The sequence below is a fragment of the Loxodonta africana genome, chromosome 11 (genome assembly GCF_030014295.1).
Source record: "Loxodonta africana isolate mLoxAfr1 chromosome 11, mLoxAfr1.hap2, whole genome shotgun sequence".
Lineage (NCBI taxonomy): Eukaryota > Metazoa > Chordata > Mammalia > Proboscidea > Elephantidae > Loxodonta > Loxodonta africana.
Genome location: NC_087352.1, coordinates 10,353,026 through 10,425,114, shown reverse-complemented (window position 1 = coordinate 10,425,114; position 72,089 = coordinate 10,353,026). Strand labels below are relative to the sequence as shown.

Here is a 72,089-nt window from a genome sequence, read left to right as displayed (position 1 = left end):
GGTTAAGAACTACAGCTGCTAAACAAAGGTCAGCAGTTTGAATCTACCAGGCATTCCTTGGAAACCCTGTGGACAGTTCTACTCTGTCCTGTAGGGTCACTATGAGTCAGAATGGGCAATGGGTATGGTACGAGTATGAATCTAATCACAAATAAATGACAAACTGAAAAAGAGGGATGTTCTACAAAATAACTTGCCTATATTCTTCAATAAATGTTGAGAAAAAAAAAAGAATCATTCAAAATTAAAGGTGACTAAAGAAACATGAAAACTTTCACTAAAGCACAATAAAAATTATTAAAAAAAAAAAAAAAGAAACATGAAAAATACGAGAGGGCGGAGAACACCGCTTGGGGGCACTGAGCTTCTGTTAAGGGTGATGAAAAATTTGGAAATGGATACTGATGATGGTTTAACAACATGATGAACATAATATCACTGAATTTTACACATACAGAATGTTGAAACACCACATGTTTTGTTACATATATATTTAACACAATTTAAAAAATTTAAAAACTAAGTACAATGCATATAATTGGACTGCATCCTGAACTGGAAGAAAAATTGCTCTCAAAGATCTTAATGAGAAAACCAAACAAATGTAAATAAGTACTGTGGATTACACAACAATATGTTACCACTGTAATTAATTTATTTTGGTCCTTATCCTATGATTATTTAAAAGAATACTCCTGTTCTTAGGAAACAGACACTTAACTATTTACAGGCAAAGAGGTGCCATGTCACTTTACATTATCTCAAATGGTTCAGAAGAAAAATATATATATATATAGGCATAAGCTGTGAAAGAAAACAGATAAAGTTGAAAAGAGTGACAGTCTACAAAACAACTTGCCTATACTCTTACACTAATGTGGAGAAAAAAACCTAAAAAGGCTGAGGAATCATTCTACAGTAAAGGAGACTAGACAAACATTAAAATTAAGGGCAATGCATATCTTTCCATGAAAGGGGGAAAGCCCCAGTTCTGACACCAAATAGCAACAGCAGCTAGAATTTGGTGTTTTCAACTGATGAACAAAAATCAGACAGGGCCATTTAATGGTCATGGTGAACAAGAAAAAACAAGGCCATCATCATGTAACAGAGAGACAAAAACGTTCGACAATGACAAAAATAACCAAACAAGGGCCTTTCCCGGCCAACGTGACTACTGCTTCTTTACCAAGGGCAATTCATCTCACCTTGTTTCTCCTACTTCCCAGAAAAAATTACCATATCCAATCATTGCATTGTTCCTGCTTCTTGACAGCATCCAATCCAGAATGAATTTTCAGTGCCTGGAACTCTCCCTAACTCAGCTAACCCAAGCTAAAACCCTATAACCAGCCTCTACTGATAGCCTCTTCCCAATACACCCCATGATTCCTTGGGATCCCTTGCTGCAGAGAGCTAAAAAAGAAGAAGAAGAAAAACACATCTATGATTACAGATATGTTCCTGGCGATATTTGGCTGACGGTCATCAACAGAGCAAATAGGCAAAACATAAAAAATTCCACCTCGGTAGAGTGTAGGGGAATTCCATACACTAATGCTGTAACTTTTCATTAAGTTTTAAATTATATAAAAAGTTAAATCAGGAAATGGTCACCGTCATAATAGTAATAATAACAGTAAAGGTGATGACAACTACAGTAATATCTAAAATTAATTAACAGTAACTACTAGTGGATCCTCCTACTTTAGGCAGAAGTCCTCTTGTACAACAGAAAGCAATGAATCTATTCCTCAATGCTGGGGAGAAATATTTCTTCATGACTTCTAATCTCTGTATTTGCCAGCTGCCTTTTGCTCATGTCAGGATTTTGCAAAGAGATCTGACAGTTGCTATTTATTTAGTGGGTAAAATTCAATGAACCAAGTAGGGCTCTGCAGTGTCTATCTCAGTTTTATCTGTGATATCTGGCAGGGTCAGCTCTCTAGGCCTGAGTTTCCAGACAAGATTCTTTTGTGAGCTTCTCAAATTTTAAGGTGTACAAGAATTGCCTCGGGATCTTCTTGAAATGTAGATTCCTGGGTCCCATCCATGTTGTTGTTGTTAGCTGCCTTCAGGTCAGCTCCCTGACTCATGGTGAACCTGGTTCACAACAGAACAAAACACTGCCCAGTCTCTGTAATGGCTGGGGATCAGACTATTGTGATCCATAGGGTTTTTACTGGCTGCTTTTAGGAAGTAAATAATCAGGCCTTTCCTCTTAGTCAGTCTTAGTCTAGAAGCTCCATTGAAACCTGTTCAGCCTCGCAGTAACATGCAAGTCTCCACTGCCAGATGGAAGGACGAGTGGTGGCTGCACATGAAGTGCACTGGCTGGGAATTGAACTCAGGTCTCAATCTCTCTCTCTCACAGGAGGGGGGAATTCTACCACTGAATCAGGTCCCATCCAGAGAAATTCTAAATCAGAGGATGGAGATCAACAATGAGTATTTCTCTCAGGTGACGCCCATGCTGCTGATTCATGGACCACAATATGAGAAGACCTGTAGTACTATTGATCTCAAAACAGTCTCTACTAAACAGAAATATACACAGAAAAATAACTAAACAAGTGTGCATTAAAATGTTAGCAATTGTTATCTCTACATCCTAAAGTTATGGGTAATTAAAATTTTTCTTTATATATTTATCTTCTGAATTTTCTACAACGATTATATGTTACCTCTATTATTTTTTTTTAATGAAACAGATGAGAAACTATTCGGCCAGTAGCCAAAAGGTCATTCCCTCCAAGGAGCCACTCCTTCCATCTCTGTACAGTGTTTTCTGAGACATCCGGGCTGGGGAAGAAGGCAGGCGTAAAATATCACGACCGGGTCCCCATGTTGGATAAATCAGTGACATCCTTGGGTACCAGACGGAAGCAATACTCTCCTTCCTTAATAGAGATCAAAAGAGGTCCGGGTCAATCCAGCTTCGTGGGCTCACAGACGCTCACTGCGAAATGGGGACTTCTGCGAGAATTATAGTGGTATTAATACCAACAATCACTGCTAGGCAGTTTTAAGCCTATTACTTCTAATACCTTGTTTTTTTCCCAAAACACCGTTATTAGGTAATACCATCATACCCCTTTTAAAAAATACCGAACAAAGGCACAGAGACGTTAAGTAACTCGCCCAATGTTATAACGTATAAAGCAGCAATTCCGGCTCCTAGGCATGGAGGCGAGCAAAGAGCCCTGGAGTCCCTCAAACCCAGTGATGCTCCGCCAAGGCCCACCCCAACCCGGGAATTGTCCAAACACAAAGAAGCTCCACCCATGGGAAGGCAAATCACCGCCCTCACCCCTCAAACCTCCGCTCTCAGCCGCTCCTACTCTTTCACCTCAAACGAAAATCCCAATAGCAGTTGATCCCAAGCGCCCTACGAGGAAATTCAAAGGGGTCGTGGGAAAAGTACCTGAATAACCATAAGAAAAATATGGCTGCTACCTCGGCCTCCTGGGGCGGAAGTGCCTACGACTACCCTGAGCTCCTAGACTACACTTCCCAGAATTCCTCAGCCTTGCTCACCTAGAGTGGAAATGCTTGAAACTACCGGGAGCTTTTGGACCAACAGTTCCAAGAACGTCCTCGAAGAAAAGGTTTTACTATGGTGGAGTATGAGACTACAGCAGAGCTCTGGAGTACAGTTCACGAGATACCAAAGAGCGGAAATGGCAACAGTACCGCCCTCCTGAACTACAACTGCCAGATTGTCCAAGCGAAGGAACAAAGCCGAGCCCCATGATTCAGACGTGCTCAACTACTCTACTCTGAGCGCTGGGTTTCTGGGTCTCACTTCCCAAAATCCCTGAGAAAATATCGAGTTTAGGCCTTGCCATATGTGGATGTGCCACTTTCGGAGCGTGTAGATTTTATTAATTGAAAGGTTGACAAGCTGAGAAGCACTTTATTCGCGTTCAAGGGAATAAGCGATAAGAAAGACCAGAGCCTGGTGTTAAAAATTCAAGGAAATTGAAACTTAAAGTTTATTCTGAGCAGTTATTCTATACGCATATTGGTGGTGTTCTTAGAGCCATTCTCATAATCATTGCTATGTTTGAGCCGATTGTTGCAGCCACTGTGTCAATTCATCTCATTGAGGGTCTTCCTCTCTTTTGCTGACCTCTAAATCTTTTTTTTTTTAATCTACCACAAACGACTTCTCCCGCAACTGACGTTTCTTAATAACATGTCCAAAGTAGTGAGATGAAATCTCACCATCCTTGCTTCTAAGGAGCATTCTGACTTCTTCCAAAACAGATTTGTTCATTGTTCTGGCAGTCCATGGTACATTCAGTATTCTTCACCAACATCATAATTCAAAGGCATCAATTCTTCAGTCTTCCTTATTCATTGTCCACCTTTCACATGCATTTAAAATACCATGGCTTGAGTCAGAAGCACCTTCATCCTCAGAGTGACATCTTTGCTTTTTAACACTTTAAAGAGTTCTTTTGCATCAGATTTGCCCAATGTATTATGTTATTTGATTTCTTGACTGCTGCTTCCATGGGCATTGATTGTAGATCCAAGTAAAATGAAATCCTTCACAACTTCAATCTTTTCTCTGTCTTTCATGATGTTGCTTATTGGTTCAGTTGTGAAGGTTTTTGTTTTCTTAATGTTGAGGTGTAATCCATACTGAAAGCTATAGTCTTTCATCTTCATCATTAAGTGCTTCAAGTCCTCTTCACTTTCTGCACGCAAGGTTGTGTCATCTGCATACTACAGGCTGTTAATGAGTCTCTCTCCAATCCTGATGCCCTGTTCTTCTTCATATAGTCCAGTTTCTCCACAATTATTTGCTCAACATACAGGTTGAATAAGTATGGTGAAAGAATACAATCCTGAAGAACACCGTTCCTGATTTTAAACCATACAATATCCCCTTGTTCTGTTTGAACGACTCTTGAGTATGTACGAGTTCCACATGACCACAATTAAATGTTCTGGAATTCTTATTCTTTACAATGTTATCCATAATTTGTTATGATTCACACAGTGGGTATTTGTATAAGCCTTTGCATAGTCAATAAAACATAGGTAAATATTTTTCTGGTAGTCTCTGCTTTCAGCCAAGAACCATCTGACATTAACAATGATATCCTTTGTTCCACATCCTCTTCTGAATCTGGCTTGGATTTCTGGCAGTTTTCTACAGATGTACTGCTACGACCGTTTCTTAATTGTCTTCAGCAAAACTTTATTTGCATGTGATATTAATGATGTTGTTCAATAATTTCCACATTCTGTTGGATCACCTTTCTTTGGCATGGGCACAAATGTGGATTTCTTCCAGTCGGTTGGCCAGGTAGCTGTCTTCCAAATTTCTTGGCATAGATGAGTGAGCCCTTCCAGTGTTGCATCCGTTTACTGAAAATATATCAGTTGGTATTCCATCAATTCCTGGAACCTCATTTTTTGCCAATGCCTTGGACTTCTTCCTTCAATACCACCAGTTCTTGATCATCTTGAACACCGACCAATTCTTTTTGGAACAGTGACTGTGTGCATTCCTTCTGTCTCCTTTTGATGTTTCTTTTGTCATTCAATATTTTGCCTATAGAAGCCTTCAGTATTGTAACTTGAGGCTCAGTTTCTTCAGTTCTTCCCTTTTGGTTTTCTAACTCCAGAACTTTGCACATTTCATTATAATATTTTACTGTCTTCTCAAGCCATCCTTTGAAATCTTCTGTTCAGCTATTTTACTTCATTATTTCATCCTTTCACCTTAGCTACTCTGCATTCAAGAGCAAGTTTCAGAGTCTCTTCTAACATCCATTTTTGTCCTTTCTTAACTTCCTGTTTTTTAAATGACAGCATAGAACTTATTATGTGCCTAAAATCTTGTGAAAGTATGATTCAGAAAATCAATTATGGAAGCCTATCTCCCTACTAGATACACGCTGCTGAGTGTTATGGATTTAATTGTCTCCCCCCAAATATATACTGGAATCCTACCCCCTGTACCTGTAAATGTGACCATTGTTAATGAGTTTATACCAGAGCAGAGTAGGTCCTAAACCTAATCACTTCTGAGTTATTTAAAAAAAAAAAAGAGAGCAGAACAAACACAAACACACAGGGAGAAGACAGATGCCACAGAATTCATGAAACAATTGACAAGGATAGCTCCCTGAAGCACACTTTGAATTTGGACCTTTTGCCTCCTGAACTGTGAGAAAAATTTCTGTTCTTTAAAAATAGCCACTTGTGGTACTTCTGTTATGGCAGCACTAGGTAATCAAGATAATATAAGCCCTTTAACCAAATAAACTTAAAATATCACTGTGATGTCTAAGGAGTACAAAATGGCATACAAACTGCTCTTTGTCCTAACGGGTCCCACTCTGCGGTAACAATACTGTCATGATACACTGCCTCCTGTATAGTTTCCTTAGGGAATCTCTATGGAATTATTATTATTTTTAACCTCAACATACATACACCCACTTTGTTCTAAGCCCCAGGATTTCCCTTTCCTTGTTAACAACCAGAGAATTTTTGTTTTTTAAAAATTAAAGTCTTATTCATTGTGATTTTATATGCCATATAATAGAGAGCAATCATAATATTATGAGTCTGAAGTATAAAGGACTATTAGTACTTTTTCAAATCCTATTGTATGTCATTTACTGTTTTGGAAATATTGGTGTTCATTGAAAAATCAAAACATATTTTGTGGAATTATAAAATGGAAAAATTACACAAAATGCTCCTTTCCAGAGAAAACCACTAATGGTGAGTATCCCCTTAAAAATTACCTTGTGAACACACACACACACACACCAATTTATGAGTTTAATTATACTATGTTACAGTGTATGACTTTCCAAAACCAATGTTCTTATCCTGTAATTATGTCTACGCCACCATTTTAATGGCTTCATGTTATTACAGAAATATATCAAAACTCAAATCTGTATAGCTGAATAGGTATTTCCATATGAAAAAAATTCAGTAACATCATTGGTGTGGTAGTCATTTTTTTTTTAATCTCATAATCATGATTTCCAGACCAAAGAGAAGCCCATTATATATCTCGATATATACTCCTTTTCAAAAACCGTGCATTACTGCCAACAGAGAAAAGCTTCTCAGTCCTGTCCCCATAATGAGCACATTTGATACAATTATCAAACTCTCACAAGTTTGTTTTTGGTATTTGTTTCATGGTGTGAGGGAATATGCAGTAGAGAACTTGACAGTATTGTCTTTCAAATATGGGAGAGCCCCTGCCTCAAGTTTTGGTTAAAAAAGGAATAATGCTACAGCAATTAGACGACAATCACGTCAAACATGGATTAACATGCAGAAAATCAGCTATCAATGATTAAAAGTTGTCAAAAAATTATCATTGGTCATGGGGAATACAGGGTGGAGAGGAGGACTGTGCTGTCTCATTAGGGGGAGAGCATCAGGAGTACACAGCAAGGTGTAAGTTTTTGTATGACAGACTGACTTGATTTGTAAACTTTCACTTAAAGCACAATTTTAAGAAATTGTCATTGGTAATGCGGTACAGTAAACTATTTTATATGGTCCTTCTGGTAATGGTTTTGTAAGTCCTACAAAATGATTGGGTGGGGCTATGCAAATAAGGTACACAGAACACTTGCAGGGGTGGGACCATGCAAATAAGGTGTATGGAACTCTTGTAGGGAATTGGTCAGTTTTGCCATCCCGTTAGGCTTAAAGACAGACAACCCCAGAGGTTTTGGGGAGAACCTCATTACCATCAAGAGAAGCCAGGGATGGAGTGCATCCTTTGGACACAGGGTCATTGCGTGGAGAACTTCCCAGACCAAGAGATGCCCCTAACACTGGAGACAGCACAATATCCCAAGAAAGGGTGGAAGCAGAACCAGAAGACCAGTGAAAGATGGCTGGTGGGCTTTCCACCCCAATGAGTGAAACCACTACAATGGGTATGTCAGCCTACGGAGCCAAACAGTGCCTTCAGGCGGGTGGCTTGCTGGCACAGTGGGGTGCCTCCAGCCACTCGTTGGCAGAGCCAAAGAGCTTTGCAACACTTGCCTAAGCAGGACGGAAGCAGGGCCAAGGACAGTGGCTTGGTTGGCAGTAGCCGAGAAGCTATCCTGGTTGAAAGACTGTATCGAGTTGTTCCTGTTACTTCTGAGTTTATCCTGATCCTAGATTCTAACCTGTTACTTCCCTAAAAAACACCATAATCATCAGCACAGTCTGTGTGTTCTGTGCGGCCATTGTAAAGAATTATCGACCCCACCAGAGAAGTAGAACGTGCCATGCAAGGGATGGCTGGTGTCAGAATTGGTAAAAATGTTGGAGAATGGATCTATGTCTGACCTCCACCTCATATGAATCAGCCTTGGACTGATGATAATGCTTATCTCTCCTCCTTCTGAAGTTAGGAGATCTGATGCCACACCATTTTAACAGGTAATTACTTCTGACACTTTCAAAGTGTTACGGAAAAGACCTGCCTTAACACCACTGAAAATTCATTCAATTGTTTAATATGCAGTGCCTTGTTGCAAGGTTTACAAATTTTTTAGTCTGTACTGCCAGAAAAATCCCAAAAGATAGTTCAACTTTTACTGCATGCAACTGATTGAACAATACAGAAAGCCTTGAAAAGATCCAACTTCAAGACAGAGGCTATGGAGAGGACATGAGCCAATTTGTGGTGGTGTGTGCAGCTGAGTCAATTCCAACTCATAATGATGCTATATGACAGAGTGTGGAAACCCTGGTGGCATACTGGTTAAGAGTTCAGCTGCTAGCCAAAAGGTCAGCAGTTCGAATCCACCAGGTACTCCTTGGAAACCCTAGGGGGCAGTTCTACTGTATCCTATAGGGTCACTAAGAGTCGGAATCAACTCAAAGGGCAAGTAGTTATGACAGAGCAGACCGTCCCCTAGGGTTTCCTAGGCCGTAATATTTATGGAAGCAGATTGCCAGGGCTTCTCTCCTGCTGAGCCACCGGTGGATTCAAACCACCAACTTCTCGTTTCGCTGCTGAGTGCTGAACCATTGCTACACCAGGGCTTCTTTGCAATATGTTGCTACCCTATTAATACTGCAGATTACAGTATTGAGTGGTTTTCTACACTAAAACTATTTGTTTCCTTCAATATTCATGTTTGCTAGTATACTTTGTGGACAAAATTTTCAAATATTGTACCTTGTCTCTTTTTCATTCATTTAACAAATAAGCATTGAACACACCTACAAAGAATAAGCAGCAAATGTCCTGCCCTCTTGGAGTTTATATTCCAGTGGATTTCCAACTTTGGTTAATGACCAGATCAAACTCTTATTTTTCCCAAGGCCTATCTAGTGAGTGATGTCTCATAAATTCCAAAGTTCTCACTGAAGCCTTGCTTCACCACTTATAAAGGTTCTCTGATGTGTGGTTTGCTGAAAGTCAGACTTTAATAAAACAAATGTTTTCTCTTCTGAGACCTGATGACCACAATAATTCAGGTTGCACATACATTTTAACCCTTTACCATTTTTTTTTTTTTAATTTCTTGGATGCTGTGTTTTCACTAATGGAAGGCATGCTGATTCAAAGACCAATTTGGAATTTTTTATACGAGTTATGGATTTTGATCCTCACTGTATGTCCTGGCAGATAGTCCGAAGAACTGACATGTAGCCTTTTCCAAGTTCATGAGTTTATTCAGGGAAACTTACTGACACAGGCAAGCAGCTGCTCTCCAGTGGCAGCCGGCTGGAGTATTTTCCGCAAGCACCTAGCAAGGGACACAAGCCTATATACCATTCCACCTGAGACCAAAGCTCATTGTTTTTCTCCCACGTCCTTGGGCAGTCAGTGTTCCCAGGGACTTCACGTCCAGGCCCAGATGCTTTCCTTCTTGCTGCTAAGGTATTCCTCGGCCTTGGCCGCTGGCCCAATCGTGCCACTCCTGGCATTGTACCGTAGCCCAAATCCATCCCGAATTCATCCCCAGCATGCTTAGGGGAAAAGCAAAGCTGATTCCATTAGAGAGCGGATGCATATAGCTGGATAGCATTACCCTACGAATGCCACCTACTAGGACAAGTCTAGGCCCTGAAGAGTCGGCAATAAAAGCAACAGACAAAAATATTTGACTCTTAAAGATAACATTTTAGTAGGAGTGACAGGTAAAAAGCAGATAAACAAAGCATGTTGTTGTTATTAGGTGCCCTTAAGTCAGTTCCAACTCATAGCGACCCTAAGCACTACAGAACAACACACTGTCACGTCCTCCACCATCCTCACAATCGTTATGCTTCAGCCCATTTTTGTAACCACTGTGTCAATCCATCTCATTGAGCGTCTTCCTCTTTTTTGCTGACCCTCTACCACGCATGATGTCCTTCTCCAGGGACTGAGCCTTCCTAATAACATGTCCAAAGCATGTGAGACATAGTCTCGCCATCCTTGCTACTAAGGAGCATTCTGGTTGTACTTCTTCCAAAACAGATTTGTTTGTCCTTTAAGCAGTCCATGGTATATTCAATATTCTTCGCCAACACCACAACTCAAAGGAGTCAATTCTTTTTCAGTCTTCCTTATTCATTGTCCAACTTTCACATGCATATGAGGAGACTGAAAACACCATGGCTTGGGTGAGGCACATCTTGGTCTCCAGCCCCTCCTGTCTCTTATAAAGCCATCCCATCATATACTGCTTTGTGTGGGCTTCACTGTTGCAGTAAACTAAATAAACCACCTTTGGTTACAGGTGGTGAGGTTTCCATACCAGTGGGCCTGGGAGGTGGTACCTCTGCCCAGGGCCACAGGAGTCTACACTCAGAACCCAGAGAGCATGGGCAACACCCAGAGTCTAAGGGCAGAGCCACTGCCCGGATGGTCTGGGAAGAACAGAGGGTAATTTTCAAGCCTTGAGAGCTACCGTAATTTGTTTTGCTGTGTTTTGGACTTGCTTGGTTCCCATTATCCCTTCTTTCCCTCCAATTTCTCCCATTTGTCATCAAAATATCTACTTTGTGCGTGTTCCACCATTATACTCTAGAATAACTTATATTCTAGGTTTCACAGGTTCACAGATGAAGAATTTTGCCCCACCGAGGATGGAATACACCTAAAGTCTCATCCATATTTGACTTAGATGATTCAAAAGGTGAGATTTTGGACTTGAAGTTGACTTAAGACTTTTGCAATAATGCAATGGGGTGATTGTGTTTTGTATGTGGGAAGAACATGAATTTTGGGGAAGGTTATGGACTGAATTGTGTCCCCAAAAAATATATTGTAAATCATAACCCCCATACATGTGGTTATAATTCCATTTGCAATGGCTTTTCTTTGTCATATTAATGAGGCCCTATTAGTGTAGGGTATGGTATGTCTTATTAGTGTAGGGTATGGTATGTCTTAGGCCAATCACTTTTTGATATATAAAAAGAACAAATCGAGCACAGACGCAGCAAGCAGAGTTGGGGGATGACAGATGACACACCACAGGAGATTTCCAAGGAATCAAGAAACAGAAGCTGTAGACAATGACCTTCACCCAGAGTTAACAGAAAGAGAATGCCATTCCCTAGAGGCAGCACCCTAAATTTGGACTTCTATCGCTCCTTGAAAACCCTATGGAACAGGCCTACTCTGTCCTGTAGGGCCACTATGAGTCAGAATCAACTCGACAGCAACGGCTTTGGTTTGTGGTTTTTAGTCTCCTCAACTGTGAGAAGATAAATTAGTTTTTAAAAGCCACATATTTGCTATTTTTTTATAGCACCCCTAGATAACTAAGACAGTACTTACTATTATCTAATAATACAATTAAGCACTCTTACCTATTCGAGCATTTAAAAGCGTCTGGTATATTATGATATGAGGAATCAGTGGTTTAACAGCAGAATTCTCCTCTTCGTGCAGGAGACCCGGGTTCAACCTCCAGGCAACGCACCTCACGCACCACAGCCACCACCCATCTGGCAGTGATGGCGTGTGTGTTGCTGTGATGCTGGACTGAACAGGTTTCGGCGGACCTTCAAGACTGAGACTGACTAAAAAGAAAGGTTTGGCGCTCCACTTTTTAAAATCAGCCAGTGAAAATCTCCTAGATCACGATGGAACACCGTCAGGTGCATAACCAATCAGAGGACTGGCACAACATTGGGCAGCATTTCGTTCCATTGTGCAGGGGTCACTAAGAGTTGGGGCCAATACTGAGACAGCTAACAACTACACATTATACTAACTTAGGCAGCTAGCAAATATATATTATGCCGAAAACATATCACCAGCCCTTCTGAACTGCCCCTTACAAAGGCATCCCACATGCCCCGCTATGTGTGGGCTTCCTTGTTGCAGCAAGCTAAAACGACCTGTTTTTCATTACAGGTACGGTCCTGATGGTACTCGGGTGACGTTCCTTAACAAAGCAAAGACTCAAATTGTAAACAACTAGTGACTGTGGGTATGGAATATATGGGAGTGCCTCATAATCTTCTTGACACTTTCCCAAAGATTTGAAACTATACAAAAATGAAACACTAAAAAAATCAGGAAGCAGTCTTAAGAATTACAATAGTAATGATAATAACAAAAATAAGGATGATGGTGATAATATACAGCACTTCATTTCATGCATTCTTTTTTGAAGGTGTTTGGAAATTTCCAAAGTTAAAAACGGTAAGTGGAAAGACATTTATGGAAAGTATGAAATCAATTTTGTTCAGCACTTATACATAAACAAATATGCAAATATCTACAAAGAACCACTATATAGAAATGCATCTCAAGCTTTACAGATGCTATCTTTATATTCTGGAGTCATAAGTAATAAAAATCTTTCTTTTTTCTACTTACTTCTGTATTTTCTGAATTCTCCACAATCATATGGTTCTATAAAAATATAAAACAGTTTTTCTGCGAGGCCATTCTGCTTCGAGGAGGCTTGTAGACAGCCATGGCACCCAGTTGGAGTGGCATGATCCTGAAGCACCACTTCCAGACAGACAGGCAGCAGCGCCTGGCCACACGGTTCAACCAGCCCGTGCTGAAGATCTGCAGACACAAGGTCCAACAAGCAAAAGCCCACAGCATCCTGCATCCTGACCTACCCACCCTAAGTGCAGTGCCACATAGTGCAGTATTACACCAAAGTCTGAACTGGCTAGGGCTACAGCTTGGAAGAGCTGAGGGTGGCTGGCATGCACAAGAAGGTGGCCCGGACTATCGCAATCTCTGTGGATCCACACAGGTGAACAAGTCCACGGAATCCCTGCAGGCCACTGTGCAGCAGCTGAAGGGGCACCATTCCAAGCTCCACAACCTCTGCCCCCGGAAGCCCCCATCCTCCTCAAGAAGGGAGGCTGCTCTGCTGACTGGACCAGTGATGCTCATTTAGAACGTCTACAGGGAAGAGAAATTCCAGGTCATCACACAGGAAGATAAGGACTTCACAGTGTTTTCCAGTTTCTGCATGGCCTGCACCAAAGCTCAGCTCTTCAGGATACAGGCAAAGAGGGTCAAGGAAGTCTCAGAGCAGGAACTGGAATAGAAAAAGTAAAGCTATGTCAGGGAGTCTGGTGCGATATATTGCTTTTATGTGGCCTTTCTCGCCATGGACTTGTAACTCCCACCCAAGTAACTGGGTGGAATTATACAAACAAGATAACTGTGGGCCATCAACAGGACTAGACAGCATGCTAATAATACAAATAAAGTTCATGGCACCCCGGGGTGGGGGGGGGACCATGTAAATAAGGTATATGGATGCTAACAAGGGGATTGGTTGGTTTTTCCCATCCCACTAGGCTTAAAATGAGCCATCCCAGAGGCAGGAGGAGAGGATCTCACCACCACCAAGGAAAAAGAGACAGGAGCAGAGCATGTCCTTTGGATGTGGGATACCTGTGCTGAGACCCTCCTAGATCCAGGAGACAGAGAAAGAGCTTTAATGCCAAAGACGGCAAGATGGTGAGAAGCAGTGGCAGAGAAATGGCATCAGCAGAGACAGCAGAACCAGGAGACTGGCACAAGACCAGCAGGAGACAGCATGGTGGGATTCCCAGTTCACAGAGCAAGAAAGCTAAGTGCCTTGGGGCAGGAGACTACTCTGGCAGAGTAGGGTGCATCTGGGCACTTGGTAGAGCTACGTTTGTAGACCTAAGCAGCTAGAGCTGTGAGCCTCTGGGTCGAGGCTTACTGGTGGAGTAGGGTGCCTCAGGGCACTTATCTGAAGAACTAAAACAGCTTTGTAACACTTGCCCGAGCAGGGCAGAGGCCAATAGGCCAGAGAGAGGCCTGCCTGTGGACATAGCTGAGAAGTGGCTGTTCTGATCAAAGGCTGTTCCCAGCTTTCCTGAACCTGAATTGTAACCTGTTACTTCCCTAATAAACCCCATAACTGTGAGCATGGTCTGTGAGTCTTATGTGACCACTGCAATGAATATCAAACTTAATAGAGCACAGAGTGCCGTGGGAGAGACAGTTGGCGTCAGAATTGGTAAAGATGATGGAGAGAGGAGGCATGTCGGACCTCAGCCTCATAGGAATTGGCCTTGGACTGTTGATCTTGATTGTTCTTCCCCCTTGTGAAGTTACAGGAGGTCATATGCCACCACTCCCATCACCATTTGTACAGTGACTTTAATAAAACAGCAGTGAAAACCACCAAATCAAACCCCCTACCATGGAGTAGATTCCAACTCACAGCGACCCTATAGGACATAACAGGGCTGCACCACAGTGTTTCCAAGGAGCAGCTGGTGGATTCAAACTGCCAATCTTTTTGATTAGCGGCCAAGCTCTTAACCACTGTGCAACCAGAGCTCAAAAATGGCAGTGAAGTCACTCCAAAAACAAAACAGAAAAAACAAAAAACATTCATTGCAATCAAATGAAATACAATAGTTCAGAATGACTTTTAAAAGCTTATATAAGGGGAGGAGCCAAGATGGCGGACTAGGCAGGCGCTACCTCGGATCCCTCTTACAACAAAGACACGGAAAAACAAGTGAATCGATCACATACATAACAATCTACGAACCCTGAACAACAAACACAGATTTAGAGAAGGAGAACGAACTAATACGGGGAAGCAGCGATTGTTTCCAGAGCCTGGAGCCAGCATACCAGTCAGGTACGGCACAAGCACAGAGAGCTGCTCCACCCCCCTGAACTAACCCCGGGAGGGAGACCAGCCGGTTCCACGGGCGGCGTGGGACGCAGCCGGTAGAAGAAGTCCCTGGGAGGCAGTGACTGGTCTTGGAGCAGGAAGAGCAGTGTCCCAGCTGGGGAACCATCTCGCCGGGATTTGGACTGGACACAGGTATGGCATAAACACGGAGAGCTGCTCCACCCCCCTGAACTAACCCTGGGAAGGGGACCAGCCGAGTCGCGCGGGCTGCGTGGGACGCAGCCGATAGGAGAAGCCCCCCGGAGGCAGTGACTGGTATTTGAGCGGGGAGCACAGCGTCCCAGCCGGGACACTCGGTCACGGCACAAGCACGGGGAGCTGCTCCACCCATCTGAACTAACCCTGGGAGGGGGCCCGCCTGGTTCGCGAGGGTGGCACGGCCACGCGGCTGGACAGACGAGAAGTCCCCGGGAGGCAGCGACTGATTTTGGAGTCGAGAGTGCACCGTCCCAGTAGGGGAGCCTTGACGCTGGGCGTGGGGCTGGAAGCGGAGGATCTGACCGTGACTCCAGTGGGCCAGACCCCCTGGGGGCAATCTCCACACAGCCAGCACACGTAGGCGACGCACCCACGGGAATCTCAGATGTAATAGTCATTCCAAGCAAGACAAGCAACTCTGGCTATATTCTGAGGTGCTAATCTCCTATCTCTCTGTTCCCTCCCTCACCCTCTCCAGGTGGCTTCATTAACATCCAAATAGCCTGAGCCAGAGGAAGAACTCTGATAGGGGTCTGACTGCATTTTTTTTTTAGCGGATTTTCTGGAAAAACTAGTTTCCCAGTGATGGCTCGGAGACAACAATCCATACCAAACCACTTAAAGAAGCAGACCATGACAGCTTCTCCAACCCCCCAAACAAAAGAATCAAAATCTTTCCCAAATGAAGATACAATCCTGGAATTATCAGATACAGAATATAAAAAACTAATTTACAGAATGCTTAAAGATATCACCAATGAAATTAGGATAACTGCAGAAAAAGCCAAGGAACACACTGATAAAACTGTTGAAGAACTCAAAAAGATTATTCAAGAACATAGTGGAAAAATTAGTAAATTGCAAGAATCCATAGAGAGACAACATGTAGAAATCCAAAAGATTAACAATAAAATTACAGAATTAGACAATGCAATAGGAAGTCAGAGGAGCAGACTCGAGCAATTAGAATGCAGACTGGGAAATCTGGAGGACCAGGGAATCGACACCAACATAGCTGAAAAAAAATCAGATAAAAGAATTAAAAAAAATGAAGAAACCCTAAGAATTATGCGGGACTCTATCAAGAAGGATAACCTGCGGATGATTGGAGTCCCAGAACAGGGAGGGGGGACAGAAAACACAGAGAAAATAGTTGAAGAACTCCTGACAGAAAACTTCCCTGACATCATGAAAGACGAAAGGATATCTATCCAAGATGCTCATCGAACCCCATTTAAGATTGATCCAAAAAGAAAAACACCAAGACATATTATCATCAAACTCACCAAAACCAAAGATAAACACAAAATTTTAAAAGCAGCCAGGGAGAAAAGAAAGGTTTCCTTCAAGGGAGAATCAATAAGTTCAGACTACTCAGCAGAAACCATGCAGGCAAGAAGGGAATGGGACGACATATACAGAGCACTGAAGGAGAAAAATTGCCAGCCAAGGATCATATATCCAGCAAAACTCTCTCTGAAATATGAAGGCGAAATTAAGATATTTACAGACAAACACAAGTTTAGAGAATTTGCAAAAACCAAACCAAAGCTACAAGAAATACTAAGGACATTGTTTGGTCAGAGAACCAATAATATCAGATATCAGCACAACACAAGGTCACAAAACAGAACGTCCTGATATCAACTCAAATAGGGAAATCACAAAAACAAACAAATTAAGATTAATTAAAAAAAAAATACACATAACAGGGAATCATGGAAGTCAATAGGTAAAAGATCACAATAATCAAAAAGAGGGACTAAATACAGGAGGCATTCAACTGCCATATGGAGAGTGATACAAGGCGATATAGAACAATACAAGTTAGGTTTTTACTTAGAAAAATAGGGGTAAATAATAAGGTAACCACAAAAAGGTAAACAACTCTATAACTCAAGATAAAAGCCAAGAAAAACATAACGACTCAACTAACATAAAGTCAAACACTATGAAAATGAGGATCTCACAATTTACTAAGAAAAACGCCTCAGCACAAAAAAGTATGCGGAAAAATGAAATTGTCAACAACACACGTAAAAAGGCATCAAAATGACAGCACTAAAAACTTATTTATCTATAATTACCCTGAATGTAAATGGACTAAATGCACCAATAAAGAGACAGAGAGTCACAGACTGGATAAAGAAACACGATCCATCTATATGCTGCCTACAAGAGACACACCTTAGACTTAGAGACACAAACAAACTAAAACTCAAAGGATGGAAAAAAGTATATCAAGCAAACAATAAGCAAAAAAGAAGAGGAGTAGCAATAGTAATTTCTGACAAAATAGACTTTAGACTTAAATCCACCACAAAGGATAAAGAAGGACACTATATAATGATAAAAGGGACAATTGATCAGGAAGACATAACCATATTAAATATTTATGCACCCAATGACAGGGCTGCAAGATACATAAATCAAATTTTAACAGAATTGAAAAGTGAGATAGATACCTCCACAATTATAGTAGGAGACTTCAACACACCACTTTCGGAGAAGGACAGGACATCTAGTAAGAAGCTCAATAGAGACACGGAAGATCTAATTACAACAATCAACCAACTTGACCTCATTGACTTATACAGAACTCTCCACCCAACTGTAGCAAAATATACTTTTTTTTCTAGTGCACATGGAACATTCTCTAGAATAGACCACATATTAGGTCATAAAACAAACCTTTGCAGAGTCCAAAACATCGAAATATTACAAAGCATATTCTCAGACCACAAGGCAATAAAACTAGAAATCAATAACAGAAAAACTAGGGAAAAGAAATCAAATACTTGGAAAATGAACAATACCCTCCTGAAAAAAGACTGGGTTATAGAAGACATCAAGGAGGGAATAAGGAAATTCTTAGAAAGCAACGAGAATGAAAATACTTCCTATCAACACCTCTGGGACACAGCAAAAGCAGTGCTCAGAGGCCAATTTATATCGATAAATGTACACATACAAAAAGAAGAAAAGAGCCAAAAGCAGAGAACTGTCCCTACAACTTGAACAAATAGAAAGTGAGCAACAAAAGAATCCATCAGGCACCAGAAGAAAACAAATAATAAAAATTAGAGCTGAACTAAATGAATTAGAGAACAGAAAAACAATTGAAAGAATTAACAAAGCCAAAAGCTGGTTCTTCGAAAAAATTAACAAAATTGATAAAGCATTGGCTAGACTGACTAAAGAAATACAGGAAAGGAAACAAATAACCCGAATAAGAAACGAGAAGGACCACATCACAACAGAACCAAATGAAATTAAAAGAATCATTTCAGATTATTATGAAAAATTGTACTCTAACAAATTTGAAAACCTAGAAGAAATGGATGAATTCCTGGAAAAACACTACCTACCTAAACTAACACATTCAGAAGTAGAACAACTAAATAGACCCATAACAAAAAAAGAGATTGAAACGGTAATCAAAAACTCCCAACAAAAAAAAGCCCTGGCCCGGACGGCTTCACTGCAGAGTTCTACCAAACTTTCAGAGAAGAGTTAACACCACTACTTCTGAAGGTATTCCAAAGCATAGAAAATGACGGAATACTACCTAACTCATTCTATGAAGCCACCATCTCCCTGATACCAAAACCAGGTAAAGACATTACAAAAAGAGAAAATTATAGACCTATATCCCTCATGAACATTGATGCAAAAATCCTCAACAAAATTCTAGCCAATAGAATCCAACAACACATCAAAAAAATAATTCACCCTGATCAAGTGGGATTTATACCAGGTATGCAAGGCTGGTTTAATATCAGAAAAACCATTAATGTAATCCATCACATAAATAAAACAAAAGACAAAAACCACATGATCTTATCAATTGATGCAGAAAAGGCATTTGACAAAGTCCAACACCCATTTATGATAAAAACTCTTACCAAAATAGGAATTGAAGGAAAATTCCTCAACATAATAAAGGGCATCTATGCAAAGCCAACAGCCAATATCACTCTAAATGGAGAGAACCTGAAAGCATTTCCCTTGAGAACGGGAACCAGACAAGGATGCCCTTTATCACCGCTCTTATTCAACATCGTGCTAGAAGTCCTAGCCAGGGCAATTAGGCTAGACAAAGAAATAAAAGGTATCCGGATTGGCAAGGAAGAAGTAAAGTTATCACTATTTGCAGATGACATGATTATATACACAGAAAACCCTAAGGAATCCTCCAGAAAACTACTGAAACTAATAGAAGAGTTTGGCAGAGTCTCAGGTTATAAAATAAACATACAAAAATCACTTGGATTCCTCTACATCAACAAAAAGAATATCGAAGAGGAAATCACGAAATCAATACCATTCACAGTAGCCCCCCAAAACATAAGATACTTAGGAATAAATCTTACCAAGGATGTAAAAGACCTATACAAAGAAAACTACAAAGCTCTACTACAAGAAATTCAAAAGGACATACTTAAGTGGAAAAACATACCTTGCTCATGGATAGGAAGACTTAACATAGTAAAAATGTCTATTCTACCAAAAGCCATCTATACATACAATGCAGTTCCGATCCAAATTCCAATGTCATATTTTAAGGGCATAGAGAAACAAATCACCAACTTCATATGGAAGGGAAAGAAGCCTCGGATAAGCAAAGCATTACTGAAAAAGAAGAAGAAAGTGGGAGGCCTCACTTTACCTGACTTCAGAACCTATTACACAGCCACAGTAGTCAAAACAGCCTGGTACTGGTACAACAACAGGCACATAGACCAATGGAACAGAATTGAGAACCCAGACATAGATCCATCCACGTATGAGCAGCTGATATTTGACAAAGGACCAGTGTCAATTAATTGGGGAAAAGATAGCCTTTTTAACAAATGGTGCTGGCATAACTGGATATCCATTTGCAAAAAAATGAAACAGGACCCATACCTCACACCATGCACAAAAACTAACTCCAAGTGGATCAAAGACCTAAACATAAAGACTAAAACGATAAAGATCATGGAAGAAAAAATTGGGACAACCCTAGGAGCCCTAATACAAGGTATAAACAGAATACAAAACATTACCAAAAATGATGAAGAGAAACCCAATAACTGGGAGCTCCTAAAAATCAAACACCTATGCTCATCTAAAGACTTCACCAAAAGAGTAAAAAGACCACATACAGACTGGGAAAGAACTTTCAGCTATGACATCTCCAACCAGCGCCTGATCTCTAAAATCTATATGATTCTTTCAAAACTCAACCACAAAAAGACAAACAACCCAATCAAGAAGTGGGCAAAGGATATGAACACACATTTCACTAAAGAAGATATTCAGGCAGCCAACAGATACATGAGAAAATGCTCTCGATCATTAGCCATTAGAGAAATGCAAATTAAAACTATGATGAGATTCCATCTCACACCAGCAAGGCTGGCATTAATCCAAAAAACACAAAATAATAAATGTTGGAGAGGCTGCGGAGAGATTGGAACTCTCATACACTGCTGGTGGGAATGCAAAATGGTACAACCACTTTGGAACTCTATCTGGCGTTATCTTAAACAGTTAGAAATAGAACTACCATACAACCCAGAAATCCCACTCCTCGGAATATACCCTAGAGATACAAGAGCCTTCATACAAACAGATATATGCACACCCATGTTTATTGCAGCAAAAAGCTGGAAGCAACCAAGGTGTCCATCAATGGATGAATGGGTAAATAAATTGTGGTATATTCACACAATGGAATACTACGCATCGATAAAGAACAGTGATAAATCTCTGAAACATTTCATAACATGGAGGAACCTGGAAGGCATTATGCTGAGCGAAATTAGTCAGAGGCAAAAGGACAAATATTGTATAAGACCACTATTATAAGATCTTGAGAAATAATAAACCTGAGAAGAACACATACTTTTGTGGTTACGAGGGGGGGAGGGAGGGAGGGTGGGAGAGGGTTTTCTTATTGATTAATCAGTAATTAAGAAATGCTTTAGGTGAAGGGAAAGACAACACTCAATACATGGAAGGTCAGCTCAATTGGACTGGACCAAAAGCAGAGAAGTTTCCGGGATAAAATGAATGCTTCAAAGGTCAGCGGAGCAAGCGCGGGGGTCTGGGGAACATGGTTTGAGGGGACTTCTAAGTCAATTGGCAAAATAATTCTATTATGAAAACATTCTGCATCCCACTTTGAAATGTGGCATCTGGGGTCTTAAATGCTAACAAGCGGCTATCTAAGATGCAGCAATTGGTCTCAACCCACCTGGAGCAAAGGAAAATGAAGAACACCAAGGCCACAGGACAACTAAGAGCCCAAGAGACAGAAAGGGCCACATGAACCAGAGACCTACATCATCCTGAGACCAGAAGAACTAGTTGGTGCCTGGCCACAATTGATGACTGCCCTGACAGGGAGCACAGCAGAGGACCCCTGAGGGAGCAGGAGATCAGTGGGATACAGACCCCAAATTCTCATAAAAAGACCAAACTTAATGGTCTGACAGAGACTAGAGGAATCCCGGCGGCCATGCTCCCCAGACCTTCAGTTGACACAGGACAGGAACCATCCCCGAAGACAACTCATCAGACATGAAAGGGACTGGTCAGCGGGTGGGAGAGAGATGCTGATGAAGAGTGAGCTAATTATATCAGGTGGACACTTGAGATTGTGTTGGCAACTCTTGTCTGGAGGAGGGATGGGAGGATAGAGAGAGAGGGAAGCCAGCAAAATTGTCAAGAAAGGAGAGACTGAAAGGGCTGACTCAAGAGGGGGAGAGCAAGTGGGAGTAGGGAGTGAGATGTATGTAAACTTATATGTGACAGACTGATTGGATTTGTAAACGTTCACTTGAAGCTTAATAAAAGTTATTAAAAAAAAAAAAAGGGAAGGGATAAAAAAAAAAAAAGCTTATATAAAACTTCAAGCCCATTAGCCTTGCTTTGAAGATACAATCCATTTGATTCCAGCCAGTTCTCTGTGGCTCATGAACAATACATCCCAGAGACAATGAACTTGGCTCTGATCTCAGAAAGCTGAGGTCCTAACCCAGGCTCCACCTCCTACTAGTTGGGTGACTACAGGTAAATGACTCATCTTTAAATAGGGAAAAAATCAGGACCACTTCACAGAGCCATGGTGTGTAATCATTCAGCATTAAAAATAAACAAATCTCAAAGAAATTGAAACGTAAGATTTTTTCCTGAGCAGTCATTCTATATGCATATACACAGACCGATTTGATTCCAGAAAAAGCAAATGGCTCGAAGTCAGTCAGTTATAATAATTCTTAAAAAGAGGAGAGGAGGGAAGAGTAGAGAAAAGAAGATCAAGCATTGGCCAATCTCAACATAACTGATTGAACCCTGGCCTCCCCTTTTACTGAGATCAAAAGATATCAGGTCACAAGGTGATCTCAGGCCTTTCACCCACCTTCAGCCATGCCTTCTGGAATTCACACTTAGCAAGCCTAGGTTCTGAAGAGGAAAGAAAAGATTAAAAACACTGGGTAAAAGAAAAACCATTAGCAGAATGAAATTTGTTTGGGGATTTCTTTTCAATGAATATTAGGTTTCATGGGTAAGAAAACCTTAAAATCAAAGTGTCCATTATGAATTTTTCTCTTTGACATTACACATCTGTACAAAACCCTTAGAATGGAACTTAGCAACTAAATCTTAACCCATGCCAGAGTGCACGTCACACACTCTACAATACGCGTAAAAATCTTTGTGGAAGAAGAACCCCAAGTCCTCCTCACATGGGGCTCTACCACCAGTATCCAAGGTGTCACAGCCTCCATCTCTGTGCAGTCTTTTTGGAGAAGCGGGGGCTGGTGAAAGAAAGGAGGCTGTGAATTACAATGATTGCTCACTGTCCCCTACATACCACAGTTCATTTTCCTCACTCTGACCAGCAAGAAGCAACTCCCTCCTTCCTAAGAAAAGAAGTCAGAGGGGATCCAGGAAGATCCCACTTCCTGTATGACTGAGAGAGAGGGGCCAGGTCCACTGCAGTTGAAGCTCTGACTGCATGCCTGATTCAAAGTTGGAAAAAAAAAAAAAAACATACAGGGTTCATCCCAACAGTTAATCTGTATGCACTCCAGAAGGTCCCTGTTAAGGAAAAACAGGAGGGCCCAATGTGGGGCAGTTACAATGAGGTTTTTTTAAATTGTGCTTAAAATGTACACATTAAAACTTTCGACAATACACTAACCTACACATTTACAATTCACTGTCAATGGAAACTCTGGTGGTATAGTGCTTAAGTGCTACAGCTGATAGCCAGAAAAAAGGTCAGCAGTTCCAATCCACCAGGCACCCCTTGGAAACTCTATGGGGCCGTTCTACTCTGTCCCATAGGGTCCCTACGAGTAGGAATCGACTGGGCAGCAACGTTTTTTTTTTTTTTTTTTGATCATTGATTAAAGTTTTACAATAAAGTTGTTAAGGAGAAAAAGTGGAAATGTAATAGAAAATACTCCTTTTGCTAATATTAATTGAATTGTTAAACCATGCCCCCTTTCTGAGATCACCTGGCAGCAGGATATTAAGTGGTCTCTAGCCTGGCCAACCTCCCACTGATTTGCACAATTCCTCAGGTATAGTCTGCAGGTTTTAAAATAAGGAAGTACCTCAACTGCTCAGGAAATTTTCAAGGGCTAGAATTCTCCCCTCAGGAAGCAGGGCAAAGATTAATTTATGTTTTGGTGAACTTAAATTCTTTGCACAATCTTTAAAAGAGGTTTTGGTTAACCAGTGTCTTATCACCCAGGGGTATGCAAAGGAAGGCTTACTCACTGTGTCCTTCAGAGCCTTGGTTTCCTAACTATTAACAGGAACTCTATGGGAGTGCTTCTCAGGAAATTAAAACACGTACTAACAACCAGAGGTCGCCATGACTTGGAATCAACACACACTTGGCAACCAGGTTTTTTATGGGTAACAATGAGATATCACCATTCACCACGTGTCAGTAACTGTTTTGACTTTTATTTATACTGCCCATAAAAAAAAAAAAAAAAACAATTGCCGTGGAGTCAATTCCGACTCATAGCCACCCTACAGAACAGAGGAGAACTGCCCCATAGTTTCCAAGGTGTGCCTGGTGAATTCCAACTAGCAAAACTTTTTTGGTTAGCAGCTGCGGCACTAAACCACTACACCACCAGGGTTTCCTTATTTATACTATCTCTTTTAATTCACAAAACAATTCTATTATGAGCGTACTTCTTGTTTGCCGAGGAGTCGATTTTGATTCAGAACAATCCTATAGAACAGAGTAGAACTTCCCCATTCGGTTTTCTAGGCTGTAATCTTTACGAGAGCAGATTGATCACCAGGTCTTTTCTGCCGAAGAGCGGCTAGTGCATTTGAACTACCTACCTTTGTTTTACCTTTCGGTTAGCCGCCAAACATTTAACACTGCGCCACCAAGGCCCCTTCACGAAACTACTAATACTCCGTTTTTACCGGAGACACAGAGATGAGGAAATTCGCCCAATGCTGTACTGAGAAGAATTGACAGGGCGGGTACAAGGTGGAGGAAAGTGGACTGCGAAGCTGAGAGCCCGGGAGACTCTCAAATAAGGCGAGGAACGACCCGAGCCGTCCCCAACCCTGACGCGCGAATTGCCCCAAACAGAAAAGTCTCCAAAAGGGAAACGCAAACCATCGCCCTCTCTTTTTTCAAACCTCCGTTTGCGCCGCGATGTCTTTCCTGGTCGTTGCAGGTGCCAAACGCAGTTGCAAAAAGTTTGGAAGGGTCTGGACACCAAAACAAAAAAAAACAAACCCACTGCTGTCGAGCCGATTCCGACTCATAGCGACCCTATAGGACGGAGCAGAACTGGCCCATACAGTTTCCTAGGTGCGCTTGGCGGAATACCAACTGCCCACCCTTCGGTTAGCAGCAGTAGCACTTAACCACTACGCCACCAGGGTTTCCGAGAGATCTAATCACCACCACGAGGAAAAACATGGCAGAACCTTCACGTTCCTGGAGCATAAGTGCCGGTGACCGCGCACAGCTTCTGGACTACATTTCCCAGAATTCCGCACACCTGCCTGACGAACGGAAGTGCCCAGAAATCAGGGGAATATCCGTTTTAGGATCTCAGTAGAAGTCTGAAAAGAGGACGTAATAAATAGTGTAAGGAGCACTAGGGGTTCAGTGGTTATGCGTTCAAATGCTGATCCAAAGATTAGCAGTTCAAACCCATCTAGCTGTAACGCTGAGCCGAGAAAGACCTGAGATCTGCCCTAATAAAGGTCACAGCCAAAGAAGCTCTATGGAGCAGTTCTACTCTGTCACGTGGTGTTGCAAGAGTGGAAAATCAACAGGAGGGCACACAACAACAATGGTTAGTATAATTCGACAGTATGAGGCTAGAGTTTAAAGAATGGGCGAGGCAGAATGGTTTGGGAAGAGCATTGAGGAGCAAGGAAAATACCAATTCCCATTGATACCACTAATTTGGCAGGAAAAAAACTGCTAATGAGAGGTCCAAAGGGGAAGCAGTGACCTCATTTTCCCCACTTTAAAAGGAGAAAATACCAAATTTCAGAAAATTAATACATTACCCAACATCTCCAAGCAAGTGTAACTACTGAAGACATTGGCATTAGGGTCATTCTTGAACCAAAAAGTCTATGATTTATTCCAAGAACACTCAAGAGAATTCTGCAGGTGAGAGATGATGTTTTAGTGCTAACATTTTTTAAACCCTTTGTTTGTTTAAAAATCTACATTTTATTCAGTAATTTTAATACGTATAAGTTGAAACAAATTAAAAATACTATAAAGCAAGATAAGAAAAATTCCACCTTAAAATACTGCTTGAAGTTAACCAGATGCATTTTGTCTCCAAAAATACACGTCTTCCCACTACATATTTCTTTTTCAAAAGTGAAATCATAAAAAATCACATGTCGTGTGCCTATTTTTCTAAACTCAGTGTAATCTAGGTATTTTCTAATGTCAATCATTAGAAATCTAACTTCTCCCAGTCAGTGGCTGCATAGTGCTGCATTAAACAGCTTGAGAAAGGAAAAAAAAAAAAAAAAAAGGTAGTCTCTGACGTCCAAAAGCTGGCTTGGCACTGCACTCATGGCTGTTGTTAGGTGCCGTTGAGTCAATGCCAACTAAAAGTGACCCTATGTACAATAAAATAAAACACTGCCCAGCCTGTGCTATCCTCACAATCATTGTTATGCTTGAGCACATTGCTGCAGCCACTGTGTCAATCCATCTCGTTTTCGCTGACCCTCTACTTTACCAAGCATTATGTCCTTCTTCAGGGCCTGATCCCCCCTGATAACATGTCCAAAGTATGTGAGACATAGTCTTGCCATCCTTGCTTCTAAGGAGCATTCTGGTTGTACTTCCTACTTCCAAGGCAACTCACAGCTAGGTCATATTGTTATTGGACATAAGTCATCCCACAGAGTACCCACTTAAGCTAAGGTTTCTGTGAGACCATGCTAAAGTGAGACAAAACAAGGCCATGTCATAATGTCCCTTAAGTAGAGACTAAAATAGGTCACTGTGCCTACACAAAATACCAAACATTCCCTTCTCTTGGCTAAATGAATGACTGCTATCTTTACTAATAACAGCTTCATCTTTCCTAGAGTAGGTTCCAACTCATAGCAACCCTATGTACAACGGAAGGAAACACTGCCCCGTCCTGTGCCATCCTCGAAATTATGTTTGAGCCCATCGTTACAGTCACTGTGTCAATTCATCTCATTGAGGGCCTTCCTGCCTTCGCTGACTGTCTGCTTTACTAAGCATGATGTCTTTCTCCAGGGACTGGTCCCTCCTGATAACAGGTCCAAAGTATGTGACACGAAGTCTCACCATCCTTTCTTCTAAGGAGCATTCTCATTGTACTTCTTCCAAGACAGAATTGTTTGTTCTTTTGGCAGCCCATGGTGTATTCAATATTATTAGCCAACATCATAATTCAAAGGTGTCAGTTCTCCTTCAGTCTTCCTTACTCATCACCCAGCTTTCACAAGCATATGAAGTGATTAAAAACACCTTGGCTTGGGTTAGGTGCACCTTAGTCTTCAAGGTGACATCTTTGCTTTTTAACACTTTAAAGAGGTCTTTCGCAGCTGATCTGCCCAATGCAATGCGTTATTTGATTTCTGGACTGCTGCTTCCATGGGCATTGATTATGGATCCAAGTAAAATGAAATCCTTTTCAACTTCAGTCTTTTCTCGGTTTGTCATGATGTTACTTATTGGCCCAGTTATGAGGATTTTTGTTTTCTTTATGTTGAGGTGTAATCCATACTGAAGGCTGTAGTCTTTGATCTTCATCAGGAAGTGCTTCAAGTCCTCTTTACTTTCAGCAAGCAAGCTTATGTCATCTGCTTATCGCAGGCTGTTAATGAATCTTCCTCCAGTCCTGATGCCTCGTTCTTCTTATACTCCAGTTCCTCGGATTATTTGCTCAGCATACAGGAGAGTAAATTAAAAGCTGTATTGTTTGTCTTAGTAGACCTTAACCAGCCTGTGTATAACTTTATCTTGGGTTATTTTATTGGAAAATTACTCCAATGCATAAGGAACTGAAAGGCCCTGGAATGGTGGCAATGACTTGAAGTTTTCAGAGAAATATACATTATCCCTTACTAAATAAAATGTAGCATATAATCAGAGTGGTAATTTAGCTCCTGCTAAGATTCCTCCATGAGGATGAAGAGGAAAGTTGAAGTGATAACATACACTATTCTGAAACCCGACAGTAATTCAGACTTTCATAGTCTCCAGGAAAAAAAAAAAAGTGAAGTAGTGGATATTAATCTTACACAACAGAGACAGAGCTGGGTAAAAGGAATAGAACAGGGCACAGTGCCATTTTCTGAAAGCCAACCCTACAAAGGGAGTTACATTCTGCCTGCCTACTCTACCCAGATAAGGTACTTCCACGGACTTTCTTTACTTCCTTGAGGTCTCTCTGAACTGCCAATCCATCAGTATGTTCAATGTAAAATAATAAACCATGTCCATGGCCAGTTCCTCTGGCAATTTCCATCCTCCATGACTGTGTATGTTCTAGAGAGCACTTATAACAACCTGATATTCTATCTAGGTCCTTTTTGTTTATTGTATGTCTTTCTGACTACAAAGCAGTACCAACGAGGATAAACATTTACACTGTTGACTACTGTATAACCACTGTTCAGAATAGTACATGGCACGTGCAAATGTTGAAGACATAAACAAATCTCTTTTGGACACTTTTGTGAGCATTAAGCCAAGTCACTGAAACAAAAGTTTTTCCAAGTAAGCTATCTAAAATACAAAAGGGTCAAGAAACCGCTTTTGCTGGGAAACTGAAATGCTGTACCCAAAACGGATACACCAATGGTGATGCTGCTGAGGGGAAAGTCAAAGGTGACAAGAATTGCATCAGTGATTCTTCTGACACTTTCAGATTCTCTCTCTGAAAGTAGATAAATTGACCGCTCACAACAGTTTTTCAAATTGAAGACTGCAGCCCATTAAGGTACTGTAAAACAAACATAAAAGAGTGTAATAAGCATGAAAAAAAGAAAAACAGGACAGGAAATACCAGAGCACAATCACAAGCAAGAAAGGTGTCAATGAGTAAATGATTCCTGAAGTCATATACAAGACTACATACACATGAACTCTTCCCACTGCATCAAATGAAAGATGCATTTCTGACTATGGGTTATGCTCAAAAACGTTAGAACAGTTTGGTTCAAGTACATATTAAGTCCTTAATTAAGTAAATAAAGTGGATAGTTGAAATGATCAGAAGTATAGGCAACACTCTGCTGTATGACTTATGTAACTCTCATTCTAAATCAGCCCCCTTTAGCATAGGCAACAGGAAACCGGGGATGGGGACGGTGGATACGTGGATTTGGACTGTGGGGGAGAAAATGGGGCAGCAGCTGTTGAATCTTTTAAAGGAAATTATGCTTGCTTGGTTATTGACTGAGACCTCAGGAAAGAGTCCCCCTCCCCCCCCCCCCATGGACGGCCTCTCTCAGAAGTAGACATCGGGATCCTCATACAAAAAGGATTGCTTTCCAGAAATGAACATGCTCCCTTACGGAAGGCTCTGAAAAGCCACCGTAAAAGTATGTTACTCAGCGTGGTCACAACCACAGTGTTTAAATGATTCCCTAGGATATGGGTCTAATGAACACGCAGAAAAACACGCCATGTTGTAATGGTGTTAGGTGCTAATGAGTCAGTTCCAACTCATAGCGACCCTATGTACAGCAGAAGGAAACACTGCCTGGTCCTGCACTATCCTCAAAATCACTGTTATGTTTGAGTCCTTTGTTGAAGCCATGTGTCAATCCATCTCTTTGAGGGTCTGCCTCCTTTTTTACTGACTCTCTACTTTAGCAAGTGTCTTATGCTGGGTTCTCTAGAGAAGCAAAACCAGTAAAGCATATAAATATATATAGAGAGAGGTTTATATCAAGGAAATGGCTCACACAGTTGTAGAGGCTGAAACATCGCAAATCTGTGGGTCAGTCTGGAGGCCTCTCCTGATTCACATAGCGTGGGCTGTCAAATCCAAGATCGGCAGGTTAGACAGCAGGGCTCTGGCTCACAAGCTGAGAAGACAAACGAATCCCAAGACTGGCAGGCAAGACAACAGGTAAGTTGCCAACTCAGATGGCAAGAACTGGAAGTCAGAAGAACAGAAGCCAGCTGCAGGACCCACAGTGAGCAAAAGCCCCTGAACCTTGCCAGAAAGTTCTCCTATATTAATGCAGACCACAGCCCCAGGGGAACTCCCTTTCAACAGATTGGCGACTCACAGCAGATCCTATCATGGAGGTGATCACATTATATCAAATCTTGTCATGGAGGTGATTACATCAATATATGACTCCCAAACTATATCATAACTCCAAACTACTAAGAATCATTGCCCAGCCAAGTTGACACACAGCTTCAACAACCACACTGTCATGGATTGACAGTGTATCAATTTGGCTGGACCATGATTTCCAGTATTGGGTGATTTTCCTCCATTTTATGATTGTAATTTTATGTTAAGAGGATTAGGGCGGGATTGTAACACCCTTACCCAGGTCACATCCCTGATCCAACGTAAAGGGGGTTTCCCTGGGCTGTAGCCTGCACCGCCTTTTATCTCTCAAGAGATAAGAAGGAAAAGGAAAAGAGAAAAACGGGGAGATCTCACACCACGAAGAAAGCAGTGCTGGGAGCAGAGCACATCCATTGGACCCGGGGTGCCTGTGTGGCGAAGCCCCTAGTCTGGAGAAGATTGATGGGAAGGCCGACAGAGAGAGAAAGACTTCCCTTGGAGCTGACGTCCTGAATTTGGACTTCTAGCCTACTAGACTGTGAGAAAATAAATTTATCTTTGTTAAATCCACCCACTTGTGGTATTTCTGTTATAGCACCACTAGATGACTAAGACACACACCAAACATGATATCCTTCTCTAGGGACTGGTCCTTCCTGATAACTTGTCAAAAGTACCTAACATGACTTTCACTATTCTTGCGTCCAAGGCACATTTTGGCTGTACTTCTTCTAATACAGATTTGTTCGTTCTTCTGGCAGTCCACAGTATATTCAGTATTCTTCACCAACATCATAATTCAAAGACATCAATTATTCTTCAGTCTTCCTTATTCATTGTCCAACTTTTGCATACATATAAAGTGATTGAAAATATTATGATTTGGGTCAGGCACATCTTAGTCCTCAGAGTGACATCTTTGCTTTTCACCACTTTAAAGAGGTCTTTTGCAGCAGATTTGCCCAATGCAACATGTCGTTTGATTTCCTGACTGCTGGTCCCACGGGTATTGATTGCGGATCCAAGTAAAATGAAATCCTTGACTTCAATCTTCTCTCCGTTTATCATGTTGTTACTTATTGGTCCAGATGTGAGGATTGTGAGTTCCTTAATGCTTAAGTGCAATCCATACTGAAGGCTGGAGTCTTTGATTTTAATCAGTAAGTGGTTTAAGTCTTTTTCACTTTTAGCAAGGAAGCATTCTCATCTTCATAGCACAGATTGTTAATAGTTTTCCTCCAATCCTTGTGCCACATTCTTATTCATATAGTCTACCTTCTCAGATTATTTGATCAGCATACAGATTGAATAAGTATGGTGAAAGGATACAACCCAGACACACACCTTTCCTAACTTAAACCATGCAGTATCCCCTTGTTCTATTTGACCAACTGCCTCTTGGTCTATGTACAGGTTCCACGCAAGCACAATTAAGTGGTCTGGAATTCCTATTCTTCACAATGTTATCTATACTTTGTCATGATCCACACAGTCAAATACCTTTTCATAGTCAATAAAACACAGGTAAACATCCTTCTGGTATTCTCTGCTTTTAGCCAAGATTCACCCAGCATCAGCAATGATATCCATTTCTAAACCTTTTCTAAAGATTTGAAATTATATTAAAAAAATTAAGACCAAAAAAATCAGGATATAACATGAACCAGGGACTACATCATCCTGAGACCAGAAGAACTAGATGGTGCCTCGCTACCACCAATGACTGCCCTGACAGGGAACACAACAGAGACCCCAAATTCTCATAAGACCAGACTTGATGGTCTGAGACTAGAAGGACCCCGGTGGTCATGGCCCCCAGACCTTCTGTTGCCCCAGAACAGGAAACATTCCCAAAGCCAACTCTTCAGACATGGATTGGACTGGACAATGGGTTGGAGAGGGATGCTGGTGACGAGTGAGCTTCTTGGATCAGGTGGACACTTGAGACTATGTTGGCATCTCCCGCCTGGAGGGGAGGTGAGAGGGTGGAGTGGGTTAGAAGCTGGTGAAAAGGACAAGAAAAGAGAGAGTGGAAGGAGAAAGCAGGCTGTCTCGTTAGGGGGAGAGTAAATTAAATAAAAAAAAAAAAAATTTTTTTTTTTTTTAATTGGGAGTGTGTAGCAAGGTGTATATGGGTTTTTGTGTGAGAGAATGACTTGATTTGTAAACTTTCACTTAAAACACAATAAAAATTATTTTAAAAAATCAGGATATAGTCATAGTAATGATATAATGATGCGATGGATTAATTACTTTTGTGTGTGGCCTTTCTAGCCATGGCCTTGTTACTCCCACTCAGGTGATTGTGTGATAGAGTAATTGTGGCCTACCAAGGGGATTGGTCAGTTTTGCCCTAAAAGAGAGCCAATTCCAGAGCAAAAAGTAGAGCCCACCACCAGCAGAGACCCACAGAAGATGGCACAGTGGGCTCCCTGGCCCACAGAGTGAGAAAGTTGAGTGCCTTTGGGCAGAGACTGAGGGCCACAGAGAATTTTACACCTGACCCACAAATTTGGGGCTTACCAGCTCCACAACCACATCAGCCACTTCCTTTATATGGTTCGTGAGTTCTGTGAGATATTGCAGGGAATTAGGGAACTCAAAGACAGCAGGGAGAGTACTGAGGTGAGAGGGAGTAGTTGATGTTAGAGATGATGGAATGGTACAGCAGCTTGGAAAAGTCAGACATTTGGGACATCTCTAACCTCTGCCTCATAGGAACAAGCTTGTGCTGATCCTTATAAAAGAAATTATTCGTTTAAATGATGATATTAAATGCCAGTTCATTATTCTTTTTTGACAATGTTTGGAAATCTCCATATTAAAAATGATATGAGGAAAACATTACGGTAGGTACGATACCAATTTTGTAAAACATGTACAAATAAGTAAATATACAAACATACACAAAGAACCACTAAAAAGAAACACGTTAGAACCTTCACCGTGTCTATCTCTACATCCTGGAGTAAAATGTAATTAAAAAATTTTTTTTTCTCTGTATGTTTTTTGTCTTCTGCACAATCATATTGTTCTATAAGAACACAGAATACTATTTTAAATAAGTGACTTGATTCTATTCAGTTCCCTGTGGCTCAAGAATAAATTGAGGCTATAAACTCAAGATTTAAACTCAGACTGCTTAGGTTTGAAATCCAGCTTGGACTCCTACCAGCTAGTGACAAGGAGCAAATAATTTATGCTTTTTATATCTCCTCATCTTTAGGATAGGGAAAACAAAAGTATCACTTCACACAGCTGCTGTGTGGCTAAATGCATTAATTTTAATAAAACACTGTGAAAGAGCACTCTGAAATTGAGGTGCTTGACAAAACTAAAATGGCTAACACAGGTCTAAATCAGACTTCATTTTGTCCTAGTCCCCTGCTTCTGCTTTTTTGAGTATGTGACCCATGATCACATTCTCGACCAAGATTAGCTAGTTCTGCAACATTCTGAGGTTGGCCATGCAGAACGTATTACAGAAAACAGAAGGAACAAGCTCTAGAAAGCAGGAAACCGTGGCTAGGTTGAGTATCCCAGCCAACATAAATTCTTGGGGAATGAGTCTTATGAGAGCATGTTCAACGTCGGCCAATCAAATGTACCCCTGTACCTTTTCCCAACTCTGTACTGAGTTCTGCAAAAATGTGTCTAAAAGGTGTGCACTTATGCTCCCTCTTCAGAACGCCATTTTGAAATTTCATTTTGGCGCTTCTGGATTTGCAAATCTTTGACTCTGAATAAAACTCTTCCTTTATTTTACAGAAATTCTCTCTCCTTTTTAACACTTCGGAGTTTTTTTTTTTTTCAGTTTAATTTTTATTGTAATGTATGTAACAAAATATTTCCATTTTAATTAGAATCACCGTGTTTTGCAACAATCACAATGTTTCCAAATTTTCTCATCACCCATGATAAAACAAAAATTATGTTGTCAATAGTAGAAATTGTTTGAAGTGTATTTAATAAATGATTTGCAAATCAGGGTAATATTTCGCCTACAGAATGAAAAATGTTCCCAAGTGGAAAGAACTTCTGCATATTCTTATATCTCATCTTTTCAACACTGCCATGGAAACTGGCCCAAATAGAACTGATAGACAACTTGTGGTCAGGAAGGAATTTACAGTGTTGTCTTGAAGAACAGTTAAAATAATTACTGATTTACCTTGAAACATAGCTCTAGTCTGACCTTGAAGTTTCTGTTTCTCGAAACTGACTGCATATAGATATTTCTTCAAAAGAATCCAATGCCCAAGGCCAATTGCTCTTTTCTAATTTATCTTCTTCTATTGTCTGTCTAGATCAAGCTGGACAATGAATAAGGAAGACTGAAGAATTGATGCCTTTGAATTATGGTATTGGTGGAGAGTATTGAATATACCATAGACTGCCAGAAGAATGAACAAGTCTGTCTTAGAATAAGTATAGCCAAAGTGCTCTTTGGAAGCAAGGATAGCAAGACTTCATCTCATGTACTTTGGATATTCAGGAGGGCCCAGTCCCTGGAGAAAAACATCACACTTGGTAAGTCAGTGAAAAAGTGGAAGACCCTTGACAAGATGGATTGACACTGGCTGCAACAATGGGCTCAAACATAGCAATGATTGTGAGGATGGTGTAGGATCAGGCAGTGTTTCGTTCTGTTGTACATAGGGTTACTATGAATTAAAATCTACTTGACAGCACCTAATAACAGCAATAACATTGTTTGATCCAATGGTGACTTTAGAAAACCACTTTCCTCAAGGCTCAAGTTTCAGACATCTCAGAGCAACGGCCTAGGTAGGTCACCTCAACCTCCATGAACCCCAGAAATTTGGATTCCAGGATTAAATTGTTTCTCGCTGATAACAAAAACTCTGTACCCCTTAAGAAATGCCTGCCTCTATCCCCCCACCCACCCACCCACCCACCTGCCTCTTATATTTTGGAGTCTTTTTATGGACAGCTTAGTACATGGGAATCCACGACTATTTTTCTCCATATATAGAAAGAAATCCTTAAAAATAACGGTGTTCAGAAGAAAATATTCTTTGATGGTTATGAGGGTAGGGAGAGAGGGAGGGGTTATTTACTAAGTAGATAGTACACAAGAACTATTTTAGGTGAAGGGAAAGACAACACACAATACAGGAGAGGTCAGCACAACTGGACTAAACCAAAAGCAAAGAAGTTTCCTCAATACTACTGAATGCTTTGAAGGCCAGGGTAGCAGGGAGGGTCTGGGGACCATGGTTTCAGGAGACATCTAGGTGAAGTGGCATAACAAAATGTATTAAGAAAACGCTCCACATCCCACATTGGTGAGTGGCATCTGGGGTCTTAAACACTAGCGAGCAGCCATCTAAGATGCATCAATTGGTTTTAACCCACCTGGAGCAAAGGAGAATGAAGAATACCAAAGACGTAAGGTAAATATGAGCCCAGGAGACAGAAAGGGTCACATAAACCAGAGACTACATCAGCCTGAGTCTGGAAGAACCAGATGGTGCCTGCCTACCACCGATGACTGCCCTGACAGGGAACACAACAGAGAATCCCTGATGGAGCAGGAGAACGGTGGGATGCAGATCTCAAATTCTCATAAAAAAGCCCATACTTAATGGTCTGACTGAGACTAGAGGATCCCGGAGGTCATGGTCCCCAGACCCTTTGTTAGCCCAAGACTGGAACCATTCCCGAAGCCAACCCTTCAGACAGGGATTGGACTGGACGATAAGACATAAAATGATACTGTGAGGAGTGAGCTTCTTGGCTCAAGTAGACACATGAGACTATGTGGGCAACTCCTGTTTGAAGACGAGATGAGAAGGCAGAGGGGGACAGGAGCTGGTTGAATGGATACGGGGAATACAGGGTGGAGAAGAGGTGTGTGCTGTCTCATTGGGGGTGAGCAGCTAGGTGTACATAGCAAAGCGTGTGTAAGTTTTTGTATGAGAGACTGACTTGATTTATAAACTTTCATTTAAAGCACAATGAAAAAAATAATGGTGTTCATCACTTGAAGTTTCGATATTTCACAGATATCGCTACTCTCCTAAATGTTTTATAGTATCAATCCATCATGTTTTTTCCCAAGATACTGATAAAGTGGTTATAAAAGTTATGTGGAGAAGCAAAGAGCTAGAAGAGCCAGTATAATCTGAAAGAATGGAATGAAAGATTTACAGTAATGTAGTGCAGTGTTTTCACAAGGGTAGACAAATAAGGAAAGAGAATAGAGATCAAAATCCAGATAAAAACAAACGCTAACTTAATGTGTGAAAAGAAAACTGCAGTAAAAAGGAGAAAAAGCTCTTTTCTGTATATATTCCTGGATCAACTGGATAACCGTATGGGAAACAATACTAATCATTATCTCACAGAACTCAAATATGCAAAATCCAAAAGGACAGCAGATTTAAATCTGAAAATTAAAACAACGATACTTTTAGGAAAGAAGCATAAGGAACAGCTTTGTTACCTTGGAGTAGGAAAAATTGCTTAACAAGACAAAAAAATCACAAACTATGAAATAAAAAATGGAAAAATTTGTTTTAAAGTTAAGAACCTTTGTTAATCAAAACACTGTTAATAGAGCAAAAAGGCAAAAAGTGAGAGATTTTTTAAAATATGTATCAAACAAAAACTCATTTGCAGTGATAAAAACCTGAATCAATAAAGAGAAGTAACCCAACACAAAAAAGGGCAAAATACTTGACTAAACAGTTCAGAAACAGGATGTCAGAATAGGCAATAGCACATTTGGACAAGAAAGGCTAAAATTAAAAAGACTGAAAAAACAAATGTTGACAAATACGCCAACACTTGCATGCCCCTGGTGGGAGAATAAACTGGTATAAAAACTTTGGAATACTATTTGTAAGTATCTACTAAAGTGGAACATATTCATACCCTATAACCTTTCAGTCCATCTCAGTGCCAAACCAGACACCAGACAAGATGGGCTTTGACAACGTCTTCGTGATCAACTTGAAGTGGCGGTAGGACCAGCGCGAGCACATACCGCGGGCACTGCGGGTGCAGGGGTTCGCCTGCCACCTGGTGGAGGCCACATATGGCAAACTATGAACACCAGCCAGGCGGAGGCCCTGGGCACTCAGACGCTTCCGGGTTACCAAGTCCCATACCACGGGCAGCTCCTCACCAAGGGTGAGCTGGGCTGCTTTCTCAGCACTACTCCATCTGGAAGGAGGTGGCGGACCAGGGCTGCAGAAATCACTGGTATTTGAGGATGATCTGCACTTTGAGATCTTCAAGAGGCGCCTGATGAACCTCATGTGGGATGTGGAGCAGGAGGGCCTAGACTGGGATCTCATCTACCTGGGCCGGAAGCTGATGCACGTGGAGCACTCCGAGAAGACCGTGACCCACCTGAGGAACCTGGTAAAGGCTGACTACTCTTACTGGATCCTGGACTACGTGCTGTCCCTGGAAGTCACCTGTAAGCTACTGTCTGCCAGGATGCTCGACAAGGTGCTGCCTGTGGATGAGTTTATGCCCATCATGTTTGACAAATACCCGGAGTCCGAATATGAGGCCCACTTCTCCTTCATTTTGTGATTGTAATTTTATATTAAAGAGGACTAGGATGCAATTGTTAACAGCCTTACTAAGGTCACATTCCTGATCAAATGTAAAGGGGGTTTCCCCAGGGTGTGGCCTGCACCACCTTTTCTCTTACAAGAGATAAAAGGAAAGGGAAGCAAGCAGAGTTGGGGACCTCATACCACCAAGACAGCAGTGCCAGGAGCAGAGCATGTCTTTTCGGCCTTGGGTCCCTGAGCAGAGAAGCTCCTAGTCTGGGGGAAGACTGCTGAGAAGGCCAACAGAGAGAGAAAGCCTTCCCCTGGAGTTGACGCCTTGATTTTGGACTTTTAGCCTACTTTACTATGAAGAAATAAATTTCTCTTTGTTAAATCCCCCCACTTGTAGCATTTCTCTTATACCAGCATTAAATAAGACACATGCTTTATGAAGTTATTACATGGAAAAATCAAACAAAAAGCTACTTTGCAGAAAAAAATCACTAAAGTGAGTATAGCCTTAAGAATTACCTTATGCATGCATAAACACAGAGACAAACTTATAAGTTTGATTATACAGTGAATGCTAAAATATGATTTTCCAGTACTGATGTTCGTATCCTGTAATTATGTCTATGCCATCATTTTAATGTTGTTAGGTGCCATTGAGTCAGTGCCGACTCATAGCGACCCTATGTACAACTGAAAGAAACACTGCCTGGTCCTGCGCCACCCTCACAATTGTTATGCTTGAGCCCATGTTGTAGCCACTGTGTCAATCCATCTCACTGAAGGTCTTCCTCTTTTTAGCTGACCCTCCACTTTACCAAGCATGATGTCTTTCTCCAGGGACCAGTCCCTCCTAATAACATGTCTAAATTATCTGAGATGTAGTCTTGCCATCCTTGCTTCTAACAAGCATTCTGGCTGTACTTTTCCAAGACAAATCTGGTCATTCTTCTGGCAGTCCATGGTATATTCAATATTCTTTGCAAACACCATAATTTAAAGCCATCAATTCTTCTTCATTCTTCCTTATTTATTGTCCAGCTTTCACACACATATGAGGTGATTGAAAACATCATGGCACACCTTAGTCCCTAAAGTGACGTATTTACTTTTTAACATTTTAAAGAGGTCTTTTGCAGCAGATTTGCCCAATGTGATACATCGTTTGATTTTTTGACTGAATCTTCCATAGGTGTTGATTGTGGATACAGGTTAAATGAAGTCCTTGACAACTTTAATCTTTTCTCTGTTTATCATGATGTTGCTTATTGGTCCAGTTATGAGGACTTCCTTTTTATGTTGAGGTGCAATCCATACTGAAGGCTGTGGTCTTCGGTCTTCATCAGTAAGTCCTTGAAGTCCTCTTCACTTTCAGCAAGCAAGGTTCTGTCATCTGCATATCGCAGGTTGTTAATGAGTCTTCCTCCAATCCTGATGCTGCATTTTTCTTCATACAGTTCAGTTTCTGGGATTATTTACCCAGCATACAGATTGAATATGTATGGTGAATGGATACAACCCTGACACACACCTTCTTAAACTTTAAACCATACAGTATCCCCTTGTTCTTTTTCAAAAGATTGCTTCTTGTTCTAAGTTCAGGCTCCTCATGAGTACGATTAAGTGCTCTGGAATCCCCATTCTTTGCAATGTTATCCTTAATTTGTTATGATCCACACAGTTGAATGCCTTGCATAGTCAATAAAGCACAGGTAAGCATCTTTCTGGTATTCTCTGCTTTCAGCCATAATCCAACTGACATCAGCAATGATATCCCCTGTTCCACATCCTCTTCTGAATCCGGCTTGAATTTATGGCAGTTCCCTGTTAATGTACTGCTGCAAATGCTTTCGAATGATCTTCAGCAAAATTTTAGTTGTGTGTGATGTTAATGATAGTTAGATAATGTCCACATTCTGTTAGATTGTTTTTCTTTGGAATGAGCACAAGTATGGGTCTCTTTCTGTAGGTTGGCCAGGTAGCTGTCTTCCAAAAGTTCTTGGCATAGATGAGTGAGCACTTCCAGCGTTGCATCTGTTTGTTGAAACATCTCAATTGGTATTCTGTCAATTACTGGAGACTTGTTTTTCACCAACGCCTTCAGGGCAGCTTGGACTTCTTCCTTCAGTACTATTGGTTCTTGACTATTTGCTACCTACTGAAATTGTTGGATGTCGACCAATTGTTTTTGATACAGTGACTGTGTATTCCTTCCATCTTCTTTTGATGTTTCCTGCGTCATTAATTTCCCTGTGGAATCCTTCAACATTGCAACATGAAGCTTGAATTTCTTCTTCAGTTCTTTCAGCTTGAGAAAGGCTGAGCATATTCTTCCCTTTTGGTTTTCTATCTCCAAGTCTTTACACGTTTCATTATAATACTTTGTCCTCTCGAGCTGCTCTTTGAAATCTTTTGTTCACCTCTTTTACTTCATCATTTCTTCCTTTTGCTTTAGCTACACTACGTTCAAGAGCAAGTTTCAGAGTCTCTTTTGACATCCATTTTGGACTTTTCTTTCTTTCCTATCTTTTTAATGGCCTCTTGGTTTCTTTATGATATCATTTCACAACTCGTCTGGTCTTTGGTCTTTAGTGTTCAATGTGTCAAACCTATTATTGATATGGTCTCTAAATTTAAGTGGGATATATATACTCAAGTTTGTACTTCAGCTCTTGTGCACTTAATCTAATTTTCCTCAACTTGAGCTTGAACTGGAATATGGGCAATTGATGGTCTGTTCCACAGTTAACCCCTAGCCTTGTTTTGACTGATATTTAGCTTTTCTATCATCTCTTTCCACAGATGTAGTTCTTTTGATTCCTGTGTATTCCATCTGGTGAGGTATAGTCAACATTCATATTTTTGAAAAAAGGTATTTGCAAAGAAGTCGTGGGTCTTGCAAAATTCCATCATGTGATCTCCAGCATCGTTTCTATCACCAAGGCCATATTTTCCAACTAATGATCCTTCTTGTTTGCAACTTTGCATTCCAATCACCAGTAATTATCAATGCATCTTGATTGCATCTTTTATCAATTTCAGACTGCAGAAGTTGGTAAAAATCTTCAGTTTCTTCATCTTTGGCCTAAGTGGTTGGTGAGTAAATTTGAATAAAAGTTGTATTAACTGGTCTTCTTTGTAGGCATATGGATATTATCCTATCACTGACAGCATTGTACTTCAGGATAGATCTTGAAGTCTTCTTGACAATGAACATATCATTCTTTTTCAATTTGTCATTCACAGCATAGTAGACCACATGATTGTCTTATTAGAAATGGCCGATAGCAGTCCATTTCAGTTCACTAATGCCTCGGATATTGATGTTTATGCATTCCATTTCATTTTTGACAACTTCCAATCTTCCTAGATTCATACTTTGTACATTCTAGGGTCCAATTATTAATGGATGTTTGCAGCTGTTTCTTCTCATTTTGAGTCATGCCACATCAGTAAATGAAGGTCCTGGAAACTTGACTCCATCTACATCATTAAGGTCAACTCGACGTTGAGAAGGCAGCTCTTCCTCAGTGCCTTCCAACTTGAGGGTCCCATCTTCCAACACTGTATCAATATTCCATGGCTATTCATAACATTTTCACTGGCCAGTTTTTTCAGAAGTAGACTACCAAGTCCTCTTTCCTAGTTTGTCTTAGTCTGCAAGTTCTGCTGAAACCTGTCCACCAAGGGTGACCCTGCTGGAATACCTGTGGCACAGCTTCTAGTGCCACAGCAACATGCAAGCCACCACAGTACGACAAACTGACATTTTAATGCCTTCAGGTTATTACTGAAATAAAACAAAACTAAGATTCCTGTAGATGAACATTTATATTCATTTGAAAAAAATTCAGTGATATCACTGATGTGGTATTAACTTTTTAAATCTTATAATCATATGATTTCCCAGATTAAAGAGAAGCCCATTATGCATCTCAATATACACTTTTTTTCCAAAAACCATGCATTGCTGCCAATAGAGACAATCATGTCAGTCCTGTCCCACATCTGATACAATTATCAAACAAGTTTGTTTTTGGTATTTGTTTCATGGTACGGGGGAAGAATACAGTATAGAGAACTTTAACAGTATTAATGTCCTTGAAATATGGCATAACCCCACCTCAGTTTAAAAAAAATAATAATGCTACAGCAATTAGAAGGTGCTTATATCAAACCTGGGTGAAAATGCAGAAAATCAGGTATCAATGATAAATGAAAGGTTGACAAAAAAAAATTGTCATCGATAATGCAGTGCAGTGAATTACTTTATACGGCCCTTCTAGCCATGAGCTTGTAACGCCCAAAAATGATTGGGTGGGACTGTACAAATCACTTATAAAGGTCCACCAAGGGGATTGGACACTTTTGCTAATGCAAATAAAGTGCATGGACGCCATGAGGGATGAGACCATGCAAGTATGGTGCATGGGGCCCTTGTAGGGGATTGATCAGATTTGCCACCCTGCTAGGCTTAAAGGGAGCCAACCTAAGAGGTTGGGTGGGGAGACCTCGCTACCACCAAGAGGAGGAGCCAGAAGCACAGTGCATGCTTTGGAACCAGTGTCCCTACATTGAGAACACCCTAGGCCTAGCAGACAGAGCCATAACACTGGGCATAGCGTGAGATAGCAAGAAGCAGTGGCAAGCACGGTACAGTCCAACAGCAGAGAAAGAGGCAGCAGAACCAGGAGACCCATACAAGATGTGCGTTGGGCTTCTGGTTCATGGAGTGAGGTAGAAAGTGGGCAGGCTGGCCCATGGAGCAAGAGCACTGAGCGCCTTCAGGCAGGAGGCTTTCTGGCAGAGTGGGATGACTCTGCACACTTGTTGGCAGAGGTAAAGAGCTTTGTAACACTTGCCAAGCAGGGCAAAGTCCAGGCCAAGAGCAGGGGCCCAGAAGCAAAGATTAGAAGCAACTCTTTTGATTAAAAAAAAAAAACCGTATCCTGAATTGTTCTGTTAATTCCAAGTTCATCCTGACCCTGGATTGTAAGATGTTAGTCCGCTAATAAACCCCACAATCGTGAATATGGTCTGTGAGTTCTCTGTGGCCCCTGCAATGAATTATCAACCCCAGCTGAGATGTGGAGCATATTACACAACGGAAAACTGGTGGCAGAATTGCTAAAAAGGCTGGAGAGTGGAGGTATGCCTGACCTCCGCCTCATAGGGATCAGCTTTGGGCTGACCCTGGTCATTATCCTTGCTGCGGTTAGACAGTTCTGATGCTGTTATTACTACTATGGCCATTTTACATCACATAACCTAACACAGGAAACCCTGGTGGTAGTGGTTAAGAGCGATGGCTACTAACCACAAGGTTGACAGTTTGAATCCACCAGGTGCTCCTTGGGAACTGTATGGGGCAGTTCTACACCATCTTTTAAGGTTGCTATGAGTTGGAATCCATAGCACATGGCAGCAGGTTTTTTTTTTTTTTTTTTTTTTTTAACATATTCTGGTATTCTGATTTTGGCATTAGCATCTGGAAATACTCCTGGGACCATTTTTTTTTTGCCTCCTCTGCCTCACCCCTATGTGCCTGCTCTCTTTGTGGAATACTCTTTCACTGAAAATCTTCCTGGCCCCATTCTTTATTTGGTTCAGGTCTTTATTCAGTTTTAATATCACAAGCTTAGCATTGTCTATCTGCCCTATTTAAAATGCCACACCCTCTTTGTTCTCCCTGCCCTGTCTTTTGTCACATGTATTTATGTGCTTATCACCTATCACTCCTACTGGAATGTTATCTCCAAAAGTAAAAAGAATTTTGTCTGTTTTGTTTATTGCTCTCTCCTCGGGGCCTAGAATTGTCCTGGTCCATGGCAGGATATCTACACACTTGTTGACTTAAGGAATGAATTTATGTACCGAGGGACCTGTCTGTTTTCTCGAGTCATGGAGATCGTCTTGGGCTGATGATGATTACCTGTCTCCCTCCTGACGTTAGGAGGTCTAATTCTACACCGTTTTTACAAGTAACTACTTCTGACACCTTCAAAGTGTTATGGAAAAGCCCTGCCATAACACCATTGAGTACCCATTCAATTGTTTCATATGGAGAGACTTGTTACAACATCAACGATTTTTCAGTTTTTCCTGCCAAAAAAAAATCACAAAAGATACTTCAATTTATATGGAATACAACTGACTGAACAGTACACAGAGCCTCAAATAGAAAGATCCAAATTGAAAACAGAGGCTATGGAGAGGACAGGAGCCAACTGCAATGCACTGCTGTAGTTGGGTGGCAGAGCCCATTCTGAATCATAATGACCCTATAGGATGGAGCAGAACTGCCCCTTAGGTTTTCCTAGCCTGAAATCTATGGGAGTAGATCGTCAGGGCTTTGCTCTGCTGGATCCATTGGTAGATTCTGACCACCCTTTCATTTAGAAGCAGAGTGCTTACATGTTGTGCCATCAGTCCTCCTTTGCGATACGTTACTACCCTATTAATACTGCTGATTACAGTGTTGAGTGGTTTTCTACATTTAAACTAATGTTTGCTTCCTTGACTATTCATTTTTACCAGTATTCTTTCTGGATAAAAATTTCAAACATTCTACATTGGCTCTTTTTCATTCACTTAACATATAAGCATTGAACATTCCTACAAAGAATAAGCAGTATAGTTCTTACCATGACAGAGCTTACATTCTAGTGGATATGCCCAACATTATACTTTTGTTAAAGACCACATCAAACTCTTATTCCTCCCAAGGCCTATTTCTTGAGTGATAGCTCATAAATTCCAATGTTCTGACTGAAGCCCTTCCTGCACCATTTATAAAGGTTCTCCCATGTGTGCTTTGCTGAAAGTCAAGTTTTATTAAATTTTATTACACAAATGTTGTCTCTTTTGAGACTTGAGGACTACAAGATGCAGGGTACATGTGAGTTTTTAAAAACTTTCACTTTGTAGAATTCTTTTCTGTGAGGGTTCTCATGTTCTTACCACTATTATCACTTTCAGAAAATTTATCAACAGCATGCACTTTGTGATTTAAAAGGTTTGATCTCCAACTGAAACTCTTACCACAGATCTCACACTACTGAGGCTTTTCCCTAGTATGAACTCTCTGGTGAGATTGTAACTGTGAAGGTCGACTAAAGACTTTATCACACATATCACATTTGTATGGTTTCTCTCCAGTGTGGAGACGCTTATGATACTGAAGACTTGAGGACTGACTGAAGTACTTCCCACATTCTCCACACTTATATGGTTTCTCTCCTGTGTGGACCCTCCAGTGTATGTTAAGATTTTTGCTCCATTTGAAGCTATTCCCACACTGTTCACATGTGTATGGCTTTTCTTCACTGTGGACTCTTTGATGGCTTTGGAGAATTGAACTCTGAGAGAATCTCTTCCCACACTCTTCACATCTGAAGGGTTTTTCTCCACTGTGAACCCTTTTATGAGTCATAAGTTGTGAAGCCTGTCTGAAGCCCTTCTCACACTCCATGCATTTATAGGGTTTGTCTTCTGTGTGGATTCTACAATGAATTTGAAGATTTGCTCTAGTACTGAAGTACTTCCCACACACTTCACATTTGAATGGTTTATCCGTACTGTGGACACTCTGATGGATCAGAAGATGTACAGCCTGCCTGAAGCCCTTCCCACACACCTCACAATTATAGGGTTTCTCTCCTGTGTGGATTCTATGATGAATGTGAAGATTTGATCTTCTACTGAAGTACTTCCCACAATATTCACATTTGAATGGTTTTTCTCCACTGTGGACTTTGTAATGGGTCAGAAGTTGTGCAGTGACCCTGAAACTCTTCCCACACTCATCACATTTGTAAGGTTTCTCTCCTGTATGGACAGTGCAATGAGTATTAAGTTCTGCTCTATGATAAAAGTTCTTACCACATGTATCACATTTGAATGGTCTCTCCTCAGTGTGGGTTTTCTGATGTTCCTTAAAACGCAAAGGATACAGAAAAGCCCCCCCACATTCCTTACAATTAGAAGGTTTCGCTCCTGTGCAGCCTTTGCAAGGAACATTAAGTGTTGCTCTACGTCTGAAGAGTTTTCCACATTCCTCATATTTGTGCGAATTCTCTACAGTATGGACATTCAGATGACTTAGCAAGTGTGAGCTCTGACTAACTTCCTTACCACACTCATCACGCTTATAGAGGTTTTTTCCCATGTGAACTCTCTGATGATTACGAAGACCTGAGATATAACGGAAGCTTCTTCCACACTCGCTACATGTGAGAGACTTCTCTTCTGAGTGTAATCGCTGATGAAGATCAAAGCTGGAGACATTACTGAAGGTTTTTGTACAATCATTACACTGGTGAGATTTCTCTCCTGTGTGAATATTAGATAGTCCTGCTGCAACCAGAGAGGGTAAATCACCTTGTTTGTAGAACTGAGGCCTATTTATCATGGAATCCTGACAACTGGTTAAGTCACTTGCAATTTGTTGCCAGATATGCAAGCTGGAAAGCTCGTCATGTGCTCTTGCTTGTGGAACAATCTCCACCTTCCTTGGGTTCTTGCCTCCTGTAAGGACAGAGAATTCAGAGACATAGACAAGTGAAAGATTTGTTCAGAGTTTTGAAGATTTCACACTTAGTCAGGGAATGAGACATTACTGAACATGGAGATGGTTCAGTTGATATTTCCCACTGCATATCATGTTCTCTGGTTTGCATGCCAACCCACTAACCATTAAAAACTCCCAAGAAACAAGACCAAACCAACTATGTGAGGTAACATTTAGCAATAAAAGCCTTAATTTAAAAAATTGGTAATATTATCCAAGTTGTTAAACTGTTACTATTTCTCTTGAATTTCAGTTAGTGTAGTAGAATCTTACATAGTAAATTATGTAGTTAGAAAAATCATGTTGAAAAGAAAACGGAATCAACAAGGTATCAGCTTTATTGTGTATACTCCCATTAAATTAAAATCTAAAAAATGGATATATAAGAACTTTAAGGAAAAGCAAAAGCACAATCCAAAGTTTGCACACTTTTAGATTATTCTTCATTAACTTCTCAATTAGCGGAGGCGCCCTGGTGCCACAGTTGTTAGGTTCTTGGCTGATAACCAAAAGATGGCAGTTTGAACCCACCAGCCACTCCGCGGGAGAAAAATGTGGCACTTTGCTTCCGTAAATATTTATAGCTTTGGAAACCCTATGGAGCAGTTTACTCTGTCAAACTGGGTTGCTGCGAATTAGAATTGACTCGTCGGCAATTGGTTATTGAAGGAAATTTCTAGAGAGGAGAAATTATTTTTCTCCTTGTAAACCCAAACCCAGTAGAGACAGTTAATTAAAAGCTGCCTCGTTCGTTTTAGCAGGTATTTGATCAGTTTGTGTAGAACTCTGTCTTGGGTTATTTTATTGGAAGATTACTCCAATGCTTAAGGAGCTGAGAAACCTTGGAGTGGTTGTAGGGCCTTGCAGATTTGGAAGGAAGGCACACTATCCCTTACTGACTAAAATGCAGCATATAAGCAGAGAGTGATTCTTTAGCTCCTGCTGAGAAGATTCCTTCATGACGAAGAAGAGGAAGGAAAGTTGAAGTGATGGCATACACTATTCTGAAACCTGACAGGAAATTCAGATCTTCATTGTCTCCGGGGAAGAAAAAGGAACCAGTACAAACCAATCTTTGACATCAGAGACAGAGGTGGGGAGAAAGAAAACGACAAGGCATAGTAAGATTTTCTGAAAGCCAATCCTATAAAGGGACTTGCATTCTGCCTGGAACTCTATCCACAAAAGCTACTTCCATGGGTGGTTCCTTATTTCTTTGAGGTCTCTGCTCAACCTGTCGGTTCATCAACGAGTTCAATGTAAAATAATAAACCCTGTCTACGGCCAAGTCACCTCTGGAAATTTCCACTCCCCTTGACTCCATTCTACACAGTACTTATTACTATATGACATTCTATCTAGGTCATTTTTGTTAATTGTATGTCTTTCTGACTACACTGCAGTATCAATAAGGACAAGCATTTACACTATTTCCTGCTTTATAACCGTGTCCAGAAGACTGCAAGGCACATGGTGGGTGCTCAACAAGTGCATGCTGAATTAATAGACAAATCTCTGCTTGATGTTTTTGTGAACATTTAAGTCAAGTCACAAAGACAAAAAAGCTTTTCCAAGTTAGCGCTGTAAAGCAGGAAAGGTGCAGGAAACTGTACTTTTGCTAGGAAACTGAAAGGCTGTACCAAAGACAGAGTCCACCAAGAGTGATGCTGCTGAGGAGAAAATCAAAGGTAGAAAAACCACTTCAGTGAAAAGAAACTGTGAGGGCCTAGACTGAGACTTCTGGGCTGCCCCTTCGAAAATAGAGTGTTGAAAATCTGTGGATGCAGACAAGCTGACCACACACAACAGGTTTTCAAATTGAAGACTGCAGCCCATTAGTGAGTTGTGAAATGAATTTAAAAACATATAATAAGCATTAAAAAAAAGAACAGAAAATAACAGAGCATAATCACAAACCAAAAAAAATATTATTACAAGAAATGTTTTCTGAAGTCATATATAAATCTACACAAACATGAAATGTTTGCACTGGTTACACTAAAATACAACTTTCTGACTATGGCTTAATGCTCAAAAATGTTGGAACAGTTTGGATCAGGAAGTTATCAAACCCTCCATTAAGCAAAGTATTCAAATGGAAAGTTGAAATGATCAGAAATACAGGCAACACTGAGCCATGTGACTCACGTTCTTCTCATCTTCAGTCAGCCCCCTCTAGCTCAGGAAAGGGGAAACCCAGGGGTAGTGATGTGATGTGGACTTTGGAAGAGCAGATGGGCAGCAGCTGTCAATTTGTTCAAGGGAAATTAAGCTGTCTTGGTTAATTGTCTAAGATCTCAGGAAAGAGTTTTTTTCTTCTTGTAGGAGTGCCTGTCTCATAAGTAGCTATCAGAATCCTCATATAAAAATGTAGTATTTTGTTCCAGAAATGAATATGTCCCTGTATGGAAGGCTCCAGGAAAGCCGTACGGAAAGCATCACTCAGCACAGTCACAACCACAATGCTTAAACATTTTCCTAGAATGCAGGTCAAGTACACAAGTGTACACATGCGTACATGCACACACACACACACACACACTCACTCACTAGAAGGGCATGTAAGGAAGCAGAATATAGGTAGCTATTCATCAGAAGACAAACTCTTCTGCAACAGCCTCATTCACTCTGGTTTGTATATCATCTATGAGCTATCTCCTTGACTCAGGAAGACAGAGAGGCTCCTCTCTTCACATTAACTCAATTCCTTAAGTCAGCAAATATGTACAGATACCTGCTATGTTCAAAGACAATTCTAGGCCCTGAGGAGAGAGCAATAAACAAAACAGACAAAAATCTTTCACTCTTGGGGATAACATTCCAGTGGGAGTGACAGGTGATAAGCAGAGAAACAAAAATACTTGTGACAAAATAAAACTGGGCAAGGACAGTATAGAGAGGATGGTATTTTAAATATGGTGTACCATGCAGTGAATTACTTACTATGGCCCTTCTAGCCATAGTCTTGTAACTCCCACCAAAAGACTGGTCGGGACTATGCAAATGAGGGCTTGTGGCCAATCAAGGGGATTGGATGGCTTGCTAATAATGTAAATAAGACACACGGCACCCTTGTGGGGGTGACACCATGCAAATAAGGAGCATGGAACCTTAACGAGGGGATTGGTCAGTTTTGTCATCCTGCTAGGCTTAAAATGAACCGTCCTAGAGGTGGGAAGGAGGACCACACCACCACCAGGAAAGAAGAGCCAGGAGTTGGAGCAAATTCTTTGGACCCGAGATCCCTGTGCTGAGAAGCTCGTGAAACCAGGAGAGTGAGACAGAGAGCCGTAACACAGAAGACGGCAAGAAGTGGCAGTAAAGAAACAGCAGCAGCAGAACCAGGAGACTGGCAGAAGAATGGCAAGAGATGGTATGATGGGCTTCATGGCCCAAAGAGCAAGAAAACGGAGTGCCTTGGGACAGGAGGCTTGCTGGCAGAGTAGGGCGCCTCTGGGCACTTGCTAGAGCTCGGTTTGCCAACCCACAGAGCTACAGCTGAGCACCTTCAGGCTGGGGCTTATTGGCAGAGTGGGGTACCTCAGCGCACTTATCTACTAAAAGAGCTTTGTAACACTTACTCCAGCAGGGCAGAGGCTGAGGGGCCAGAGAGAGGCTTGCCTGTGGGCTCAGCTAAGAAGAGGCTGTCCTGATTGAAGATCTGTCTCTTGAGTGTTTTTGAATGTGAACTGTAACCTATTCCTTCCCTATAAACCTCATAACCATGGGTATTGTCTGTGAGTTCTGTGTGGCCACTGCATCTAATTATCAAACCCAGAGAAGTAGAGAGTATGGTGGGAGGGATATTTGGTGTCGGAATTGGTAAAAAGATTGGTGGGTGGAGGCATGTCTGACCTCTGTCTCATAGGAATCATCCTTGGGCTGTTGATTTTGATTCTCCTTCTTCCTTGTGAAGTTAGAGGATGTCACATGCCCCTGCCACACCATTTTCACAGTGTGGAAAGACAAGCCTTCCCTCCTGATGTTAAACAGAGCAGGGACCTAAATAAAGTAAGGAAGGGGATCATGTAGATTTCAGGTGAATGAGTATTCCAGTCAGAGACAGTGAGTAAAGGGGTCAGAGGCAGGGAGCATAGCCATGGCAGACAGATTTGGTTCTGGATATTTCTACATATGTGACCGTAGGTGCTCCTAATATATTAATATAGACAATAGGGCACAGTCAGGGAAACCTCTTAGACATAAACAAACACCTCATTGGATGAAGTTCCTGGGCTCAAAGGCAAAGGACTACAGACTCAGGGGATGTCTATGTCAATTGGCACAACATGGTTCATGAAAACCAAGTTTGGCAACCTACTTTGTTGTGTAGTATCTGGGGTCTTAGAAGCTCAAAAGCGACCATCTAAGATATAACTGTTGGTTTCTTCTCATCCAGAGCAAAGGAGACTGAAGAAAACCAAAGACTCAAGTGAACAACTACTCCAAAGGACTACTGGACCATATGAACCACAGCCTACACAAACCAGAGACCAGAAGAACTAGATGGTGCCCACATACTGCTACTGATCACTCTGAGTGGGATCATAACAGAGGGAGAAAACAGAGTGGGAGAGAAATGTAGAATGAGAGATCAAATTTACAAAAAAGATCAGACTTACTAATCTGACACACACTGAAGGAACCACTGAGACTATAGTGCTAAGACACCTTTCTGACCTGAAACTGAAGCCATTCCCAGGGACAGCCTTCCATCAAAACAATAGACAAGCCCATAAAATAAAAAACAAAACCCAAGAGGAACGTGCTCCTTAGAACAATCAGTTATAGGAGATCAAAAGGGCAATATTTGCCCAAAAGCAAAAGTGAGAAGGCAGGAAGGGGTAGAAAATCAGGACGGAAGGAAATGGGGAAACCAGGACAGAAATTGGGGGAATGCTGACACACTGTAAGGAACAAAGCCAAGGCCATGAAATACTTTATGTACAAATTATCGAATGGGAATGTAATATGCTCTGTAAGCTTTTACCTAATGCATAAATAAATAAAATGGAGCAGAGATGTCAAAGAAGTAAGGAAAAGGGATTCAGGAACATTTTAGGTATAAGGATATTCCAGGCAGAGAGAGCAAGTAAAGGGATCGGAGGCAAGGCATCCAGTAATGGTCCCACAAAGATTTCCAAATCCTAATTCCTAAAACTGAGAATATGTTAGGTTATATGGCAAATGGAAATTAAGGTGGCAGATGGAATTTAAGTTGCTAATCAGCTAACCTTAAAATAGGAAGACTACCCTACAATATGTGGCGGGCTCAATGTATTCAAATGGATCCTGAAAAGTAGAAGACCAAGGCAGGAGAGTCAGAGGAAAATGTGACCACAGAAGGATGGTCAGAGTGATGTAATGTTGGTGGCTTTGCAACTGAAGGACTGGGGACACAAACCAGGAAATCTGGCACCTTCTAGAAGCTTAAAAAGACAAGGAAATGGATTATCCCTACATTCTCCAGAAGTGAAGGCAGCCTGGTTGACATTTTGATTTTAGCACAGTGAAAACGATGCTGGATTTCCAACCTACAGAATGGTTAAGATAGTTCATTTGTGTTGTTTTAAGCCAGAAAGTTTGCAACAATAAGAGACTAATATAACATCTGTGGTACATCTGAGAAACGAAGTGGACAATGTGGCAGATAGACACTGAGCAATAGGAAAAAAATAAGACAGTGTATTCAGGGAGGAAGTAGGGACTGAAGACCAGACCATGTGGGGCTCTACAAACCACACTAAGAAATATAAGCCATAAAGTGTTTCGAGGAGAGGAATGGTTTAATTTGACTTAACGTTTCCCGTAGGTCACTTTGGTGGCTATGTAGCAAACAGAACTTAGGAGGGAAAGGTTGAAAGCAGGGCAGTCAGAACAAAGGGGAATTGCAATAATCCAGGACAGAGGTTTGGCAATTTGGATCAGGGTGACGGCAAAAGGGGAGACAGAAAGTAAAAAAAACAGACAATAATCTACAAGGATTCCCAGTGGCTTGGTTCTGATCTGAATTCCCTTGTCTTTGGGTTGCTGTACTCACCATCAAAATCTTTCCCCCCTTTTCTAAGTGCTGTATAGTGGTCCCAGTGGTACAGTGGTTAAGTACTCCACTGATATCCAAAAGGCATGTGGTACGAACCCACCACCTGCTCTGTTGGACAAAGAAGTGGCAGTTAGCTTCCATAAAAACTATAGCCTTGGCATTCCCAAAGCCAACTCTTCAGACAGGGATCGGACTGGACTATGGGATAGAAAATGATACTGGTGAAAAGTGAGCTTCTTGGATCAAGTAGACACATGAAACTATGTGGGCATCTCCTGTCTGGAGGGGAGATGAGAGGGCAGAGGGGTCAGAAGCTGGTCAAATGGACACAAAAAGAGAGTGGGGGAAGGAGTGGGCTCTCATTATGGGGAGAGCAATTAGGAGTATATAGCAAGGTGCATATAAATTTTTGCATGAGAGACTGACTTGATTTATAAACTTTCACTTAAAGCACAATAAAAATTAAAAAATATATGTACAGCCTTGGAAACCCTTTAAGGCATTTGTACTCTGTCTTACAGGGTAGCTATGAATCGAAGCTATCACAACAGGTTTGGTTTTGGTTGGAAGTGCCATATATCATGTTTAAAAGGTTGGAGGGCTGTGAACATTAAAAGTAACCTTTTTAAAACTAACATGCAATCCCCCACGTGTCTTTCAGTTTGTCGTACCGTGGGGGTTTGCGTGTTGCTGTGATGCTGGCAGCTATGCCACTGGTAGTCAAGTAGCAGCAGGGTCACCCATGGTGGAGAGGTTTCAGCTGAGCTGCCAGACTAAGACTGACTACAAAGAAGGAGCCGGCGGTTGACTTCTGAAAAGAAGTAGCCAGTGAAAACCTTGTGAAGAGGAGCAGAACGCTGTCTGATATAGTGACAGAAGGTGAGCCCCTCAGGATGGAAGGCACTCAAGTTACGGCTGGTGAAGAGCGGCCTTCTCAAAGTAGAGTAGATCTTAAAGGCACGAAGGGAGTCACGCTTTTGGGACCTTTGTTGATGTGGCATGACTCAAAATGAGAAGAAAAAGCTGCAAACATCCATTAATAATCCGAACGTGGAAGGTATGAAGTATGAATCTAGGAAAACTGGAACTCATAAAAAATTAAATGTAATGCATAAACATCAATATCCTAGGCATTAGTGAGCTGAAATGGACTGGTATTGGACATCTTGAATCTGATAATCACATCGCCTACTATGCCGGGAATGACAACTTGAAGAGGAATGGCGTTGCATTCTTGGTCAAAAAGAACACTTCAAGATCTCTCCTGACGTACAACGTTGTCAGTGATAATACCCATATGCCTATAAGGAAGATCAGTTAATACGACTATTATTCAAGTTTACGCACCAACCACTAAGGCCAAAGATGAAGAAACTGAAGATTTTTACCAACTTCTGCAGCCTGAAATTGATTAAACATGCAATCAAGATGTATTGATAATTACTGGTGATTAGAATGCTGCAGTATATCGACAGGAAACTGCCAGAAATTCAAACAAGATTCAGAAGAGAACGTGGGATAACACTGGTGATGTCAGATGGATCCTGGCTGAAAGTAGAGAATACCAGAAAGATGTTTACCTGTGTTTTATTGACTATGCAAAGGCATTCGACTGTGTGGATCATAATAAATTATGGATAACACTGCAAAGAATGGAAATTCCAAACACTTACTTGTGCTCATGAAGAACCTGTACATAGATCAAGAGGCAGTTCTTAAAATAGAACAAGAAGATACTCTGTGGCCTAAAGTTATGAAAGGTGTGTGTCAGGGTTGTATCCTTTTACCGCACTTATTCAATCTGTATGCTGAGCAAATAATCCCAGAAGCTGTAATATATGAAGAAGAACGGGGCATCAAGATGGAAGAAAACTCATCAAAAACTGTTATGCAAATGACACAGGCTTGCTTCCTGAAAGTGAAGGAGCCTTGAAGCACTTACTGATGAAGATCAAAGACCACAGCCTTCAGTATGAATTACAACTCAACATAAAGAAAACAAAAATCCTCACAACTGGACCAATAAGCAACGTAATGACAAACAGAGAAAAGACTGAAGTTATCAAGGATTTCATTTTACTTGGATACATAATCAACAAGCAGGAAAACAGCAGTCAAGAAATCAAAAGGCGCATTGCACTGGGCAAATCTGTTGCAAAAGACCTCTTCAAAGTGTCAAAAAGCAAAGATATCACTTTGAAGATTAAGGTCCGCCTGACTCAGGCCATGGTGTTTTCAATCATCTCATATCCATGCAAAAGCTGGACAATGAATAAGGAAGACTGAAGAAGAATTGATGCCTTTGAGCTGTGGTGTTGGCGAAGTATTATGAATATACCATGGACTGCCAAAAGAATGAACAAACGTGTCATGGAAGAGGTACAACCAGAATGCTCCTTAGAAGCAAGGATGGATAGACTACGTCTCCCATACTTTGGACATGTTACCAGGAGGGATCAGTCCCTGGAGAAGGACATCATGCTTGGTAAAGTAGAGGGTCAGCAAAAAAAGAGTTAAGACCCTCAACAACATGGATTGACACACTGGTTGGAACAACAGGCTCAAGCATAACGATTCTGAGCATGGTACCAGATAGGGCAGTGTTCTATTCTGTTGTACACAGGGTCACTACGAGTAGGAACCAACTTGACAGCACCTAACTGTTACAATTTACTGGAAATTTGTGTTCCTACTGCGTACTCACAAAGTAATCAGTAGCACTGTTTTTTCAACATTTTTGTAAGTTGATGCACTTGAATAAATGCCATTTATTTCAACACCTAGACACAAATGCATAAATATGTATTACTAAAACATAGGTTGACCTACTTCTAAACCAATATCTGCTTTCATTAAATCTCGTCTCACTGGCTGTCACACCATACATGCAATCGGCCAGAGTTTGTACTGCTATTTGCTCCTTCCTTCCTAATGAACCCCAATATTTTATACTGTTTTATCTCACAAAGAATTGCTGACAGGAGAGACAATTCCACTAACTCAGCTGACCATTCCAAGACCATTCAGAACCTTGAAAATCTGGAGAGATAAAGACACTCCAGAGAGAAAGCTGTCCTCACCCACTGACACCAGGTTCCTGAAGGTCTCAACCATCACATCTTGGTACAGCTTCTTCTGGGCAGGGTTTAGCAGCCCCAGCTCCTCCTCAGTGAAGACCACAGCCACGTCCTTGAATGTCACCAATTCCTACAACATCAAGCACAAGTATACCCAGTCTTAGAGCTATTGCCCTCTTGAAAAGGTTGGACAGATGGGGGGAAGTTATTTCAGATTTTGGGAAATAGGAGTCAAAGTGTAGACTTCCCAGCCCTTCCCCTTATATCCTGCCAGTGCCATACGCTGATTTTCCTTATTTTCACAGAGAGTGCGGCAATGAATGAGAGCCCTTATATTTTTACTTGTTGTCCTCAGACAATAAACCACTAGAACTTTAAATGTTACATGCTGGGACACACACGATTTAACTTTTGATTCACATGGCTAACCGCCTCCGAAAACATGGCCAATACATTTTCAATACAATTTGATAGTACCCACCATCCTTCTACAGCTGCTAACCAAAAGGTGTAAAAGCTCTCCTCACTTCCTTCTGAGCCCTCACCAGAATTGTCTTTGATGTTGATAATTTCACCAATGGTTTCTTCAAGGCAATCTAGGCTTTTACTATTAGGCACCTTAAAACTGCCGGCCTCTACCCATTGCCCAATTCTAAAACGATACAAATATCATTGACGCTACATAAGATACATAAGATGGCAAAACAGGTTAAAATTTTTTAGATCCTTTTGGTAATCTGATAAGGAAAAACTGTTCATTTTTATAATTCTCATTTATTTATTTATAAATGAATACCATCATCTTTTCATATATTCACTGGCATCTCTATTTCTCCCTTTTAACTTGTCTATTCACGTGCTCAGAAACCCTGGTGGCATAGTGGTTAAGTGCTATGATTGCTAACCAAAGGTCGGCAGTTTGAATCCACCAGGCACTTCTTGGCAACTCTATGGGCCTGTTCTGTTCTGTCCTGTAGGGTAGCTATGAGTTGTAATCAACTCAACAGCAACAGGTTTGGTTTTTGGTATTCATATTCTATATTCCTATTGATATTTTTCTTTACAGTATGACCCTATAATAGTTCTACAATAAATTTTAGGTCCTTTTCTGGCATATCTATCATAAACACTTCAACTCAAGTTGGTACTTTTTCTAATAACACTGTAATATTTTTCCCCACACGGAGGAATTTAAAAATTTTATATACCAAGCAGGCTAATCACTGTATTTGTCTGGATGGAGCTCTGAAAACCTCAGTGCACTTGAGGAGGAGAATTTGGGAAAAGCAGAGGTGCACAGTGAGGAAGAGCAAGCAAGGAGAGGAGCAGTGTCACAGTGAGGAGGAGCCAGGTGAGGAGCAGCGTCACCTGTGGAAATCATCACTCAGGACGTCGCTCCAGGCACCCACACTACTGGATGCAGGTCCCTATAAGGAGAGCTCTTTCTTGTTCCTCTTGTCTCTCTTTCTTTGAACAGAATGCCTAATTCCCCTGACTCTGGGTTTCCTCTGAGAATCTGAGCTGGTTTCTCATACTTTACATGTTTACAATGAAGAAGAGACTGAATACTTCCTCACTAACCTGCTCTGGGGAGTAAATGCAGTGACAGAACGCAAGTACCTGTCAAATCTTCCAGTACTATGAAACATGAAGGCAAAAAATTGATCAGTAAATAAAACACACACAAAGAATGACTCCTGCATGGAAAAGCAGCACCAAGGTTGTCCTGTGTGATAACATCCAATGGTATTGGCACGAAGCAACAGATAGGCCCTGTTGCACTGTGACATATTTGAATACACCTTACTCCTTACTCATTGACATGTTGAGGCTCCAAAGACCAGGTCGTTATGGGAAAATTGGTGTTATGCAAAAAATGCAGGATTTTTGTTTGTTTTCAGACCATTTATTCCAATGATTTTTATTTTGAAAATGTGATCACAGAAATAATGACAGCTAAGATTTACTGATGTACTTATCACTGTGATCAGTCCAGTTATGGATTATTCCTCTGCAGAGAAGGAGGCGCGGAGGAGACAAAGCTGATAAAGCCGGGCTGTGTGGCCAGAGGGCCTACTGCTTAAGACTTTGCCTTCCTCCTGTGCTGGGTCAGAGCTACCCTTGTGGAACTGCCCCCAGGGCTCCACTCCCACCCCTGCAAGCCCTCTGTTCATGATTCACAGCCTGCTATAACCTACGGGCCTGCCAAGTCACTGAGGCTCGGGACTATCTGTTAGGGCTCTGGGAGCATGACCAGCACCGAGCCCCCTCAAGGCTGAGGATTCAGGTACAGTTCAGCTTACTTTGGGATGTCATTGAACTCACATGCATTTCTTCCAAACACCCTCTCCAATGCCTCTTTCTGTCCTCCCTTCCCACCGACAGCAATTTTGAGCTGCAGGACATCGGGCTGCATAAGAACTGAGAACCCAGAACAGGTGCCGGCCAGCTTGGTGCTACCTGCGTGTCTGCCTGGAAGCTGTGGCCATGCAGGAGGCTGCCCCTCAAGACAGCTAGACGTGGTGCCCCGCTGGCAAGAGGGAGTAGAGGGTGCAAGGCAGCAGAGCCCAGCTTTCCGAAGGCTACCAGGAGACCCTCCTCAAGGGAAGGGACGCTCTGCAGCTGTTGCTGCCATGCCCACCACCTAGTTAATGTGCAAAATGCTCAGATAATTGATTTTTTACTATTGTTACAAATGCAAAATGTCAGATAACAAAATAGTAGATAAGTAAGAAGTAGATGCAGTCAGTCTATCTACCAAACAGCTAACATACAACATGAAAAAGTACTTTAAACATGTGCTCCACTGGCTGAAGTAGAATTTTTTCAGAATTGAGTTTTAGGAAAATACATTTTATACAAGAACATTCTCACTGTGGTCTTATTTAAAACAATAAAGTTCCTGAATATCTAAGATACAACTATTGGTCTCTACTCACCTGAAGCAAAAGAGAAAGAAGGAAACCAAAGACTCAAAGAAGAAACTAGTCTATGGAACTAATAATCTACATGAACCATGGCCTCATCTACCTTGAGTTCAAAAGAACTAGATGGTATCTGGCTACCACTACTGACCTTTCTAATCAGAGCCACAGTAGATGGACCCAGATAGAATGGGAGAAAAATGTGAAACACAACCTCAAATTCCTTAAAAAAAAAAAAAAAAACTACACACACACAAACTTACTGGACAGGTTGAGACTTGAGGACTCCTTGGGACTATTGGTCTAAGATAATCTTTAAACCTTGAACCAAAACTAGCCCCTGAGGTCACCTTTTAGCTAAAAAACAGATTGGCTCTCATGGGTAATAAAACAATATTACCCACAAGTACTGTGCTCCTTTAAAAAAGGTCATTTATATGAGGCCAAACAATCAACAATCACTTTAAAACAAAGATGAAACCAAGTAATCTAGACTCATGGAAACAGAACAACCAGAACAGAAATATTAAGAGTACTCATGCATGGTGAAAAATGTAACCAATTTCAACAATCTGTGTAGAAATTGGTAAATGAGAACCTAAATTACTGGTAAACTTTCACCAAAAACACAATATTATTTTAAAACAATAAAATTCCTAAGCTACGTAAATGTCTAAGAGTAGGAAGTAGCTAAAAAATACAAAGGTGCAATGATTCAACTGGAAAATGACGTAACCACAAAAAAAGATGGTTTCACACTAAAACACATTGCCGTCGAGTCAATTCCGACTCATAGCAACCTTTTAGGACAGAGTAGAACTGTCTTACAGGGTTTCCAAAGACCACCTGGTGGATTTGAGCTGCCAGCCTTTTGATCAGCAGCCTAGCTCTTAACCACTACACCACCAGGGTTTCCTGTTTCCCCCTAGTAAGTGAAAAAGAGACAATTTAAAATTGAATTTATGAATGAATACAAATAATTTCTAAACGTACATGTGAAAAAAGTATTAGAAAATACAAACAGCTAATTATTGAGTAAAAGAGTAGTAAAGGAGTAGTATTTTTAAGACAAGATAAAATAATAGAAATAATAATAATAATAGAAAATTAGAAAAACTAAAAAGAAATCCAAGGTAAGCCAAAAACATACAAAGGAACCACCTGGCAAACAAAAGGTTCGCCAGTGTCCATTGTTCTTGTGGCTTTAGAAGAAAGAGAAAACTGAGAGTAAAATCTGCGTAGTAAGGAGAATTTTAAGAGTGAAAAGGTAAGCCCCACTCACCACGAACGTGCACATTTTTTCTTCCTACTTCTGGTGATTTACAAAGTCCTGGGATAAGCAGAGTCCTGGGAACGCAGAACTAGGAAATGAGAAGGAAGACATAAAAAGGTAGTCAGGGATGTCACTCACCTTCATGGACTCTTACTGTGAACTAGCCAAGAGGCCCTTTTGTCTGGGTGACTGCAGCTGCACACGGCCTGACGTGTGAACCATGATGTAGACACCAGATCCCCTTGACCCTTTCAGTCCAGGTTCAGTGAACACTCTACACAGCTACACAGTGGCCCCCTCACCAGTTGCCTTGTGGCCCCCAAGATAGCAACGGTGATTCTGGTACAACAGCGTTTGAGACGATACACTGAATAAGAGTCAGCTCTGGGATCAATATATATACATGGGTTGAAATCCTGGTAGACTTCTCCCTAGCTGTGTCATCTTGAGCAAATTAATACCAACTCCTTGCCTCAATTCTGTCATCTGTAAAACAGGAAGTAAAAGAGTCCCCGCTGATGGGATTGTTGCAAGGGGGAAAACTCTTAGGAGTCTATATCAGGGTTCCTACTACTTTGTAGCTGTAGAACAGCACATGATATACTGTAGTAGGCAATTACCTTTATAAATTTAATTTCTACCCAAGGAACATGGTCAGATACATGGACTTCTGATGTGACTGCTGCCGAGTTAAGGTTCCATGTATCCTCTGAAAACTCTGTTAAACAGGCTTGACTGTGTTCCCTATTGTCGCCTTAACAATAATATTTAACTGAGCATAAACAATTATTTTCTAAACGGTATGAAAACAAATGAATTCCTGTTGCTAAAAAGAAAATGCCCTAAAAAGGCTTTTTTATCAACATAAAAATGTGTGACAGAAATCCCTGAATGTTTTCGACCAAGGTTATGCATTTCTTTGAAAATACGAATTAAAACATGGAAGAATAAAATAGATCAAAATACATGGAGAAAAATAAAACACATTACAGTTACATGTCACTTAACGTCCATGATACATTTGTGAAATAGGATGTTATGTGATTTGGACATTGTGCGGACAACATATTGCACACTTAGCAAAGGTATGCGGGATGCTGTAGTGTACCTACGATGACTAAATAGCCAAGATACTGTACTGTATTTCAGCCAACATCAGCACGTGCAGACTCACCACTCACTTTCACGTGATACAGCGAAAACCAGTTTGAAGTGCCTGAACCACCCAGAGCTATCATTAAACTCGATACTGTAGTCTGGTCCCGCGTTTTCCTTAAGCATCTCGAACAAGCTTCATGCCTTAGAAGGGATCATCAACATGCTGAGAAAAACTTGCTTCTGTGTTTGGTCCTCAAGCCAGGTTATTAACAATTTCTCTGTATCTAATATAATATAATATAGGTCCCTCTAGCATTTTCATTAGCCTTGTAGTTTTCAGTGGAGTTGATCCTTTAACAGCTTGGAGAGTTTTTTGTTTTTGAGGATCGTCATGAATGCCGAGTGTTACACGCCTAAATCGCCAGCAATAGCATTCACTGAGTTTCCACCTTCGTGTTGTTTAATAACCTCTTGTTTCACTTCCAAATTGATACTTCTCCTTTACCTTTTGCTGCTGCTATCACTACTACTGGTTTTGCTGCATTTGGGCCAAGATGCATTTCACAATAAGATTTTCAAAAGGAAATCAGAGAGAGAACTCTCCAACACTCAAGAGACACATGACGTATAAGACTGGATGCTGCTGTCTACAAGTTAAAGAATAAACTGTTATTAGTAAACTTTTTATTTGTAACTAGGGAAAGTTCAGGTAAAAATAATGATACAAACTACAGTACATATGTAAGCCAGTAACAGGCTTTATTATGACTATCAAGACATATGTTTTATAGGTTATATATTATATATTTACTGTACCATTATACGCCTGGCAGCGCAGTCACTCTGTACTCAAGATACATGAGATACGTGTGTTGTGTGCAGGAAGCTGTTGTGTTGGCTACGTCCGGTTACGTCTGCTATGGCCATTCTCCTACTGGGATTTCGGAACTTTACTGTAGCCTTATGGGACCATGGATATATATGCTGTCGGACATTACCTGAATTGATATTATATAGCACATGACTGTACTTTTTAGTCATGGAAAATAATAGTTTGATGAAGCCACTTTGGAAAAGTTTAGCCATTTCTTAAAAAGTTAAACATGAAACTAACACTCAACCTCCCAACTCCCTGCCTAGGTATCTACCCAGGACAATGAAAATGCATGTCCACTTCAAGACCTGTCCATATAAAGACTCACATGTGTATGTTCATAGCAGCATTAACCATAAGAAATCAAAACTGAAAACAAGAGTGGGTTCTGAGTCCATATTGATCAAAATTTATATCTGAATGAGTAAATAGAAGTTGGTCTTCACAGTAGAATGCATTAAATGTATCATCCCCAAATTTATTATCTACAAAAGGTAAAGTAGTAACTTTTCAGTAGAGAATTTTGACAGCCTTTGCCTTAGCCATGTAAACAAAGTTGAGATCATCAATACTGGGACAAACCCACATCACTGGCCTCGTGGCATGCTGCACTGGAAGGACTCCCCACCACTTCTGTGGTATCGCTGCCAATACTGCGTCATCCAAACTGAAACATGGAACATACCAGACAAACCACAAATGAGGGCTTTTCTCTAAAATACTTGCCCATACTTTTTAAAAGCAACAAGAACAACAAAGACTAAAGAATTATTCTAAATGAGAGTATAGAAACACGACAACTAAAGGTAATGCATAAATTAGACCCTGAGACTACTGAAATGGATTCAAAATAATGGTTACCTTGGATGGGAGAAAGAAGAGGGATGGCATGGAAAAGGAATTTGATGTACATTAAAGTTCTAGCTTTTTTTTGAATGATATGTTCGTATGTGTTTATTACATAATTAAAAATAACTAATAAAATTGCTGGAAACCCTTCTGGCATAGTGGTTAAGCGCTATGGCTGCTAACCAAGAGATCAGCAGTTCGAATCCGCCAGGCGCTCCTTGGAAACTCTATGGGGCAATTCTACTCTGTTCTACAGGGTCACTATGAGTTGGAATCGACTCGAGGGCAGTGAGTTTGGTTTCGGTTTTTGGTTAATAAAATTGCTAACTACATAAAAGAGGAAAAAAAAAATTAAGCCCTGAACTGGGAGGAAAACCTTTATAGAACACTTACTTTGGGACAAGAGAACAAATTTAAATACGGATTATGCATTAGAAAACAGTACGTTAAATATGTTAACTACTATTATTTACGAGATAACGGTATTAACTACTTTTATCTAGTATAACACTTAAAAGCAACTAGTATATTATGCGGAGCCCTGGTGGTGCTGTGGTTAAGAGCTTGGCTGTTAACAAAAAGGTCTGCAGGTTGAATCCATAACTCCTTGGAAACCATAGGGGGAAGTTCTACTTTGTCCTATAGGGTCACTATAAGTCAGAATCGACTGGATGGCAACGGGTTTGGGTTTTTGGTTTATTATGCTATGACAAATTGGTGGTTTATCAGAACACTTGCCTTCCATGAGGGAAACCTGGGTTTGATTTCTAGGAAATACACCTCACACACAGCTACCACCCTATGATGCTGAACAGGTTTCAGGGGACCTTCCAGATTAAAAATGATTAAATGGAAAGAACTTGTGATCTACTTTTCAGATCTGCCAATAAAAACCCTGTAGACCATTAAGAGAACATTGTCAGATCCATAACCAATCAAGGGAATGGCACAGGACCAGGCAGCGTTTCATTCCGTCGTGCACAGGGTTGCTCTGAGTTGGGACCAACTCTAAGGCAGCTAACAAAAAATATTATGCTAAGACCCTATAACCAGCCCCTCTTAACTGCCTCTTACAAAGGCATCCCAACATTCCCCGCTATGTGTGCGCTTCCGGGCTGCAGCAAGACAAAACCTGTCTTTGATGACAGGTATACATTCAGCTGGTACTCAGCTGACTTCATCAACAAAGCAAAGAATCAAACTGTAAACAACTAGTGAATATGGGTATAGAGTATATGAGAGTTTCTCATACTCCTTTTGCAACACTCTCCAAGGTGTGAAATTATATAAAAAAAAAAACATTAAAAAATCAGGAAGTAGACCTAATAATTATAATAGCAATGACAATAATAATACAGATGACAATGATGATAACACATAACAGTTCACTAGTGTCTTTTTTCTTGGAAGTGTCTGGAAATTTACAGAGTCAAAAAAGATATGGAAAAACACGATGGAAAACGAAGCATCTTTAAAGTAAGGAAAAAAGCAGGACCACTTCACAGAGCCATGGTGTGGAATCAGGCAGTGTTAAAAAGAATCAAAACTCAAAGAAATTAAACCATAAGATTTATTCTGTGCAATTATTCTATGTGCATATACAGAGACCATTTTGATTCCAGAAAGAGCAAATGGCTCAGTCAGTGACAATGAGGCTTATAAAGAGAAGAGGAGGGAGAAGACTAGAACATTCACCACTGGGCAATCTCAACATAACTGACTGAACCCTGGCCTCGCCTTTTACTGAGAGCAAAGGTTATCAGGTCACAAGCTGGTCTCAGGCCTTCCATCCACCCTCAATCATGCCTCTTGAAATTCAAACTTAGTAAGCCTGGCTTGAGAACAGGAAAGAAAGGAATAGCAACTTTGGGTAAAAGAAAAGCCACTGGCAGAATGAAATGTGGTCAGGAATATTTTTACAGCAAATGTTTGGTTTGGTGGATAAAAAAATTAAAATCACAGTAGGATGTCTGTTACTAATATTTCTCTTTGACAGTACTGATTTATATAAAACCCCCAGAAAGGAACTTAGCAACTAAATCTTAACCCATGCCAGAGTGCACGTCACACACTCTACAATACACGTAAAAATCTTTGTGGAAGAAGAACCCCAAGTCCTCCTCACATGGGGCTCTACCACCAGGGTAGCTAAGGCATCACTGCCTCCACCTCTGAGCAGTCCTTTTGGAAAAGTGGGGGCTGGTGAAAGAAAGGAAGCTGTGAATTACAATGATTGCTCACTGTCCCCTACACACCACAGTTCATTCTCCTCACTCTGACCAGCTGGAAGCAACTCCCTCCTTCCTAAGGAAAGAGGTCAGAGGGGATCCAGGAAGGTCCCACTTCCTGCAGGACTCAGAGACAAGGGTTAGGGCCACTGCAGCTGGAGCTCTGACTGCATCTCTGATTCAAAGTGTTAAAAAAAAAAAAAAAAAGAAGAAGAAGAAGAAATGAAAACATACAGGGTTCATTCCAGCAGGTAGTACGCACTCAGGAAGATTCCGCTGTTCAGGAAAAACAGGAGGGTCCAATGAGGGGCAGTTACAATGTGGTTCTTTTTTTTAAACTGTGGATAAAATATATACATAAAAACATTCGACAATACACAATCCTCCACATTTGCAATTCACTGTCATTGATTACAGTTTTTACAATGAAGTTTTTAAGGAGAAGAGGAGGAAATACAATAGAAAAAAATTGTTGGCTAATCCTAACCTGGGAAACCCTGGTGGCTGCTAACCAAAAGGTCGGCAGTTGGGATCCATCAGGTGCTCCTTGGAAATTCCATGGAGCAGTTCTATTCTGTCCTATAGGGTCACTTTGAGTCGGAATCAACTAGATGGCAATGGGTTTGGTTGGTTTTGGAATCTTAACCTGATTGCTCAAACCATGCATAACCCCATTTCCGAGATCAGCTAGCAGCAGCATCCTAAGTGGACTCTGGCCTGGCCAACCCCTCATTCGTTTGCACGATTCTTTTTCAGATACAGTCTGGAGATTTTAAAATAACAAAGAACCTTGACTGCTCCGGGAACTTCCAAGGGCTAGAATTCTCCACTCAGGAAACAAGGGCAAAGGCTAATTTACTTTTTGATTAACTTAAATTCTTTGCACAAACTTTAAGAGGTTTTGGTTAACCTGTGTCTTATCACAGATGGGTTTGCGAAGGAAGATTTAATCACTGTGTCCATCCGAGCCTCAGTTTCCTAATTATTAAGAGGGACCCTATAGGAGCACTTCTCAGGAAATCAAATACTAGTACTAACAACCAGAAGGTAGAAGGTCTCCATGAGTTGGAATCAACATGTCCTCGGCAATGGGGTTTTTATGGGTAACAACGGGATATCACCATTCATCACAGGCCAGAAATTGTTTTAACACTTTTATTTATAAAACCCAAAAACCAGATCTGTTACCAAGTTGATTCCGACTCATAGCGACCCTATAGGACATAGTGGAACTGTCCTATAGGGTTTCCAAGTAGTGGCCGGTGGATTCGAAATACCGACCTTTTGGTTAGCATCCGAACGCTTAACCACTGGGCTACCAGCGTACCGCGTTTAATTCTCAAAACAACTCTGTTACGAAAACACTTGTTTGACGACTCATATTGACCCTACAGGACAGAGTAGAGCTGCCCAGAGGTTTTCTAGGCTGTAATCTTGACCAGAGCAGATAGATCACCAAGGTCCTTTTTCCCTAGGAGCAACCAGTGGGTTTGAACTGCCTACCTTTTGGTTAGCAGCCGTCTCAGGAAAAAAAAAACTTTCACTACAGTCAGTGAGACAGGGGCATAATATGCTGACTATGCTATCTATTTTTAATCTAGGTTTCTAGACTAACTGCTATGTTTTTTAAGAAAAACATGTTTTTCCTCGGTGGTCACAACCAGGATGTGAATCCAGATGCCCCAAGGGGTCTCAACCAAGTTACTATCTACCCATAACTCATTGCTGTCGAGTAGGTTCCCACTCATAGCGACCCTAAAGGACACAGTAGAACTGCCCCATAGAGTTTCCAAGTAGCGCCTGGTGGATCTGAACTGCCAACCTTTTGGTTAGCTGCCATAGCACTTAACCACTACACCACCAGGGTTTCCAGGGCCCTCAGAATAGAAGCACTCAGGAAGAGTGCTGTCTGGGTGCTGTTGACAACGAGGTATTTTTGCAAGATAGACAAAGAAAATACATGCAAGCATCTTGTGACTATGATCTGAGCATCCTGTGAGACTATCTATAATCGCTAACTACACTATTAACAATCAGTAACCAATCAGAGTGTGATTACTACAATATTCATTGATTTTCCTGTAATTGCCCTCCCTATGGCTTGGTTTCTCTTTCTATCCCATAAGAATACTTGTACAAGGAAACTGCCCCGGGATACCTGGTTCCATTTCCAATGGGCTAGGTGGTTCCCCAATTGCAACTGGTTTAAACCCTTAATAAACCTCACTGTTTTAACTTGAAACAGCGTTCAAGGTTTTCTCTACAACACAGCCGAGCGTTTATCATTGCGCCACCAAGGCCGCTTCATGAAAATACTAATCATCTTCACGAAAATACCTTTTCACAGAAGCGCACCAGGAGAGACAGAGATTTGAAGTAATTCGCCCAATGCTGTACCGAGAGGAACTGGCAGCGTGTGTGTAAGGTGGAAGAAAGCAGATCGCGGAGCTGTGGGCCCGGGAGACCCTCAAATAAGGCGAGCCACGACCCGAGCCCGTCCCCAACCCGGGGACGCGCGAATCGTCCTAAATGGAAAAGTCTCCGCGAAAAGAACGCAAACCACCGCCCTCTCTTCTCAAACCTCCGTTTGCGCCGCGATTTCTTTCCACTAAATCGATGTCCTGGTCATTTCACGTCCAAAACGCAGGTCCAGAGAGTTTGGAAAGGTCTTGGCGACGGAAGAGGACAACTCACCACGACAAAAACACAGCAGAAACCTCACACTCCTGGAGAAGAACGGCTCCTATAAGCCCATAGATTCTGGACTACATTTCCCAGAATTCCGTACACCCTCCCGCATACGCGGAAGTGCCCGAGCATCACGGGGAATGCCCGTTTTGGGGAATCAAGAGGTGACGTAAGGAAAGAGGGCAACCCCAAAAGTTCTGCGGTTGGAAGCCACTGGCCGCTCCTTGGAAACCCTATGGGGCAGTTCTACTCTGTCCTATTGGATCGCCGAGAGTCGGAATCGACTACAGGGCACCTAACAACAACGATAATGGTTAGTATAAGCAGCCCTGGGTGCAGTGGTAAAGCGCTCAGATGCTAATAAGATTAAGCGGTTCAAACCCCCCCAGCTGTTCCGCTCTGTCTAGAAAGACCTGCAGTCAGCTCTCATAAAGTTCACAGCCTAGGAAGCCCTATGAGGCAGCTCTCCTCTGTCACAATGGGGTTGTTAAGCGTGGAGAATCGACTGGAGCGCACACAACAATGGTTAGCATAATTTGAAAGTTTGAGGCTAGAGTTTAAACAATGGGTGAGGTAGAATGTTTGGGAGGGGCATTGAGCACCAAGGAAGGTACCAACGCCCTTTGATACCAGTAGTTTGGCAGGAAAAACAACCAGTATTTGAGAGGGCCAAAGGGCCTAATAGAAAAGCCATCTTCCCCACGTTGGAGGAGAAAACACCAAGTTTCAGAAAAATTAATACATTATCCAACATCTCCAAAGAAGCTTAACTGCTGAAGACGTTGGCATTAGGGTCATTCTTGAACCCAAAAGCCTATGATTTAATCCAAGAACACACAAGAGAATTCTGCAGGTGAGGGATGATGTTTGACTGGTAACGTTTTTGTTTTTGTTTTTTTTGGCTAAAATGTCTGCATTCTATTTAGTAATTATACTGATGTATAAATTGAGACGATTTAAAAATACTATAAAGCAAGACAGAAAATTTCCACCTTAAATACTACTTGAAGTTCATCAGATGGTTTTTCTGTCCAAACATATGCATCTTCCATCTACATATTTTTTAAAAATGAAGTCATATAAAAATCTCATGTTTTGTCTCTTTTTCTAAACTCAATATAATCTAGATATTTCCCAATGGCAATCACTAAAAACCTAATTTCTCCCAATCAGTGGCTGCATGGTGCTGCATCGAACAGAATGAGAAAGAAAGAAATAGAAAAAGAAAAGCCTGACATCTAAAACCTGGCTTGGCACTCACAGCTAGGCCAAATTATTATTTTACAGCACATAAATAATCTCATAGAATACCAACTTCAGGCAAGGTTTCTGTAAGACCATGCTAAAGTGAGACAAAATGTGGCCATTTCATAATGTGTTAAATTTAAGTCCAGACTAAAAGAAGGTCACGGTGCCTTCACAAAATACCAAACATTCCTTTCTCTTGACTAAATGCTGCTTCTTTACCGATTACAGCTTTATCTTTATCCTCCCTACAGATAACAATTATCAAGATACACAGACTTAAAATTCCGCCTACTTTCTGAATGCATCCAGTCTAGACAGAAACCCAGCTTTCTTAGAACTCCTTCCGAAATCACTGGGAAAAAAAAAAAATCTGTAATACTTCTAACAATGTCTTAACTTGTGACACTCTCATGGTTCTTCATGGTGTGTGTACTCCCTTGCTATAACGTGTCAAACCCAACTTTTTTGAGTACACGTTCCTGGGTGAACCAAAAAATATGTGGCATGCTACTTGGTGATAGTAGGTTTGCTATTCTAAATGCAAATGTAATGAACATTGTCCTGTTTATCTGGGACAGACACTGTTGACTGTTCACCCAGCTGCCAGTCAGAAATCTCTTCTTTCTTACTCTTCTTCACTACATAAAACCAAAAAAGCCAAGCCCATTGCCTTTGAGTCAATTCTGACACATAGCAACCCTATAGGACAGAGTAGAACTGCCCTGTAGAGTTTCCAAGGAGTGCCTGGTGAATTCAAACTGCCTTTCGGTTAGCTGCCATAGCTCTTAACCACTATGCCACCAGGGTTTCCTCTTCACTACATAGAAGAGCTAAATTGCACTTGCCCACCTTCTTTGCAGCCAGGGGTGTCCAGGGATAGAACTGGTTAGTGAGATATAAAAGGGCATCTGGAGGTTTTAAAGAAACTTATTTTCCTCTTCATAAATATATATATATATATATATATATATATATATATATATATATATATATATATATATATATATATATATTCCTAAAGAGTAAAGCCTGACATTTAGTGTGGTGTCCCTCAGTTTGTCAGGTATTTCCTAATGATTAGATTTTACATTATGTATTTCTGGCAGGAATTTAATGGGAATGATATGGTCCTTACGGCATCATTATTCAGCCATTTGATCCTCTTAGCTATCAAAGCTACCAGATATATTTATACATGTTTACCTATACACACACAACCATATATACATACATACAACCACACATTTATCTTTAGCTCTATAGCTTTCATACTGATACACTCAAGTTCAATTCAGCATACTCTTTTTTGTTTGTAACTCCATCATCCAATTGTTCACTTATTAAGCCATAAATATACGTAAGTTTTAGAATTACTAACCCATACCACTGTGAAAAGCCCAGCTAACTAGAGTTCAATGTTTTGAATTTGTTTTTAGACTGAGGATCCAAAAACCAAAACCAAACGCACTGCCGTTGAGTCGATTCCGACGCATAGCGACCCTTCAGGACAGAGTAGAACTGCCCCATAGTTTCCAAGAACACCTGGCGGATTCAAACTGCCGACCTCTTGGTTAGCAGCCATAGCACTTAACCACTACTCCATCAGGGTTTCCAAGACTGAGGATATACAAGCGTAATTCAAAAAGTATTGCTACAGGGGTTCCAGTTCATACATGCCCGGGGTTATTCCAAACAAAATGTGTTTAAACACGTCTCTGCAATTCGTCAATGACTACAGATAAGTTCTCTCAGTAATACACTTGTTAAGACTCCCCAGGGTGCTTTCAAAATAAAGGATACTTTTTATGCCATGGGGGCGGGGGGCGGGGAATTGAAGTCAGGGCTAATATCAAATTTTTAGCAAAACTCAAGTGGACATCTTTCCAAATTACTGAAGCTTTGCAACAAGTTTATGAGAATGCTGCCCCACAAAGAACAGTTTTTACACGGATCAAGCGTTTTAAGGAATGTCAGGAAGAACTCAAAAATGAGCTGAGAGGGAAGACGGCTCATGTTGTGGCGACTGTTTTTTGCGATTCCAAAGTGGTAATCTTCATAGATTTTTTTCAGAGGACATAGGAAAATCACAGGGACTTATTATGAAGTTTTAAGAAAATTGAAAACGGCATTGATGAAGAAAAAGGCCAGGAAAGTTGCACAGATGAATTTTTTTTCCCGCAACAATGAACCTGATCTTTCTTTGACTAGCAAGGGCTGTCTTACAAAAATTTCGCTGGGAAACCCTACCCCATCCACCATACAGCCCTGATCTTGCCCCTTCAGACTTTTTGTTTCCAAAACTCAAAGACATTTAGAAGGAACACGCTCTGAGTCCCTCGAGGATGCCAAAACTGCTGTTTTGACATGGTGTAAATCAAAAAGCACAGAATTTCAAGTAAGGGTCAAAGATGGAAACACCACCTTCAGAAGCGTACAGACCTAGATGGATATGTCCAGAAACAGCTTCACATTTTGGTATTCTTAATAAAGGTTTCTTTATTTTGTAGCAATATTTTTTGACTTACCCTTGTATAGTCAAAATACTGAGTTAAAAAAATCCTTAAATTTGTTCTTGCTTCCCTCTTTAGGATAGTTACTCATTTGAAATACATACACGTTAATTTGTTGTGATTTTTACTGTATCCCCATTCTTGATTTTAGAGACGCGCCACCCTCTCCATACCTTCCACTCCTTTCTGACTCCTGCAGCACCTCCTTCACGTTTAACCTAACCACTGTACACCAATTTATTTCCCAGTTTATTATTCCTATAGTTCTTTCTTCAGAAGCTAATCAGATATATGTACATTTCCTTATTTTCCCTTTTTGCTTCTACGACAGGTAGGTAGCATGCTTTTTTTCACTTAATATAGCCTGAAAATCACTCCATATAAGTACATCCTCTCTACAACTGCATAAAACTCCATTGTGTAGTTTATGTAACAATGCCCCAATCTACAGGCACTGAAGTGGTCTCCAGCGATTTTCCCATTAGAAAGGATGCCGCAGTAAATAACCTTGTATGCTTGCATCTTCATCCTGTTGAAGATACATCTTAATGATAAATTCACAAAATAAGGTTTGCAGAGTTAAGTGTTATGTATCTTTTTAAAATATTTTCAATTTTCCTACTATATTGCTTATATCAACTTACATTCCAAGTGGCAATGTATGACAGTATAACTTTTTGCCCAAATTTTCCAACATGATGAGCTATTAAACATTTTATGTTTTCTCAATCTAATGGTAAGAAATGGTAACTCACTGTACCTTTAATTTGTGAGTGTCGTGGAACATATTTTCAAGGGTCATGATTATATCGTCTGAAATGTCTGTCCAAATTTGCTGCTCACTTTTCTATTGGCGTTTGCTTTCCCCTTCTCAATTTGTTTATATTTTAATACACATTAGTAATATTAGCCCATTATCTATTAAATGCATCAACTCCAAGAGAACTGCAGTTTCTTCTAGTTTTACAATTTAGTTTCTATTTTTTCTGGAGGGGAGG

The 72,089-nt window shown here is 40.9% G+C and overlaps 1 protein-coding gene and 2 pseudogenes across 1 annotated transcript; 2 read left to right on the top strand and 1 right to left on the bottom strand.

Annotated features, from left to right (window-relative positions):
* The first annotated feature begins 12,923 nt into the window (after positions 1-12,923).
* On the top strand, positions 12,924-13,756 carry LOC100676964 (large ribosomal subunit protein eL13-like; annotated as a pseudogene).
* An 11,288-nt stretch (positions 13,757-25,044) lies between these two features.
* LOC104845551 (procollagen galactosyltransferase 1-like) lies at positions 25,045-37,967 on the top strand (annotated as a pseudogene).
* A 5,231-nt stretch (positions 37,968-43,198) lies between these two features.
* LOC111749537 (zinc finger protein 234-like) lies at positions 43,199-69,558 on the bottom strand. Its single transcript, XM_064293774.1, has 4 exons — positions 64,880-69,558; positions 59,606-59,684; positions 55,403-55,529; positions 43,199-46,236 (listed from the first exon to the last, which is right to left on the bottom strand). The coding sequence occupies exons 2-4, from the start codon at positions 59,618-59,620 to the stop codon at positions 44,765-44,767; spliced, it is 1,614 nt and encodes a 537-aa protein (XP_064149844.1). The 5' UTR covers positions 59,621-59,684; positions 64,880-69,558; the 3' UTR covers positions 43,199-44,764.
* Positions 69,559-72,089: the final 2,531 nt, after the last annotated feature.

Bases quoted from the DNA above. Each gene is read 5' to 3' on its own strand.
- LOC111749537 (XM_064293774.1), bottom strand. The intron at 46,237-55,402 runs GTGAGGACAGCT...CTGTCCTTACAG, and splicing joins CAGGAACCTGGTGTCAGTGG to GAGGCAAGAACCCAAGGAAG.